Source organism: Vicia villosa, linkage group LG1, assembly GCF_029867415.1.
Source record: "Vicia villosa cultivar HV-30 ecotype Madison, WI linkage group LG1, Vvil1.0, whole genome shotgun sequence".
In the NCBI taxonomy this organism is placed as follows: domain Eukaryota; kingdom Viridiplantae; phylum Streptophyta; class Magnoliopsida; order Fabales; family Fabaceae; genus Vicia; species Vicia villosa.
Window position 1 is genome coordinate 37,530,770 of NC_081180.1, and position 72,089 is coordinate 37,602,858.

General features: G+C 34.5%; 4 protein-coding genes across 7 annotated transcripts; 1 reads left to right on the top strand and 3 right to left on the bottom strand.

Moving 5' to 3' along the window:
- The first annotated feature begins 13,459 nt into the window (after positions 1–13,459).
- On the top strand, positions 13,460–14,500 carry LOC131604386 (uncharacterized). The gene has a single exon (XM_058876831.1). The coding sequence runs from the start codon at positions 13,529–13,531 to the stop codon at positions 13,985–13,987; it is 459 nt and encodes a 152-aa protein (XP_058732814.1). The 5' UTR covers positions 13,460–13,528; the 3' UTR covers positions 13,988–14,500.
- Positions 14,501–39,292: 24,792 nt separating this feature from the next.
- LOC131604392 (oleosin G-like) lies at positions 39,293–40,148 on the bottom strand. The gene has a single exon (XM_058876836.1). It carries the CDS (start codon positions 40,024–40,026, stop codon positions 39,541–39,543), a length of 486 nt encoding a protein of 161 aa, XP_058732819.1. The 5' UTR covers positions 40,027–40,148; the 3' UTR covers positions 39,293–39,540.
- Positions 40,149–45,231: 5,083 nt separating this feature from the next.
- On the bottom strand, positions 45,232–48,261 carry LOC131634281 (zinc finger BED domain-containing protein RICESLEEPER 2). Of its 4 annotated transcripts, none has more exons than XM_058904954.1 (5): positions 48,007–48,261; positions 47,781–47,849; positions 47,468–47,686; positions 46,515–47,386; positions 45,232–46,405 (listed from the first exon to the last, which is right to left on the bottom strand). In XM_058904954.1, the coding sequence occupies exons 2-5, from the start codon at positions 47,836–47,838 to the stop codon at positions 45,491–45,493; spliced, it is 2,064 nt and encodes a 687-aa protein (XP_058760937.1). In that variant the 5' UTR covers positions 47,839–47,849; positions 48,007–48,261; the 3' UTR covers positions 45,232–45,490. The 4 variants fall into 4 exon arrangements, with proteins under 4 accessions (XP_058760937.1, XP_058760920.1, XP_058760929.1 ...); XM_058904937.1 differs by having other exon boundaries at positions 47,468–47,689; XM_058904946.1 differs by having other exon boundaries at positions 47,781–47,868.
- Positions 48,262–48,814: 553 nt separating this feature from the next.
- Positions 48,815–51,471, bottom strand: LOC131604398 (single-stranded DNA-binding protein, mitochondrial). Its single transcript, XM_058876843.1, has 3 exons — positions 51,141–51,471; positions 50,713–51,040; positions 48,815–49,366 (listed from the first exon to the last, which is right to left on the bottom strand). Exons 1-3 carry the CDS (start codon positions 51,390–51,392, stop codon positions 49,284–49,286), a joined length of 663 nt encoding a protein of 220 aa, XP_058732826.1. The 5' UTR covers positions 51,393–51,471; the 3' UTR covers positions 48,815–49,283.
- Positions 51,472–72,089: the final 20,618 nt, after the last annotated feature.

The following is a 72,089-nucleotide window of genomic DNA, read 5'->3' on the forward strand; positions in this document are numbered from 1 at the left end:
TATAACCAATGATGTGATGATGAGTTATTATTGTTGAGTACTTGTATATTACTTGTTGATGGATGATGACGATGATTTTGTGAAGTTGGTGAAATGTGTATGACGCTATTCTTCATATACTTATTATCATACGTTTCTTTATATTGTTATGATCGAGGTAATAAAAACCGGACCGGACCGGCCGATTTAACCGGTTAGACCGGGAATCGGACCTGAATTCGGTCCATTAATGTCTGATAATCGCTCAAACAAAAAACTGGAAGAAAAACCGGTAAACCGGGAAAAAACCGATGCAACCGGACAAAACCAGCAGTTTACACAGTTTAAGATGTTTGACCGTAATTTGTTTCTTTTCTAAGAAAGAGATGGTTTGAGTCTAAAGAAGAAGAAAGAGTCTGTCAAAAAGGAGAGAGAGGAGTAATTGTATTTAGTAAAGAATTAAAAATTAAAATTCATTTGCATAGATCTAGATGTAAAGAGTAAAGATAAGGAAGAAATATAGCAAGAGTGATTATGTACTTCAAGACAAAAAAAAACAAAGAGAGCTATATTGGATGAAGAGAAGATGATACATTCATTTGATGAGGGTGGCGGCTAGGAAGAACTTCACCGTTAGGGTTTGAGTTTCTATTTAATGGAATTGGGCATATTCATTAAAAGAACAATAATGGGCTTACAATTTACACCAATGTTTATTTTATTTTGTTGGTTCTATGAATAATAATGTCTTGTAACAAATCAAAAGCATGTATATTTTTATAATTCAAAATATATGTTAATATTATATAATTAACATAAAATGTAAAAAAACTATAATTTATAAAAAAATATGTCAATATTTAAAAAAGTTTGTTACTAATACATGATATAATAAATTAAAATTTTATATTTAATTATTACCAGTTAAACATCGGTTTAACCCCGGTCAAGCGTTTAAACCTTAAACCCCTGTCAATATCGGTTTATTATCCGGTCCGATTTTAATTATCTTGGTTATGATATTTTAACCCTTCTATTTGAATGTTACCCTTATGCTGGTAACGTGCAGGTGATGAGGAGTGAAGGATATTTACCTTCAGTTAGTTCAAGTCGGCATCATTGCTCTGATACGTAACACTAGGGGAGATGAACGCTTATTTGTTTTCTTTGTTGAATTTTGAATAACTGTTGAGGCCTTCTTAAATATTGATGTTGGCAATCGTTGAATTAAGTTGTCATGTTGGTTTTTAATTGAACTATGAATATTTTCCACTGCATAATAAAAGATGTTTTGAAGATTATGTTGTTTTGATCGGTTCATCTGACTTAAACGTGTTATGTATCCGTTAGTAATTGCGAGCAAATGTTTATGTTTTTGAAGAATGTGACATCCTAGTTTTGTGATGAATACTTCAAATGAAATTTTGCATTATGATTTTATTATTATTCGCCGGAGTAAATTAAGGTGTTACAAAGGGGTCATATAGATCTTTCCTTAAAGAAAATTCTTTTAAAAAGTGTTTTCAAAAATCACAATTTCGAAAATGCGTGGGAGCAAAATTTTTAGAGTTTTTTTTTATAAAATGTGTGTTATGGACGAGTTCATGTATTGTTTAATGATCGAAAGATATAATGAAAGTCATATTGATGAATTCAATAATATACAATATTCCAATTAATTGAATTCAATTCACAACAAGATCTTTTGAACGAAATTTTATTAATTGAATAAGAACATAATATTACAGGTTTATATAGATATAATTAGAAGAAATAATGTTCATTAAACAATACCTAACACAAACCCAAGCTTAACCATTAAAGCACTATAAGTGACAAACCTAACATCGTAAAATTCTAGAAGCGACAAAGCCTTAAACTCATACAATGGTAGAAAGTAATTAATCATATGAACATGCAAACTATACATAAATTTAAAAGAGATGGATAAAGAGAATTATGTACCAGTATTTATACTAGTTTAATACGCCATCTTCAATTGCACCTATTCTAGTCTCCAATGACAAACCATTGTTATTATTTCACTATTTTGTGAATCACAAGTGTCTTTTAGTTACATGAGGTCATCACAGACAAACTAAAAAACTTAACTCACTACTAAGCAACTAAAATCTAAATCTCGATTCTTCTATTCTGGTATAGGCTAAGGCTCAACCCACTTGACTCTAACAACATATAATGCCAAAAAGTATCATTTCCACGGATTGCTAGAGCCATCCAATGTTCTTATGAGACATTTAGAAAAGTCTACACCCAAAAAAATGATCCTAGCACTCAAGGATCGTATATCACAAAGACAACTCGACACACCAACGTCGAGTCTATAAGACAAGTGATAACAAAGAAGATTATAATACTTTTCAGTTATTAGACGAACATGATCTAAAAGTAAACCTAATGCTGACAGAATCCTAAAGACCATTAGATCATACTTGCTCATGTCTTTTGACATCTACACTCTTAGACAACTATAGGTTATAGCAAATAGAAGATTCTAGGTCATTATAAATCCTAGGACCTCACTAGAAAAGATAAACGATGAATCAACCACAGTATATATATATATATATATATATATATATATATATATATATATATATATATATATATATATATATATATATATATATATATATATATATATATAATTTAAGCTAAAAATCTCACACTTATAGTTGATTTAAGTATTAGAGTGTTCTCAAATAAATGTCATACGGAAGTTCGCTTTTTATGTTCATTCCTTTCAGCATGTTAATAAGAAAGATGTTGCCCATATCAATATACAATTCCAAATCTCTAATCTCAATATTTCTGTCAAACCTTAAGGGTCCGTTTGACGCGCAGAATAAGGAGACAAGATATGATAAAATTATCCTATCCTAATATAATCTATTGTTTGGTGCACCAGTAGGAAAGGATAATTTAAACCTATTACTAATCCTATCCTATTAAGCTATTACCCCTTTGTTATTCTTATCCTTATTTTAAGCTGGGTTAGCAAAATGATAAGATAATTAAAATAAAAATACACGCTTCTGATATTTTTCTCTCTCATGTTCATTTTCTCACTCTCACGTCCTCTTTCATCTCTACGGTTCCATCATCTCTGCCGTCACCAAGTCAATCGCGTTTTCTGTTACGGTAATGTTTTTTTTTTCCAATTTTTCTATAATAACGGTTTCTTCTTCACCAATATTGTTACTTAAGTAACAGGATAATATCTATCTTCATATAATTATATAAAAAAATAATGCTAAAATTAAAGTTTTCATAGCACTAAAATAAGTAAATAATTATAAATAAAAACATCATTAAAATTAAATTTGTATCAAATTTAAATTGTCATATGCAAATTGTTACTATAAAGTGCGTCCAAACACATGACATGATAAAATAATGTTATCTAGTTTCTTATCATGCGTGCACTCAACACATGACAGGATAATTGTCTATTCTATCACTATCATATCCCGTTTTTATGCATCTCTCTATCTATCATGTCTCTATCCTATCCTGTACATCAAACGGACCCTAAAAGCTCTAATTCCACGATTCTGCCAACCCTAAGATATAATTAGCCAACACTAAGAAACCAAAGAATATATCAATGATTATGACATATACTACTACTTTCTCAACATTAAACGAGACTAATTTATTTTCTTAATGAAAGTGCAATGCAAGTGTTTATTTCTACTTATATATAAAAGATTGAAAAAGCTATAATAAAAAAAATATTTTTCATATCGTAATTGCATGCTGAATTCAAATGATCTCCACAAAGAAGAATCCCCCTTGGAATCATTAAAAGGACGTATACTAAGGTGAGACAAGTTTCATTCTTCCTTTAAATATTATTATCTTCTATGTGGCATGAATTCAAGCTTGCATCGCATGTTGAATTACCTCACTATTGCATTTGAGTTGACAAACTAAAAAAGACTACGTATATCACGTACACTTGTTCTTTTCTTCTTGACCAAATCAAAATCTAATTATCGTTACAAATCCACACTCAATATTATGGAAGGTAACCTACAATTACAAAGCAATAATCAACACCGTCTAAGATAATTAAGGGGGTGGAAAATTATTAATTAATATGAGAAATGAGAATATGACACAAGTTGGTGGGAGTGTGTGACCAATACCGATGAGAAACGCGTGATAGTGGTTTATAAGTTGAAAGTGGGTCCAACATTAGGCCTACATAAGTTACCCACTTGGCTCAATGACCCCAGGTGTTACAAAACTGAAGACTTGGCCTTTGTAGTGCTGATTCCACTATTGCTGAGTTGATTAAACCATTTGTTTCACATTGACATTGTGGCTGGGCTTGTAACAGATAGAAATCATGATCTGATGTTAATCCATTATCTTTGCATATAATAATAATTAATTCAAATTATATAGTACTAGTATTACTAGATTTAAATCATAGTTGAGACAATAATTTTGTTTCTTGGAGAGTTTTTTTATTGGGTTAAATAAGTTTTTGGTCCCTATAAATATATCAAATTTCGTTTTTAGTCCCTATAAAAAAAATGTCGACATTTAGTCCCTATAAAATTACTTTTTCATTCACTTTTGGTCCCTGTAGAGGGACTAAAAGTGAATGAAAAAGTAATTTTATAGGGACTAAATGTCGACATTTTTTTTATAGGGACTAAAAACGAAATTTGAGATATTTACAGGGACTAAAAACTTATTTAACCCTTTTTTATTTGACAAACTCATTTGCATGTTGCGGATTTTGATGGATGCTATCAATTTTCGTAGTGTTCCATTTAACTTTGATCCATTTATTTCATTCTACTCCATAAATTTGCAACGTGTAACAAAAACGAGATGAAATTATTAAACTCAATTAATGTCACACTATTGTATTTATGTTTCACAAATTATAGTAATAGTAAAAATGGAGATGATGAGAAATGAAGAGGAGCTTGACTCAACAAAAATACATCTAATGAATGTAATTAAAAAGTTAAAATTTAAACATGTTTCATTTATCTCATAATGTTGTCCAGTTGTTTCGCCCTCATTAGAGAACTTCATTGTCCGCCTCTACTATTCTCGAAAAGATATTAGGCTGAAATTTAAGTACATCTACATTGTTATAGTTGAGAGCAATTACACCAAATTTATTTTAGGGTTAAATATGTTTTTGGTCAATATAAATATCTTAAATTTCATTTTTAGTCTGTATTAAAAAAATGACATATTTTAATCTTTATAAAATTTTTATGCATGTAGTTTTAGTCCCAGTTATTTTTTAAAATTTTGAAAACTCTTTAATTACCCTTAAAATTTTAAATTTTTGAATAATTTTTTTCATACGTGTTTAGAATATTATAATATTTTTTTTACCAAATTATAGAATTTTTTCTAATGAGAAAAATTAAATATGAATTTTGTAAATTTCAAAAGATAATGATAAAAGTAATGCAAATCTCGACTTAGAAATCAAATTTTGAATTTCTTTTTTTTTTTTGAGGAACTTTTTATAACGTTCTAAACATATCTGTAAAATAATCATTCAAAAATATACATCGGTTTAACAGTAGGGACTAAAACTATGTGCATAATAATTTTATAGGAACCAAAATATGTCATTTTTTTAATAGGGACTAAAAAGAAAAATTTGAGATATTTATTGGGACCTAAAACATACTTAACCCTTTATTTTATGTTAAAATCTTCAATTAACACATTCGTGGAATTTTTCGAAACTCATATATATATCTCCAGTTTATACGGATTTAGAAGAGACGAAATTGCATTTTTAGATTTAAGATATTTTTTTTACACAAAATTTTAACTTTTTTCATTATTAAATGGAAATTGTGAGAAAAATTGAATTGGGTTGAGAGAAGAAAATGACAGAGGTGTCGATGTGTTGACGTTACAACGAAACAAAGAGACGGTAGTGGCGGCGGTGCAAAGAGATAATGTATTGAATGATTGATTGTAGAACGACCATGAGATATATACATATATGTTATGTTGGGTGCAAGTGTGAGTGGTTAAGTCTTACATCGTCTATGAACGAGTGAAATGTTGGTTCTCGAGAAGATTGGTACTTTGATAGTGACTACTTTGGACACATGACTGGAGAAAAGAATTACCTGAAGGACATTAAATTATATTCAAACTACTATGTTATATTTGCTGATGAGGCCAAAGGCAAAATTGTAGGGAAAGGAAAGTTAGACTGTCCCGGTCTTCCATATCTAATTGATGTGCTTCTTGTCGAAGGTCTCACTACAAATTTCACCAGTATTAGTCCACCTTTGCGATCAAATATGGAAGTCATATCCTAAAAGCGATGAAGACATCTTCTTGGAACATTCCACAAATAGTAGGGCTTATCGTGTGTTCAATAATAGAAAAAAAATTCATGATGAAGTCCATAAATATAACTTTGTATGACATCCAATCTGAAGTTGCTAGTCAAGAAGAGGAATATTCAGCTATTCTAGAGCAACATGTCCTACCTAATGCTTCTGACAAGAATACCAATATTCTTTTGTCGATAAATGATAATGCAGAAATTGATGAAGGTAACGCTCTAGAAAATAGAGGATTATCCACAAGGATACAAAAGAATAATCTCATTGAAAACATAATATAGGGAATCTAAATGAAGGAGTTACAAGTCGATCGAAATAGCCTGGAAATTATAGAGAATTGATAGCCAATATGCATTTTATATCCAAAATGAGTCCAAAAATGTAAAAGAAGCCCTCAAGGATGAATATCAGATGAATTATGTGCAGGAAGAACTTGTTCAATTTGAAAGGAATAAAGTATGGGAACTTGTGCCTAGGCATAACTAACCAGTGGCGGAGCCAGAAAAATTATGAAGCATGGGCAAGTTTTTACTGGCTTCATAATTTTCTACCAAAACAGTATTGGACATAATAATTTTTTGACGAATCGTAACAGATAAACGCTCTTCAAATAAATAAAACAAATGAGCAAAGAGGACTTTATCCGTGGAACCTCTTTGCCACTTTCTTGTTGAATTTGACCATTATGTCCTCACCTATGCATAATCAAACTCAAACTCGTTATGCACTTTATTCTTTTTATTTATGAACTTGATCAATTCAATCATGTTTACCTTTTCGATACTTTGACGTTGATGAGAGATCCATTGCTCTTGTATGAATGGTTGCAAGGAAATGTTATCTATCCAAATTTCCATAGAAGTATTATTGCTCTACATAATTCACCATTATAATTAAGTGAAATATTCCTAGTTCACAATTTGATAAAACTAAAAGCACTTAAAAATGAAGCATATAGAAATTAAAGTACCTCAAAATAGAGGTGAGCTTCTTCTATTGTATCAGCTATAAGACCAATCTTAAGCATAGACCAACAATTAGAATGAGCATAAATGGCACCGCCAAATTTATATGTTTTACTTGTTTTCACCAATGCTGTTACCGCAACATTTTCCTCTGTTGTTCGAATCCAAGCTGCATTATAGTGTAATCCAAAGATTGATTAAAAAACATAACAAAATCATAGATTAAAACTGATATAAAGAACAAAATTACTAGATAAATTAGAATGTAATTCCTTTCTTAGGTAAATCTTTTGGGAGACACTACCATGCAGTTGTTTTCTGCTATGTGCTACCATAAATTTGTTGCCTAATGATTCTCGATGATCAATTTTTGCTTCCCCAAATGTTGTCCAACCTTGTAGTCCATCATTGAATTAAGGATTTTGGACGATTCCCCCATTATATAGAGGTTTTTTCGGATGTACTAAACACTGAGGATCAAAACAAGTAACTCAATAGATTAGATTGAAATTTAATGTTTTACCTTTGAAAATAAAGTATGCAAGAGAGAACTTACTATCAACCTCATTAAGAAGCAATAGAGGGTAATTTTTTGGAAACTTATGAACATGTTTCTTTGAAGCTTCTTGAATATAAATCACTAAACAATGTTGTGTAAACACGATAACAACCACTCAGACCTGCAACCAAGAGATTTCAAGACGGAAAAACAAAAGAACATGGTTCATGCATTTCACTAAACACTTGGTGTGCATAGCACGAAACGGTAAATTCAACAATAAATTCTTCACCGATTCATAAGCCACAACCTGCAACAACAATGAATAACATCACAACAACAATTCTGCATCAAAAATAAAACTTAAAAGTGAAAGAAAAAAAGAAGAGAATTCCCAACGATTCGCCATATAAACACGATCACGGTTCCTGAGTGAGAGAGAGGTGATTGACTCTGATATTTCGATTTCTTGAGTGAGAGAGAGACCAATGCGATGAGATTTTGAAGTTCAGGTGAGATAAGGAAGAGCCCGAGCAGCTGCCCTAGGTCGTCGGACGTTGGCGTCGCCCCTAGACATTACTCTACTAACATTATTGGTACTAAGTGGATCTATAAGAACAAGTCTAATGAGAATGAGAATGTTACAAGAGACAAAAATTTGTTTGTTAATAAAGAAGATGGAAAGCTTGTGATAGCTCAAGTCTACGTGGATGACATTGTGTTTGGTGAAATGTCATGCAAGATGGTGGAACATTTTGTTCAACAAATTAAATCTGAGTTGGAAATGAGCTTGGTTGGAGAATTACTTACTCTCCTGGGTTTCAAGTTAAACAAATTAGAGATGGCATCTTTATTTCCCCGATAAAGTATGCAAAAATAGAGTGAAAAATGTCGATTTGAAAATTTCTAGGCATAAACGCACTTCTGTTGCCACTCATGTCAAGCTTATTAAAGATGATCAAGGAGTTACTACTGATCAAAGTCTCTATAGGAGTATTATTGGTAGTCTCTTGTATCTCACTGCTAGTCGTCCTCACATCACCTTATTTGTGATTGTGTGCTTGTTATCAAGCCAATCGTAAAATGAGTCATCTCATACAAGTCAAAAAAATTATCAAGTATATAAGGGTTATTTTTGAATATGGTATTTTGTACTCCTCTGATACCAACTCCTTTCTAGTTGAGTATTATGATGGTGATTGGGTAAGAAATGCAGAGGATGGAAAGAACACCTATAGTGAATGTTTATTCCTAGGACAAATCTCATGTTTTGATTTAGCAAAAAATAAAATTATGTTTCCCCATCCACTACAAAAGCTAAGTAAATTTATGTAGGAAGAAGTTGCAATCAATTAATATGGATGAAGCAAATTTTAAAAGAGTGCAATGTGAAACAATATGTCACTATGTTGTATTGTACTGTGAAAACATGAGTGTTATCAACACATCAAAGAGTCCAATATAACATAGCTATACGAAACACATTGGCATTAGAAACCATTTTATCGGGTAACTTCTAGTAGATAAGTGATTTATCTTGATCATGACACTTTGAAACGGGCCAGTTATTATGATAGATTTTCATTTTTCAACTTGTGTGGTTCTTGCATATATTAGAAAAATGGGAGAAACTACATGTGGGGATGTTAATTCTGCTTATAAGTTTATGAAATCATTTGAGTTCACATTAATTTTCCACATGATGAGAGAGCTTATGGGATTTATAGATTGTTCGTGTTAAGCTTTACAACACAAATCTCAAGATATACTTAATGCTACGTAGTTAGTCACCACTACAAATACATTGATTCAAAAATTAAGAGATGAAATGTGGGATGATTTCTTGAAAGATGTAATATTATTTTTGTGAAAAATATGATATTTATTCCCCTAATTGTAATGGAGTTTGAATAGAGCGTGGGGATTGTGTGGAGCATCAAATGGATCACATCGTCGTTGGGACAACATTTTAGAGTGAATCTCTTATGTGTTACAATTAATCAATAATTGCAAGAATTGATTCACTGGTTCTGTGAGTCAACAATGTGAATTTTAAGTCTAAACTACAATTTGGTTCCTAAAGATACTTACAAAGCAATTAATATGAATAATATACATGCTCTCGTAAATATATTACATCCTATGGATTTTCGTGAGCATGAGAAAATTAGTTTATAAACATTTACACTTTCATCTTGTCATCCAGATTTGAATATCTTGTCAACTATGTTTGAATTGTGGGAAGCTCTATAAAAGATAGAGAAGGCAAATACATATTACTTGATTGATCGACTAATCAATTTTATATTAACTCTTCCAGTCTCTACATCTACTATATGGATCATTCTTAACAATGAAGATAATCAAGAAAAGATTGCATAATAAGATGGAGGGTAAATTTCTTGCTGATAATATGATGTCTTACATTAAAAAGAGATAGTTAAACACTTCAACACTAATTCTAATTCAATTATTGATGATTCAAATCTTTAAAAAAGTAGAAAGCGGTACTTAAAATCGAGGTTGAATATCTATGTGTGCTTGTGCATGCACGCGCATGCATGCCTACTTGTGTATTCTATGTTTATTTTGTTTTTAAGTTATTTTAAATATTTAATAAAATTGTATTTGAATTTTATAGACTTTATGAATTTTAATTATAATATTTTAGTTAATAGTTATCACTACTGAAATTTTGGTGCAGCAGACTCAGATGTTCTATAAGGATGTCGAGACATCTGATCTGACATTGATGATTCAGGAAAGATATAACGTATTGAAAAGATAAATAACACCTGAAATTGTTTCCCAGTTCGGTGACAAACACACCTACTATGGGGGCATACCAAGCCAGGAATGAAGTTCACTATTAGCAATATTAATTCAAAGCTAAACTCTCCCGTTTACAACTCCTCACTTAATCTCTATCCAATGACCTTTCTACCTAGATCCTCTATAGATATGGAATATCTCCATCCCACTTCCAATCACCACGGTGATGTTGCACAGGTTTCCGGTCCCAGGATATGTAACAACGACCTAATCACCAATATTCTGATCACACAGACAAACAGTTTTGGAAGACATACTTCCATGACAATACCTAGTCAAGGCTCTTGACTAGGAACAATAACTTGGAGTTACTTCAAAGCTTCCTCCAAGAACATTACACCTCTTACCTACAGGCTTTGAGGTAGACACAACATCTCTTGCTTCACAGCTTCGAGACAGAAATGATGATCTTCCCACAAGTCGGGAGATTCACCCTTAAAAAACCCTTGAATTCTACATCTTGAATTCGTTACCAAATAGGTTACAAGCCCTTCTATTCATAACCTATACCCAACTAGATTTGGGCCTTCAATCACAGCTAATTTGCTGTTACAAGATACCAGTAACTTCTGCTACAAACAAGGTCTTCAATATCCTAGTTTCCGAATATATCTCCATATTTAGAAACTATATAATCTTCAAATATTCTGATTGATTCTTCAGACCTTTTAAACATATAACGCCTTTTCATGATTTGCATAATATCCAGAGAATATTCTGCATCTGTTAAATTGAAACTGAATCTCATTAATCCAGCTCAGCATGCACGATTTCAACAGCTATTCCATAGGACATGTTATTCCAGAACATGTTCCAACATCTCATAAGACATCTTCTTGTTGTACCTGTTGTGTTTTGTACATGTGTTCTATTAGCAAGTTTTACATCCTATGATACATATTGTTGCTGTTATTTGTTTTTTACAAAAATTAAGCCAAAAACAGAGAACTTACAACTACTCCTCTAATATTTTAGACAATATCTGTCAATGAGTGAAATTAAATATTTTCTTTTATTATTTAAATCGATAAGTACTTTGGTAAATAAAAAACAAAAAAAAAACACAACATGTTTTATTCTCGAGGACTCATTAATTCCTTCTTTGTTGTTAATTGTTTCTTTGTTGTAGGATTCTTCAAAGATATGCATATTGGTGCATATTTTTTTAAGGGTAATGCTAACGAGTGCCCCGGGGGTACTGGTTAAGAAATTAAAAAGGTAAGTAGAGCATTGTTTAATAGATTAAAAGGATAAGTTTTTTTTTTTACCTAAAATATATGTATTCAATGCATTGAAAGTATAAATAATTAATTTTTCTGAAGAATATTATGTTTATTCAATAAATTGATCTAGAATAATTTCTTTATTTGGAATGCTTAACCAGTACCCGGGGGCACTCGTTAGCATGACCTTTTTTTAATACATTAAAGTATAATGTGGTGGTATACTTCAACTTATCCATATATATTAGTTAAGTTAAATTAGAGGTGTGTAAAATATTTGATTGTGAGATCCAAATTTATAATCAAATCTAACTCTATTTTAAATATTTAGATATAATTAAATGATTATTAATCAATTAATCAATTTAAATTGAAATGTACTTATGTTTATAAATTCAAACCAATTAAATGAATATACGTTATTGGTTTAATGTTCAATTTGCGACGATGATATTTATTTATATTTTTATATTAATGAAAATAAATTATTAATTTTTTAAAAAATTATAATATTGTTGTAAAAATATTTTTGGTTAGTATAAACAATGGACAATTATGATTTTTCTATAAATGGAATGGGGCCATATTCTTTCTTGTTAGTAGGTTTCTTTAACTCTCGTTTTTAGGTGGTTGATTATTGTATAGATGTTGATATGTTGTACACTTTTTGTATTGTACGTACTCTTTTTACTTGGTTAATTTGAGCAATCTTTTTGACAATTCAATTTGAATACCTTAATTTGCACTCTTTTCTCAATAAACCTCTTTAAATACAAATAATAATATTAAAATGACATCTTTCAATTCTATTTTATAAACTATTCAAGTCACTAATACAAATAATTATACAGTAATTAAAAACTTAATTAAAATACAAATATTTTTTAAATTTTCATATAAATATAAAACAAACTTATAAAAACGGTCAGTTTTCACCTTAATAAAAAAATCTTGTTCAACTATAATTGTACTCATAAAGTTGTAAATTTTCAAATCTTAATATATATGGATATTTTTTTTTATTGTTTTTCTTCTAAAAGAGAAGTTTATATGTATTGAATAGTTGAGATTATAAAAAAAAAGTAAAAATACCTAATATCTAATATTGGTGATAATATAAAAACATTTTTTATTAACAATTTATATAAATTAAATAAATCCAAAATTTATTTTCTTTAAATAATAATAATTACCAACTAATAAAAGAAAAAGAGATATTCTCCATAATGTAATATAATTTTATATTAAAATAGTGCATTTGATATATTTTTCCTAATAAATATGTACTGTAAAAATAGTTTTACATTTTTCTTAAAATATAATATATGACAATATAACCGTTTCTATTGAACCACCTTATAAAACTGATTTATACCGTTAGATATATCCATTAATCTCTTATAGTAGTAATGATTTCATTTTCTAGGAATTTTCCCAATTAATTAATTTTTTGAAAAGGAAATTAATAATAATGACGTCTATAAACAAACTTCCATAACCAATCGTTTTAATACAAAAAGAAAAAGAAAAAAAAGATTGAGTCAACCAAAATAACGTGGACTCATACTTTTACATCTATAAATACACTAACTTCCGATTTTTTAAACTTCACAGAAAGAAGACTTAGCCACGAAGCCAACTCATCGCAAAACAGAAATGGTGAAAGTGAAAGTTACTTCGCCGGAGTCTCCCAAGCGCCATTCCACCGGCGGCTTCTTCGTCACCATATCATCGATCCTGACTCTTCTCACACGGCAAGCAAGCCGTTTACGAGCAAAGGCGAAAGCATCTCCGATGAAAGACGAGGAGTGGAGAATCGATCTCAAGGCGCCGAAATCGCCGTTGGCGCGACCAAAGGAGCTTCTGAGCAGCATAAGCAACAAAGCGATGTTGCAGTTCGGGAAGAAGAAGAAGCAGGGAGGAGGAAGAGATGAGGAGGTAGAAGGTTGGGGAAACGGCGGCGTTTGGCAGAAGGAGATACTGATGGGAGGAAAGTGCGAACCGTTAGATTTCTCCGGCGTAATTTACTACGATATTAACGGTAAACAGACGCGCGAAGTTCCTCTCAGGTCTCCACGCGCTAGTCCTTTGCCTGGTTATCTCACTCGCCGTTGAATTCAGTTTTATCTCGCATCGTAAGCATCACGAAATTAAAAATTAAAAATCTCATTAATTTGCAAACTAGGTTTATTAGGGAGGTGAAATTTCAGATAGGTAGTTATGCACGTGATATGCGATCTGTTGCACGTGTCTTTTATTTTTTAGAACTTGATTGTATTTTTGCTATTATTAATTTTTTTGGTTATTAGAATTGAAAATTTAGAATTAATAGCGTGCTTGTTTGTTGTTGGTTGATGAAAAACTAAATAGGTAACTTGTGCGATTGTGAGGCTCTGTTCTATGAATACGGGGGTGACGAGCTTTTACTACTGATTCTGTACGAAAATAATTCACGTCTTGTATCTTAATAGGGAAGTTTGAGTGTAATTATGTGTCATTTATTGAGGGTTACCGTCTATATGTATCTCATTTGATTTATACATAAACAAAATTTGTTGTAATTTGTGCCTCAAAAAAGAAAATTTGTTGTAATTTCATTATTTTTGACGTAGTTGTTTAATCATAAATACTATACTAGTGATCCCACCACAATTGCGAATTTGAGAATGTGAAGAATATTTAGACTAGAGTATTATTACATCCTAATTTTAACTAATCAACACTTTAAGAAAAACTGACCATATTAATTAGCATTACAACAATAACATTTTCCTTGAGATTTTTTATGATAAAGATTGGGTCTAACGGTTTTACTTAATTAAAATAATGTTTAATTAGTTTCGGGGTTTTTTATGATTTTATATTGGTTCACTAGTTAATAAATTTTACTTTTTCCAAAATTTTGTTAGCCAATTTGAACCTTCCTTAAATTTTGCTGGAGAAATTGATTAGGGTGGCCCCGCTCTGTCATATGTCCGCTAAAAAAACGAGTGAACAAGCTCGTAAATTGAAATGGACATAAAAATTTAGTCTGTTCGGTCAATTTTTTATTTTTCATTTTTTTTTAATTTTTTTTTATTTTAACTAAATTTTTCATTTAGAACAATTTTTTATAAAGCATTTTTTAATAAATTTTACTTAAAATATTGTATATATTCACAAATAAATATATAAAATAAAACCATCAAAAAATAGATTTAGTAGAATTAACTTAAAAAATAGCGGATTTTGACGGAGGGGCGAGTTTTGGCGGGCGGCAAGTTTTGACGGGAGGCGAGTTTTGGCGGGGCGGGCTATGGCGGACAGCGGACCTAAAATGTCAACCCAACCCATTATTTTTTGACGGGTGTGCCGGCCGGCTTGACAGACCACGGCCCATTTTGCCAACCCCTAGGTGAGACAACATTGGTGTGGCAAATGACTTTCATACATGAGATGATTAAGGGCATATTTGTTTTAACTTTAAAAAATAGTTTGTTTTTTTTTTATTTTAAAAAATGATTTTTATAAAAATATTTTTAAAATATTAAAAGTTTTTTGAAATTTATTTTTATAAATTGAATGGCTAATTAATTTTGACATTTTATATATATATATATATATATATATATATATATATATATATATATATATATATATATATATATATATATATATATATATATATATATATATATATATATATATATATATATATATATATATATATATATATATATATATATATATATATATATATATATATATATATATATTATTGAAGATTAAACCATAGTTTAAAATTGTAATTTTTAAAAAAGTTGTATTTTAAAATTTTTTTTTTGTATAAATCTATTTGAAATAGTTTCAAAATTAAATAATTTTTTGAAATTTTAATATCTAAAAAAATTTAAATAAAATAATGAAATACATAAAATAAAATTTTAAAAACAACTATTCAAAACCCAATTTTCATTTGAAGTATTTCTTTTAAAATTTTTTAACAAAAATATATAACACTATAAAAATTATTTTAAAAAACTGAAACATACGCCCCTAAACATCAATACTTTTTTAATAAATTTTTTTATTCTCTTCCTCTTTATCTTCTTCTCCATAAATATTCATTATCATCATTTTGATTAAAATTCCAACAATCCAACTTTCTTCTTCATCCCTCATCTTTGTTTGTTTATTAAATATCCATAAATTTACACTTTTCTCTCCACCTTCTTCAAAGTCTACATTTTTCATTCTTCTCACTTCTTCTTCTCCATACAAAGGAAAGGAAAAAAAGCAGTGCGAGAGAAGCGCATATACATTACTTCCATTACAGGAGACGTCCCAAGAGAAAATAATTCTTCCAAGAGTACGGTAAAGAGAAAGATTGTTGAGTTGATGGTCGCTGAGAAGAAGGTAGGGAGTACCTCTACCAAGAGCTGAAAGAGACCTATCCTCGAATTTTGAGAAAATGAGAAGGTTGGAGGAGTCCCCAATGAAATCTTCCCTCAAGTAATCATAATTGCGATCTCCAACTTCCACGTATCTAGGATATTGAATGATGGTGGAAGTTACTACGATATTATGTTCTTAGCTCTCTTAGAAAAGACGAGGTTGAAGAAAGAAAAGATGTGGCCCTATAAAGAGTCTGATATGTAGGCCTTCAATAAAATTGTGACTCACCCTTGAGAGTATGTATAGTTGATGGTTACCTTGGGGGATGGAAGAGATACTAGGACCGATGACTCCTAGTTTATACTCTTTTCTTGCAATAGCATGTATAATTGCATCCTAGGAAGGTGTTTTAAAACAACATTGGATGTAGTGGCTTCTCTTGTGCACCTCAAGCTGAAGTACCATAACTTACACAATGAACCAGCCACAATCAACACTGATATTTCGAGAGCAAAACGAATCTATAAGGTCTTACAATAAGACTAGAAAGAATGTGAAGCTAGGACGATAGAGATAAATGTGGCCTTATTGATTGGGCAGCTTAAAGACATGGCCATTCAACCTCTTAGATTAAAGTGAGTCGTCTCGACCTGGATGGCATAAATGGCTAACTTTGAACAGAGCCCAGAAATGGCCAACAAGCAATGACTATGACACTTGGTTAGTTAATTTAGAGTTCTTTTGTAGAATCAAAATTATCACAATGTATTCTAACCATTTTGATTAAAAATAGAGTATTTTTTTCACTAAATTGTCTCTTTCTTGTGTGATTTTAAAAGGTAATGATGAGTCTGGGGTATGACTAAAAAGATTGAAGGTTAATCACAAGGACTCATGGGTGTTGTCATAAACGCCCCAAGCGTATGACTAAATCAATCAAAAACCCCACAATACAGACGCACATACACATAAAGGAAACAAGCCTAAAAAATGGCAAATAACTGACTCACTCCATCTTGGTAGCTAGCCACTCTAGAGGTTGTTGTGAGTCCTTCTATACGTTAACCTCAAACTTGATTTTCACCCAGGGCATGGGAAGGGATGCCAACCCTTGGTTGAGTACGTTATGGGGCACATGAATATTTATAGCATAAGCTAGACATCTGGAAACTCTAAGGTGGGAATACGAGGGAATTTTTTCATAATGTTTTTCAAAAGGAGTTTGGTGAGAAAGTATAGGTGTGAGAAACCTATTAATTATATGAACAACAATGAAGACACATTTTGCCCAAAAGTGTAAGGGGGTGAGGTTGAAAATGAAGAACTCGAGTTGACTCAAGGACATGTCTATGTTACCGCTCAACACCCCCATTTTTGTTGAGGTGTATAAATGCAAGAATCTTGATAATTAGTGTCTTGTTGTTTAAAAAATTATCTCATAAAGAAAAACTCTCCTCCATTGTTAACCTGAATATTTGCTATTGTAGTACCGAATTGGGTTTTCACATAAGAGAAAAAATTGGTTAGAAAATTTTGTCTCACTTTTATGATGCATTAGCAAAACTCAAATTTTGTCTCACTTTCACGATAGTCAAACAATATTGTGCACCAGATAGGAAAGGAACTTTGAAAGGCCCCCAAATATCACGATGTATTAATTCAAAATGTTTAATAGAGGAAATTGAACTTGTGGAAAAAGGAAGCCTAGTTTGTCTTGCAAGAGCACAAACAATACAATTGTTATTTTGTAAATAGAAGTGAAGGAAGTTTTTGGCCATAAAGTCTAATCTAGAAGAGGATAGATGTCCTAGACCTCTATGCCACAAGATACTCAAGGTATTTGAAATGGAGGCACATTTGATGGTATTAACCTTGTCTGACTTATTCATTGCAAACAAGTAATAGAGTCCATCTTGTTCTTCACCCAAAAAAATTGTCATCCCCGTCATCAAATCTTGCAAAATACACAATTGTGAGTAAAAGGTTACTGAACAATTTAAATCACTTGTGACTCGACTCAGAGATATAAAATCCACCTTACAAGATGGCATCACAAGTAGTTTCTTAACATAAATAATAGGACTCAATGTAAATTTCCAGTAGAAATAGTTGGAGTTTGATCTCCATTTGGCATAACAACTAGTGGTAAAGAAGTGTTTTATTTACTATTGACAAGTAAGGATGGAGAAGAAGTTATGTGTTTTGTTGCACCACTATCAATTAACAACTTGGGTGCGGAAAAACCTAAAGAAAGATTGACATTATTTGCCTTGGAAGTCGCTGATTGAGATGCTCCATTTCCCTGCATAATACACAAAACTTGTTGTAATTGTAGTTCAGTCAATTTATTCACAAGAGGCTAAGCATATGTTGATGGGGTTTCTTTGACATTATTTGCTGAAGATTAATTGTTGGTGTCAAACTTGAAATGTTAGTTTTTGGTTGTGGTATGCTTGGACTGTCCTGGTGGATATCCATGTAACTTCCAACATGTCTCCCTCGTGTGATGATCTCTATCACATTGGGAGCAATGCAACGATTTACGATTATTGGAAATAGGACGAGAGGGATGACCAGATTTGTATCGAACAACAAGGGCTATTAGTTTCTCCCTTTGGACAACCATGGAAGAAGCTTCTATAGTATCTCTTATTGCACCCAAATTTCGTTGCTTTTCTTCTTAAATGATGGAAGAATAAGCTTGTGAAACATCAGGTAGAGGATTCATCAAAAGGAGTTGACCACGAACAATACTATAAGATTCATTTAACCTTGTGAAAAATTGCATCAACTCGTGTCTTTTGTTGTTTACTCCACATGTGCAAATATCATCATTGTTGGATCCTAACTCATCCCACAATTTTTTAACCTTGTATAGTATGTAGCAACTGTCGTTTGATCTCGAGTAAGGCAAACAATCTCTCTCTTTCAATCTGGAAAATGCGCGTTGCTTCCCAAACTTCATGAGCAATGCCGTAAAAAATAACATCATTCGAAATATTACGGGTTAATGAACTAAGAATCCATGACAATACGATATCATTGCATTTTTTCCATGCTCATAGTCTTCTAGTTTGATTTTTGCAGATGGTGCTTTGAGGATTTCATCAACAAAATCAAATTTAGATTTGGCATTCAATGAGATGATAGTGGCTCAAGGCCAAATCGAATAAGTAGAATCAGATTTGATAGAAACTAGTTTGTTTTCATTGTTGGCCATAATGGTGTAGAAACTAAAAAAGAGTTTGAAAGGTGAAAAAAAGACGGAAAAGAGAGGGAGCAGATCGTTATTGCTCTCATGCCATGTAAAATAAAAGGAGAAGATGGAAATAATGTGGTTGTGATTTCATTTAGAAACAATATACACAAATACATATTTCTAATTAGATGATTTTGCTCATATAATAGAGCTATTCTAATTTGACTAATATGACTGTTACCATATTTACAAGAAGAATCATATTGATCGGTCACCAATTTTACATATTTTCCATCGATTATTTGGTAAGAAATCGCCCATTCCGGTAACACCATGGTTTAGTTTTCTATCGTTTTATTTAATTTTCTAACATTTTGCAAATTAGTTCTTGTTTTAATTTTTTTATATAAGATGCTTTGGAGACGTTGTTTTGGTAGTGTTTATTGATTTCAGGAAAAAAAAGAAAGTTTCTAAAAGAATTAGAACAAGAGCAGAAGAAAACGTGGGCTGCCAGTTTGACGCGGGCTGCCAGTGTCGTTTGACGCGGGCTGCCAGTTTGACGCGGGCTGCCAGTTTGACGCGGGCTGCCAGTTTGACACGGGCTGCCAGTGTCGTTTGACGCGGGCTGCTAGTGTCGTTTGACGCGGGCGTGTCATGTAAACAGCAAGAGAAGGGCGTGGGCAGAAGCTGACACGGGCAGCCCGTGTCATTTGACACGGCCGTGTCAGCGTGAATGTGCAGAAATGCTGAATTTTTGCTGTTTGCTCAATTTGGACTCATTAAGTGCAATTTTGTCATTCTGCACTAGATGGAAACACAATATCACTACTTAAACCTATTTTTCAAAGGAATAAGGGACTTTTTGGCCGAGAGAAGAAACACGATTGAAGATTGGAGAAAACAAGAGTTTGGGAGAGAAGAAGGTTTTCATGAACGGAAGCGATTGAAGATCAACTATCATCTCAATTCTTGTAACGTCTCTAGTTTATATTTTGTTTACTTTGAACGATATGAATAGCTAATCCCCAATGCTAGGGGGTGTCCTTGATTGGATCATGTAATGACTTTGAATTCTTGATTTCCTCAATTGCATGTTTTATTATTCAATTTGATTATACAATGTTTTTATGCTTTCTTTGTCGGACAAACAAGGATTGATTTACGGTTAACGATTTGCTGGACCGCGGTTGTTAAGGTTTTTGTACGATCAAATTATAGTAGATATCACCTAGGAATAGGGATACCCTATAGTTACCGGTTAACTCTTGATAAAACAATTGCTTGATTCCATAATAAATCTCTAAGGAATTAGGATTTAGGTTGAATGTTCAAAGGTTTTCCCGCTAAGGAATTAGGGGAAAATATCCTAAAGGGCTGGTAATTGAATAGTATGAACTTGTTGAGGAGATCTAAAATCCAAGGTTATTATAGGGACAGTCACACACTTTACCCTAGCATAATACTCATATTTGTCAAAAAGCCAATTTACTTTTCTGCTTATTTTAATTATTGTTAATTTATAATTACAAATCAAAACCTCAATTTAAGCTTCTGTTTGATTGAATTAAGATTTAGAACTCTATACTGATACGCAGTCCTTGAGATCGACATTCGGGAAATTTCCCCTTTATTACTACAGAGGCAAAATAGTACACTTGCTATTTTACCGATCAAGTTTTTGGCGCTGTTGCCGGGGACTGCCAAAATACAGAGTTTTAATTTTAGTTCAATTGAAATTTTGTTGCTCGTCAACTAAAATTTTGTTTTTGTTTTTGTTTATTTGAATTTGTTTTTATCAAAAAATAAAAATAAAAAATAAAGTTAGATTATTTTTGCTTCATGAATTCTTCTATACTTTGCTACTAACAAATTGTCTGAGTTTTGAAGCTATGTATTGTTTTGATACATTGCCACCTGTATCTCCTGCATGTTGGTCGCCTGATTCAGGAGTCACCTTGGAAGAGGCGACTAAAATTTTTAAAGCATATAAGAGAGAGGTAAGAATCCTTATGAATGAATGTAAGGAAGCTAACTTTTATCCAGATAGGTTTATTTGGAGAAAGTTAGACTTGGAAGAAGGGTATGTGGAACCAGAAGAAAAATGCATAACATCAGATAAAGAGGATGCAGTAAGAATAGAAGAATTTGAGGTAAAAAAGAAATATGGGGAAGAAGACATAAGGAAACTTGAAGATGATCGAGTTTTGGATGAAACCACAAATTTAACAATTTGTGAAGATGTGGTTATCCAACAAGAAAATCTTCAACAAAAGAGTATCCCTAAGAACTATTTTTACAACAAGGCAGATGAAAGACAAGAAATTGACATAGTATTGGAAGACATTTATGCCTTATTCAATAAAATCAAGCTAAAAAGGATTTGGCAGCAACATCATCAGTACTTTAAGTTCATGAGATTGCTACCAAACATAAGAAAGAAAAAAGATGATGTGTTCTTTGTGTCATATATGCCACCCTAACAAGGGGAATGGACCGTCGAGCCATGCGACGTTAAACGAAGCGCTTCGTGGGAGGCAACCCACGGTTTTAATAATTAATTTTTCTGTTTGTTTGTTTTATTTTCAGGAAATAAAAGAGAGCATCTCTAATGGAAGCTATGAAGTGATCATTGGAATGCAATACCTCTGTAAGCAACCTCTCCAAGACTGGTTCTAAAACATTGAGGACAATGTTTAGTTCAAGTGTGGGAGGGGTTCTTTTCATTTGCTTTTAGTTGATTTCCATTTTTGTTTTTGTTTGTGTGTTATGTTGACATTGTGTTATAGATTGATGATATATACTGAATGATTAATGGAGTGGTAGAAAAAGGAGAAAGATGCACCCCAGGCACCCCTGAAAGTGATACAACTAAATTATTGTGGGACGCAACTTAACAACACCGGACTGAGATTGAAAGTTGGCATCCATGAACCGAAAAAGAAGCAACATTGCATAAGAAATACTATGGATCCTGTAAGCTATGCCCAACAAAGTGAGAACTCAAAAAGCCAAAAATGCATCATCATGAGAGAGTAGTCAGGTATGACTTTATCACTTTGAATTTGCGTATGTTCTACTCATATGACACTACACGTTGACACACACTGAGGCACGATGTTTGTGTTAACATTGAGCCTTTCCAGCCACCCTTCATTATGTTCATCCATTGCAAACCCCTTTGAGCCTATGTCCCTTGTTTGTGTTAACCACATCTATTAACCATTGGCCAAAAAGAAAAAAGAAAAAAATTCCATATTTTTTCCTACCCTCCTCGGCATAAGTGTGTGATGTTGTTGTTAAGTCAGTGCAAAATTATAAGTTTGGGGTAGTACACCTAAAAGAAAGGCGAGTGCGGAAAAAAAAATATGTGTTGAAAAAAAAAAGAGAGAAGAATTGGAATTAGCACTTGCCTAAGCAGAGAGATATCGCTAGTTCATCATACGCTCAAAGCAACAATTGAGTGAAGCTAAAATAGTAGAAACAATGATTGAATCTCATGATACTAAACGAAGCACCAAAACAAGAACAACAACACAAATGCTGAGCCTACACCCCTTGCATATCTTATTCCTTGTTTATCCCACCTGTCCTAAGCCCCGTTACAACCCAAAGACCTCAAAAAGTGTGTGCAGTGTGTTTTTGTATGAAAGTAGAATGTATTCGAATTTAAAAGTTGGTATTGCATATTATGACTTGTGAGTGAATTGTTATTCTTAACCCAGAGAGAATTGGTGAGATGTGTGAAAAAACTTACAGGTAAAGGAGTACGTTAATGTGGAAGTGAAGCGGGCGATTCGGGTTGTGTATCTGACAAGATTGATCGGAATGGTGGAAGTTGAGTTGCGAAAAAGCACGGTTGTATTGTGGTAAGCTAAATTCAGGGGTGACCTCAGTTTTGTCTGTTCATGCATTGCGTGAGGACAAGCAATGAGATAAGTTTGGGGTTGTGATCGGTCACCAATTTTACATACTTTCCATCGATTATTTGGTAAGATATCGCCCATTCCGGTAACACCATGGTTTAGTTTTCTATCGTTTTATTTAATTTTCTAACATTTTGCAAATTAGTTCTTGTTTTAATTTTTTTATATAAGATGCTTTGGAGACGTTGTTTTGGTAGTGTTTATTGATTTCAGGAAAAAAAATAAAGTTTCTAAAAGAATTAGAACAAGAGCAGAAGGAAACGTGGGCTGCCAGTGTGACGCAGGCTGCCAGTGTCGTTTGACGCGGGCTGCCAGTTTGACGCGGGCTGCCAGTGTCGTTTGACGCGGGCGTGTCATGTAAACAGCAAGAGAAGGGCGTGGGCAGAAGCTGACACGGGCAACCCGTGTCATTTGACACGGCCGTGTCAGCGTGAATGTGCAGAAATGCTGAATTTTTGCTGTTTGCATTTGGACTCATTAAGGGCAATTTTGTCATTCTGCACTAGATGGAAACACGATATCACTACTTAAACCTATTTTTCAAAGAAAGAAGGGACTTTTTGGCCGAGAGAAGAAACACGATTGAAGATTGGAGAAAACAAGGGTTTGGGAGAGAAGAAGGTTTTCATGAACGGAAGCGATTGAAGATCAACTATCATCTCAATTCTTGTAACGTCTCTATTTTATATTTTGTTTACTTTGAACGATATGAATAGCTAATCCCCAATGCTAGGGGGTGTCCCTGATTGGATCATGTAATGACTTTGAATTCTTGATTTCCTCAATTGCATGTTTTATTATTCAATTTGATTATACAATGTTTTTATGCTTTCTTTGTCGGACAAACAATGATTGATTTACGATTAACGATTTGCTGGACCGCGGTTGTTAAGGTTTTTGTACGATCAAATTATAGTAGATATCACCTAGGAATAGGGATATCCTATAGTTACCGGTTAACTCTTGATAAAACAATTGCTTGATTTCATAATAAATCTCTAAGGAATTAGGATTTAGGTTGAATGTTCAAAGGTTTTCCCGCTAAGGAATTAGGGGAAAATATCCTAAAGGGCTGGTAATTGAATAGTATGAACTTGTTGAGGAGATCTAAAATCCAAGGTTATTATAGGGACAGTCACACACTTTACCCTAGCATAATACTCATATTTATCAAAAAGCCAATTTACTTTTCTGCTTATTTTAATTATTGTTAATTTATAATTACAAATCAAAACCTCAATTTAAGCTTCTGTTTGATTGAATTAAGATTTAGAACTCTATACTGATACGCAGTCCTTGAGATCGACATTCGGGGAATTTCCCCTTTATTACTACAAAGGCAAAATAGCACACTTGCTATTTTACCGATCACGTATGATACAATTAACTCTTGTAACAATAAGATTCTTATAGAATATAGTTGACTTTCCTAACAAGAAGCATGTATGTACTTCTAGGTGGTGCTTTATTTGTAGGCATGTTAGATTTATAGAATGACATCAAAGGCAATTTTCCGCATTGTGTCATCCTTTTTCTACTAAGGTGAACACCTCAAATCTCCTTTATGATTGAACTTTGAAATTGAGTTTGTTTATTTCTTGAGAAGTGGATTTTTTAATTGATAATCCATAAGTATTTAGCTCGGATCTTTTAGATTCCCACTATTCTAATACCCAACATTCAATCAATTGATGTCATAATTTTTATATTTAAATGAGTTTAAATTTTGAATTGATTTTTACTTTTAAGCTACCTTACCCAACACACTCAAGAAAATATCATAAATCCTCTTCTCTATTTAGTTATAATTTGGCTGCTTTATATAATTAGTATCCATGTACAAGTATATGAATAAAGAAGGAATAATAATACAATTAGGAATTTGATCAATTCCGAACCAAATTTTATTCTCTTTCAATGACACCATTCATTTAGTTTTTAAAAAAATGGAACAAGTTGCAAATAGAAGGTTCCAAAATTATCAAAATTGATATTTGGTCAAGTACCTACCAATATACAATTTTGTCACTTTGTGCAAATAGTAAGCTTCATCTAATTGTTCAATTATCAAGAGAACGAGAAAAACTATTTTATTCTTTTTTTTACTCAAATATTTTATTAAACATGACTAATACTATAAATAAATCATTGAAAATCATTTGACTTAAATAATAAATACATTATCATTGTATTAATTGTTTGGGTCAAATTTAAGTCGATGGTTGACTTCAACATATCTTGTGTAGTTGACACAAACCTTGAATCAACATGGAAGAACAAGTTGTGTTTGGCTCATTCAACACGAAGAAATTATCCTTTACATTGAGTGTTTTTGTCAAACTATGCTTTTTAGTTTGAGCAATGAAGGAAGGAGTCAAATACTCAAAGAGATAACGTCTCCCTCATCTAGTCATATACGATAAAGACAAAGCCATACATATTTGAAAAATTAGTTTATTTGTCTACTTCAGTGCCTAATCTAGAAGCACTTTGAGTGCTGAGAATCCAAACCTCCACACCCTCTTCGAACCCATGAATTTAGTTAATAGTATTATTTTAATGATAAACATTAATAATTAGTGGTAAAAAATCAGTGGTGAAGGTTGAGCCTTTAATCATTCTTTATTAAATCACCTTACCATTATCTATATACATGAGTACATCTTGAATACTCATGCATGGAAGAGAAAAGACAGTGAAAAAGAAGAGAGTGACATGGACCAAGATCTTTGCTTTTACATTGTGTTATATTTGGAGAAGTTAAAATTTTTCTTTTATACAAACATCAGTAAGATATAAACATTCTAAGTTGGAATTAAATAGAAATCTTATCCTCCACTATTATAAAAGAAAAACACTTTTATCTCAATTAGAGATGAGGGTTAATTTCGATTTTGTATGCGAGATAACGAAGATCATCATAAAAGTGCAATATATTTTCTCTCGATTAAACTTACACAGAAGGAAAAGACTTATCAGTCATGGGTTCGATCCTCAACAAGAACATTTTATTTATTTATTTTTAGAACTGAATGACACGTCACACTTTTTCTCTCAATTATATAAAATACCGAGGTAATATATAGACTTTATCTTCCTACCTCGATTTATTAAAATGACGAAGGAGAAATATGAAACATTATAACAAAAAAATAATAGACTTTGTCCATTATAATAAATAGACTTTGTCCATTTCTGGAAAAAAAACATTATAACAAAAATATGCATTGTTTATATCAATTGTAAAGTCAAAATGACACACACATTTTATCTTTTTATAACAAAACTGAAACAAATGATTGCCTTTAATATTGAGGAGTGTTCTAACTAAACTATCCCAAACATTTTTCTCCACAAACATCACATTAAAACAATGTCTTACATCAAGACTAGACCAATATTGAAGATCATAGAACACTTTTTTCCAAATATTTTTCTCAACCAGACATTTTTGTTTCTTTTCAAAGACAACATTAATGTGTTGTTGTCTTTTATAAACTTCCTCCCAGGTAAGGGCTTGGAAGTGATATTAAACTTCGGCTCTCCGTTAAAAGTCTTTTGTAATCTATGGTATGAATGATTAGGTCTTAGAAATTTTTGATGCCCGGGGTAAAAAGTACTTTTTTTTCATTTTGTAGTTGGTGGGAGCATGTACCATCTTCTTATATAGGACACGTTTTATGTCCCTTAACGCTGTATCCAGACAAATTACCGTATGCAGGAAAATCATTGATTGTGTTAAAATAATATGACACGCATCTTAAAGTTATCACTCGTAAAAACATCATTAACATCAACACTTTCCTCCCACAAAACTCTTAGATCTTCAATCTAAGGAGTTAAACAAATATATGTCCTAGTTGTTTTGGATCCGAAACCACAAAGATATATTGTAAATTGTGAGAAGAACAGGCCATGAAGTATGGTTAATACTCATTTTATCAAATAAGTTCATTTTATCGGTGGCAAGTCCAAGCCTAAGGTTCCTTGGCTCAAGGAGAAAATCTGGATATAATGAAAAAAAAATTCTTCCATTGTAATGAATTAACTACATGGAAAACTTTTCCATCACATACTCTTACATCTGCATGCCATCTAGTATTATTTGTGTCGTTTATTAGCAAACAATCTCTTGAACCTTTAAATTATCAGTGGGTACCACATCACCTTGACAGGTTCATCCTTTTTTGTTACATCATCATCATCATCTTCAGCATCATTGTTGTTCAACTTGTAGCGTGACTCCTCACACCTCGAACACTCCTTCAAGTTTTCATACTCTTTCTTATATAATATGCATTCATTACGATATGCATGTATTTTGACACAGTCCAAATTCGTTGGACACATTATCTTCTTGGCCTCATAACTACGTTCGACAACGTGTTACCTTCTGGTAGCATTTCTTGCAACAATTCAAGCAATTCAGTGAAACTTCTAGTCATTCATCCACCTTTTACCTTAAGATTAAATAATCTTAATACAATTGACAAATTTGTAAAAAATTTCATCCTAACAGTAGTGACTCTTCCATGTCACTTTGTAAAGTATTATATACATGGACAATAAAGTAATACCATCAAATTTAGAAAAAAAATCCAAATAACCAGGTTTAATAAATAATTTACACCAAAAACCATGTTTTCGGCAAAATTACGCATATGACCAGGTTTCAGAGGTGGTCTCCACATAGGAGCCACCTCTGGTGGCGCCAATGACCAATTTCCTTTAACCTATGCGCCATCCAGGGTGGCTTCAATGTGTATTTTGTTCCTTCAAGCCACCTAGGGTGGCGCCTATGTGCATTCTTATTTTTTTTTTGTTTTTTTTTAATTGTTTCTATACTATTTTTTTTTATTATTTTTTTTTGTTATTTATTAATAAAATTGTTTTAACATAAATAAATAAATTATATTTTGTTTTTTTGATTTTTTGAAAATTGTTTTAACAATTAACTAAATAATGAAACACCAGATGTCATTCATTCCAAACATTACAAATACGAGAAATGCAGAAACAACATTACAAATACGGTCATACAGTCCAAACATTACAACTACGGAAAAAAAATAAAATTTTTAAAACATGGATATTATGCTATTCACGACCCCTCCGACCATGACCCCTCCGACCCGGAGTCGGACCATGACCCCTCTCACCGCCAGTTCCGCAATCTGGAACTATTCGAATCCGGTTGGAAGGATCTCGACGAACCACTTCTCCACGACCCCCCCTATTCCTTGGTTGTTCTTGCTGTGTCTGGGTAGGTGGTCCTCGGATTAGCCCCTCCATGCGCTCGTTGGACATGTATTCTTGTATGCTGCTGTCAAAAAGTCGGGTCCCCATGCCCTCAAAGATTGGTCTTGGCGGTGGAGTTGCGTCATATGGTCGGTAAAACCCAGCACTTGATTGGCCTTGGAAAAATGGCATTGTTTGTTGGGGTGTGGTGTAACCATATTGTTGGTGTTGTGAAAATTGGGGTGTGGAGTATCCATGTTGTTGGTACTGTGACGATTGAGTGGTCATTTGCTCGTTCGGGTCATATTCGTCATCTAGACCCATGTCGGGGCTGGGTTGCCTATTGGAGTTGGAGGGGCCGGCGTCGCCGTGTTGTTGGGTGAAGCCCCATGATTGTTGTTGGATGGGTTGTCTAGTGGAGGTGGAGGGTCCGGCGTCGTAGTGTTGTTGGGTGAAGCCCCATTATTGTTGTTGGACGGGTAGCCTAGTGGAGGGGTCGGCGTCATGGAGTTGTTGGGTGAAGCCCCGTGATTGTTGTTGGATGGGTTGTCTAGTGGAGGTGGAGGGTCCGGCGTCGTAGTGTTGTTGGGTGAAGCCCCATTATTGTTGTTGGACGGGTAGCCTAGTGGAGGGGTCGGCGTCATGGAGTTGTTGGGTGAAGCCCCATGATTGTTGTTGGATGGGTTGACTTTGGTAGTGCGTTGTTGGTGTTGTTTGATATTCTTCATGGTAAGGTTGTTCGGATGTTTGGCGTTGTCGGCGTTGTTGGCGTTGTTGGCGTTGTTGGGGTGGTTGTTGGGGTGGTTGTTGTGCGTATTGTTGTTGGCGGGGGTCGTGTAGGTAGTAGGGGTCGGACACATACATATCGGGGGTTGTGACTGTTCTAAACCAAGCAACGTATTTCGCGGTTGGAAACATGGGGAGTTGGGCAACAGGGAATTGTAGCAGACGGGTGCGACGCTGCTTCCACATCTCACAAAATTCAGGTGCGAATGTACGATAATCTGCGTGGTCCCATTGATTGTTAACTCTTTTAATATGCCAGCGACCCAAATTAGTGGGGGAATCCGGGATTGGTTGATGCATGCCAAACTGCAGTCTCACACGGTCAGATTGGTGCATCTCCACGATGTTGAACCTTATTATAGGTGTCACTGGAGTCCAAACTTCCCGGTCACTCTCGTTTGGCTCATGGTCTAGCAACAAGTATGGTCTCCAATTAAACTGCGTAGGAGAAAAAAATAACATATTATTAAAAAAAATGATGGATTGTAATACATCTATATGATCATATAAAAGTTTAGGGGTAATACATCTTCAGCTCGGAGGTGATCAATTAGGTCCCGATACAAAATAACACTCCCCCTCGGATTCTTACTGTAATCCAATTTAGGACCACAGAACCTAACAAAAAAAGAGCAAAAATGTTATTTCAGATTTTTATGTAAAAGAGAGTTAGCGTTCAAGGGATAGCGGTGAAAAAGACGTACCTTGTTGCATAAGGGAACGTGTAGTTGTTCCTGCCTGCAGGGGATAGCGTCGACAGTCTCCACCAACCCCATACTTGTAGGAGGAACGCACATCCATAGAAGGTGCACTTCTCGGCAACCGCGTTCTTACAAAGAGATTGGTATAACATTGCCAAAACGGCGGACCCCCAACTATATTTCCTAATCTTGCTAATACTATCAAATTTACTTAAATAAAAAAAGTTGACAGTGTTACCTGTCGACTCCGGGAATAAAAGTTTACCAAACATCAACATTATATAGACCTTAGTTATTAACCAAACATGCTCCTCGGTAGAGTTGTCCATCAAGACGAGTTCATCATAATAATCTCTAAGGGAGGCCAGACTGATACCCTGGCCTCTTGCACCTTGAGTAGGCACAACTAGATATCTTCCCAACACTCTCTCACACAGTGAATTAGCATGTTGAACAGATCCATTAACAGCCTTGCCATCAATGGGCAGACCAAGCAACATATAAAGATCTTCTAGAGTAACAGTACACTCACCTATTGGAAGATGAAACGTGTGGGTTTCAGGCCTCCATCTCTCTTGTAAGGCAAGGATGAATTTTCTGTCTATGGTGTTGTTGTGCATTTTTATGATATGTCTGAAGCCACATGCTTGTAGATTCAGAATAATCCTCTCGCCGGGTTCAACATAAGCGTGAGACCGTGTGCGGAATCGGTCAACAACCTAAGAACCACAAATAAATCGATTAAACTGGATGTCATATACGCATAGATGTTTAGAAATAAATAAGTATGAACTTACAAATGTCGCCAAGTTTGCTCTAGTTCCTCTGTGTGTTTCACCCATGGTAAGAAGTTGTTGAGCCATTTTCAAGAACTCTTTAACTTTTCTGCGGATTTGAAAATGCAAAGTGGTTTTTTGAAGAAGAAGAAGATATGTTGGTGAAAAGAAAGTATTCTATGAGAGTATTTATAGAGGGGTGGTGGTTGCTGATGTTTAGTGCATGATGGCCAAGTGGTGAGCATGCATGTGATACAGATATCAAAGTGATAAAGATGGGTTCACATGCATTCTGTGTTGAATTGACCATGCATTCCCGTGTTTTGTGCTGAATTGTCTAAGCATGCATGCATTAATTGTTTCTGGCAGAATAGACTAGGCCTGCATCCCGTGTTCGGTGCTGAATTGTCTAAGCATGCATGCATACAGTATTTCGATGCAGGTAGATCACATGCTGGCGGATTAGATTAGGGTTTTGGCAGTGGAGACCACTAGACAAAATTAGGGCAAAAAAAAACAAAAAAAAAAAAGAAAATGCACTAATGCGCCACCCCAGGTGGCGCCATGCTGGGAAAAGTTGGACTAATGCGCCACCCCAGGTGGCGCCAACATGCAACCCAATTTTTTTTTCAAAAATTAGGGTTAGGGTTTTCTATGTTACTTTTGTATTTTTAGGGTTTAGGGATTTCTAGCCGTTGTTTCACCAAAAATAATTAGCATACAGTCTTCGCATGTGATTGTACAGTGTGCACTGCTCAGTGTGATGGAGTCTGGTCAAGTCGACTGTGCTGCAGTTCACCAGTGTCAAGCACACCTCAAATCAACTCAGTACATTTGTAACGATTCAGGCATTGATTTTCCATCAACTTTATTCGCATGTGATTGTATAGTATGCACTGCTCAGTGTGATGGAGTCTGGTCAAGTCGACTGTGCAGCAGTTCACCAGTGTCATAATGATCTCAACTCAACACAGTAAGTTTATGATGATAAAAGCATACCTCTAATGTGGAAAATAACACAACTCATTACACATCTCATTTCACAACTGAAATAACACTCTTTACCCACTCAACAATGGCCCCTCCACAATACATTATCAACGCTCATGTTTTTGGCGAGACATATGACAACGAAGAAGTTGGTTTTCTGTTTAGAAACACCGAGGGTAAACGATTTTGTTTAAGCAGAAAAGCAAATTTCAGTTACTTCAAAGGGAGATTAGAGACGAAGCTTGCAATGGGTGGTGTATCCCAGATTTTTTTACCAATATCGATTTCTTCGTGGGGACAACCCGGTCAAGTTTATCCAAGTTGAGATCAAAGACGATGAAGACATGCAGAATATGTTTGCCAATCATGAGTATTCTGGTTACGACTGCATAGAACTGTATGTTACTCTACCAGAAGTTGAACCCACACAAATGGTTGAGTCACAAGTCATTGATGCACTTGGAGACGAGCAAGCAGAGGTCGACGTTGTAAATGAAGAAGAAGAAGCACCGGAAATAGAAGTTGATAACCTGGTCAACGAGGAAAGTGAAGATGAACCGGAAGTTGTTGTACCACGAGATCAAGTGCATATGCCTCCAGCGCACATGAGGAACCTGAATTTTGATGGGGATGACGAACCATCGACTGATATTTTCTATGATCCATACACTCAAACAGATCAACGGTTAAAAGTAGGAGACAGATTTCGTTCTAAGGAGGCATGTATCATGGCCATAAAAAGATTTCATATGGCAAACAATGTTGATTTTAGAGTTGATCGCGCCAATGTCGAAAGGTACAAAATTTATTGTAGAAAAACTGATTGTGGATTCAGGTTGCATGCATCATACAGGAAGAGAAGTGATTCATGGGTTATAAGATATATTTCCCAAGATCACACATGTGTTAACACAAATGTTTCACAAGATCACCGTAAGCTAAGTTATGACATCATTTGTCAAGAAATCTTGCCTCTAGTTGAAAAAGATCCATCGTTAAAGGTGAAAACGATAATCCCTCATATCGTTGCAACATACAACTACACTCCGTCTTATAGAAAGGCGTGGTTGGCGAAGACCAAAGCGATCGAAGTTGTGTATGGAAATTGGAAGGATTCGTACAAACGACTCCCACATTTCTTATATGCGCTTCAAATTTATGCTCCTGGAACTGTTACTATTTTAGAGACCCTTCCGGCGCAATCTCCAGACGGAACGTCCCTTCAAGGAAATGTGATATTCCACAGGCTCTTCTGGGCTTTCCGCCCATGTGTACAAGGATTTTCATATTGCAAACCAATTCTTCAAATAACTTGGTTGTACGGAAAATATAAAGGCACCATGTTGATGGTTGTGGCTCAAGACGGAAATAGTAACATCTTTCCTGTTGCTTTCGCTCTGGTGGAAGGAGAAACTGTTGGAGGTTGGGGTTTCTTTCTCAGAAATCTTCGGACACACGTTGCCCCCCAACCTGGACTTTGCTTGATTTCAGACAGACATGCTGCCATCGAGAGTGCGTACAACAATCCAGCAAACGGGTGGCAAAACCCTACATCAACGCATGTTTACTGTATTCGACACATTGCACAAAATTTCATGCGGGAGATAAAGGACAGGGCTCTTCGCAAGACTCTTGTCAATGCCGGATATGCGTTGACTCAACCGACGTTCCAATATTATCGACATGAAATTGTAGCGGCAAATCCAGATGCAGGCAGATGGGTAGACAATCTTGCTAGAGAGAAATGGACCAGATCATACGACAACGGGAAGCGATGGGGGCACATGACTACGAATCTTGTGGAGTCTATGAACGGGGTGTTTAAGGGCATCAGACACCTTCCGATTACTGCCTTGGTGGAAGCAACATACTATAGGATGGCTTCTCTTTTCGCAAGAAGAGGTGAGCGTTGGAATGCAGTTATAGAATCCGGACAATTATGGAGCGAAACATGCGTCAAATTCATGAAAGAGCAATCTGCCAAAGCCAACAACCACATTGTGACATTTTTCGATCGATTCAACCGGACCTTTAGTGTTAAAGAAACGATTGACCATAACGAGGGCCTTCCGAGACAACAATACAGGGTTCTTATAGATGAAGGGTGGTGCGATTGTGGAAAGTTTCAAGCCTTTCGGATGCCATGCTCTCATGTAATTGCAGCATGTTCGTATGCGCATCAAGATTCGTTAGCACTTTTATCTCCCATTTACAAGGCGGATACCTTGCTCGGGGTGTACAACAACTCATTTCAAGTGATGGCAAAGGAGGATTATTGGCCTGCGTATGAAGGGAACGTGGTTTGGCATAATGATAACATGCGGAGGAAGAAAAGAGGTCGCCCGAACAGCACCCGGATCACAACCGAGATGGATCATGAGAAAATGGTACGAAAGTGTAGCATATGTCGTGAAGTCGGGCACAATAAAAATACTTGTCCTAACCGTGGATCAAATTCCACCAACAATTAGTTGTATGTCATTTGTATTTTGCATCTGTATTTTTATTGATAATGTTTTTGTATTTGTATTAGTATTTGTATTTGTATTTGTATTTGTATTTGTATTTCTATTGGTTATGTATTTGTATTATCCTTTATTAAATCAACTAGTTATGTCTTTGTCTCGTTGTGAAATTGTCTTCATGGCCCATACTGCCACTCTTTATTTTGGACAGTCAAATACGCATGCTTTCGTCTAGTCCCATCAAGTCAGTCATTGATCAGTGTGTCTACATTTATCATACATGTTAGGCGTGCTTGTAAACAGTACGCAACATCATTACTTTTTTCTACACACTACTATTATAAATTAGGGGCTCCTATGGTTGAGTTTACACACAGATACACAAACTCCAAATACCAAACAATCACACAAACACAATCATGCCTCGCCGGACAACCATTAGGCCAGATGGATGTTACCGGACAACAGAGTTGCCGCCCCGGAGATCAACATGGCGTGCCGAACCTGAACCGGAGTATCGCAGAAGGACCGGACATGTCATATTCTCCGCCGTCAAACCTCCCATGCCGGTTATGTTTTGGAATATCTCTTCCGTCGAGCAACTCAAGAGGACTCTCCTGATATTTTTAGAGGGGGAGTACGAGGCCGGCGAACAGATAAGAAGCATCAAGAGGCTTAAAACAAGGGCCGATGCTGTGACTGGAGCAACGATAACTTTCTGGGATAACGTGGAATACGACATTGACGTCATTCAAATGATGCATGGACCTAATGACATTGTTTTAACCGTGGTGATTTCTTAGATGTTTTAGTTTATCTTTTTCTGTTGGTTATTTTCTATGTAACTCGAGTTAGCTGATTCACTGATCTTATCTGTTGCAATTTAATATATATATTTTTTAAATACTTTAAAATAAAAACAATTTTATTAATAAACAACAAAAAAAATTAAAAAAAAAATAGTATAGAAACAATTAAAAAAAAAAAAAAGAATGCACATAGGCGCCACCCTAGGTGGCTTGAAGGAACAAAATACACATTGAAGCCACCCTGGGTGGCGCATAGGTTAAAGGAAATTGGTCATTGGCGCCACCAGAGGCGGCTCCTATGTGGAGACCACCTCTGAAACCTGGTCATATGCGTAATTTTGCCGAAAACATGGTTTTTGGTGTAAATTATTTATTAAACTTGGTTATTTGGATTTTTTTTTCTCAAATTTAACCACTAAGCCGTTTTATTCTTCAATGCACATTTTTACATTAAAATAATATTAATCACTTATAAAGTATAATCTTTTCAATTATATATTTTGAAAATTCTCGAACATTTATAAACATTGTAGGACCAATATTTACTTATCTTACTTTTTTTTACCAGAAGTTTCAGATTCAATAGATACATCTGAAAATTATGAATGACTCTAAACAAGATTGACCATCAAATGTGGTCGTTATGTAAAGAGTCAAAGAGGAAATTATTCACATGTTCTTGTTTTATTTATTTATTTATTGATCATATGTCATTATACAAATAAATAATTGACGGTTTGTTTCTTTTCGTTTGCTTTTCATATCATATAGTTTTTCTTTTTATTTTCTTTTGGGTCAAAGACGTGTTCCTATCACTCGTATTATTTTGGGAACAATCCTAAGACTTCTACATCATCGGCTTTGACTTTGGAAATATGCTTATGCTAAGTCTTTAGGGTCATAAAGAAAATTAAGCAGTGAGTTTTCTTGAGAGGTTTACAACATTCACATATGCTAAATATCAATCACTTATGTTAAATTCGGCTGGTAATAAGCACGACAGTAGTTATGTTTTTCATTTAATAAAAAACATTGTATTAAAGTGATAGGGGTTAAGGCTTGCTAGGAGTAATGAGTTGAAAATGGTGGAGATTTGTGTTGACTCCAAAATGGTGGTGGAGTGAGGTTATCATAAACAGAGTCGGCCCAATCAATAATATAAAAATTAAATGCAATTATAATAATTTTAAAAGACACATAAAAAATAAAATTATGTTTTAATCAATAATATATTTAATTATAATTATTTTGAGTTTTGATATATCACAATTTTTTGTATGTATTGAGTTTTTGTCATAGTATTTTTTTATTTATTGGGTTTTTATTTTAACATTTTAATTATTTCGACTAATATTTTATGAAAAAAATTAGACTTTTCAAAATTTGAGGCCTCCGAAAATTTGGGATCCTGTGCTGTAGCACTTCCTGCACTTGCACAAGGCTGACCCTGATCATAAATGAGTCATCTAAAGGGTGATCTAAATTTTGTGCTGATCAAACATATCCAGAGTTTGATGAGGGAGAGTTTGATGAGGGAGTTTGATTATGAGGCTAACTCGTGTGCATTCATGCTTGCGAAAATTGGGCAAGATAGGAGTCAAGATCTGATTTTTCAAAGTGTTGTTCCTCTCTTTCTTTTAGACTCGTTTGTTAAGGATGTCAATAGTATTGGTGTCTAGAGATTTGTCGTTTAGTTGTTTTCTTCTTTTAGGCTCCGACCCCATATCTCATTAAAAAAAATTGATTAATTCTCTACCCAATAAGGAGGATGGCCTCAACCAATAAAAGTATGGTTATAGAAAGAATACAAATTTAGTCACATAGTTGGAAAACTAGTTAGCTTACACTAGAAGTTACTATATCATACCTATTGTAACTTTTATTCGTTCAATGATATGAGAAACTAATTTCTTCTTTATTCTTTTGTGTTTATCATTGTTGAACTCCTTAATCATAATATAGTCTCATATTACACTTTAGTTTCTTGTGTATATCATTGTTGAACTCCTTAATCATAATATAGTATCAACATATTACACTTTAGTTTCTCTTCAATTATTCATCTTCTTCTTCCTTGCATCTTTCACAATCTTCTTCATCCTTCTTTGATTACATTTTAGTTTTTCTTCAATTATTCATCTTCTTCTTCCTTGCATCTTTCACAATCTTCTTCATCCTTCTTTGATGTGTTCAATTTTCGATAATTTCACTATGACTCTGCGTGTTCAACCCTCCATTAGTGTCTCTAATGGAAATATTGAGTCAGTTTACTATATTCATCTGAGTGAAGGTCCCAATTCGGTAAAATATATGCCTTCTTTGAATGGTTCTAATTACTTATCTTGATCATGATCAATGCAGAGAGCGCTTAGTACAAAGAATAAACTATCTTTCATTCATGGATCCATTGAAGTTCTTGAACCTCTTGATATGATTCGAGCAACATGGGAGTGTTGCAACTATCTAGTTCAAATCTTCGATCGAGTTTCAAATCTTCGAGCTAAGATTAATAATATGAAACAAGCTACCAAATTAGTTCTTAATTATTACACTGAAACGCGTGAATTGTAGGAAGAACTAAATTCACACAGATCAATGTCGGCTTGGACATGCATTCAACAACGTGAATTGTGGGAATGTGAATTGTGGGAAGAACTAAATTCACACAGACGAATGTCGGCTTGTACATGCATTCAACAATGTAGAAGTGAATGACAATTTTTCAATTATAAATACTCAAGTTCTTATGGAATATTTACCCTCCCTTAACAAAATCTACTTGATGGCCATTAAGAAGAAAGTAACAACATTTCTCATCTACCTAAACTTGAAAAATAGCTCTCAAATTGAAGAATCTAATACTCTAATCAATTCAATCAATGCTTACAATGCAAGAAATTTTCAAGACCGTAGTAAGAATCCTATGCATTTAGGATACAAGAAGGATCTCGGAGTTTACACTCACTGCAATAGAACTTGTCACACTATAGAAGCATGCTACAAAAAGCATGGATTCCCTCCACGCTTTTGGCAGGAAACAGGTTTCAGCTAATTCTTACAGTTCTAATAGCAGTGATGAGCAGAACCAATCCAATGAAAGTTCAACAAATGCCTAAGCTAGTATTACTTAGGAGCAATATTCTCAACTGATTAGTTTACTTCAACATTCCAACTTAATGCTTGACACCCAAGCTTCTAGGCTATGTTTGGATACAATAAAAAAAACGGAGCGGAATGGAACGGAGTGGGATAGAATGGAGCGGAACGGAGCGGAATGGAATAAATACGTTTTTCCATTGTTTGGGAACTTCACTATGGAATAGAGTAATTTTTTCATTCCGCCCAAATCGGAGGGTACAAAAAATGGTGGAATGGGATGGAATGCATTCCATCCGATACCACTCCATTCCATTAGTTTTTAATCAATCCAAACGATGGAACATAAATTTATTTCATTCCATTCCGCTCCATTCCATTCTATTCCATCAATCCAAACATACCCCTAATGCTCATCCAAGTCCAAACCCGAATTTCCACTCATTTTGATCACAAATCAAATGAGATTTCAGTAGGCTATGCCCTTGGCTTGAAAGGATTTGTCCTCTTAGACCTCAACTCAAAATGAAATCTTCATTACCTCAACTCAAATGAAATCTTTATTTCAAGAAATATCCCATTTCATGAACATATTCTTCTCTATCATAATCATTCATCATCTGCTCCTCACAATTGGGAGTATTTTACTGACTTGTCTAACAAGAGAGGCTCATCTTTTAATCAAAATCCTGATACATCCAACACCACACCTCCTTGCCTCAATAACCAAACCACATCTACCATTTTTGAAGACACGCAACCTATTTCCACATATACACCACAAAACAATGCTACTGAACATATTCCCACAAGAATTTCATCCCGAGCCAAGCATCCACCATCACATCTCAAATACTATATATGTGCCTCCTTTCATGATGCACCTCATCAATCATCAACAGGTACTCCTTATGCATTATCTAATTTTCTTTTTTATAGTTTCCTTTCTTACTCTCAATTGTCTCCTTCACATTGTAAATATAGCCTTTCTATCAGCACTCACACTGAACCAAAAACATAAAATGAGGCAAGTAAATTATTAATAAGGTGGCACTCAATAAACTATGTGGAACATTTTCGTGATTCTTCTCATACCCATATATCAAAATACAAAACTATGCAGAAGAACGAACAGTCACGCAAAAGAGTAAACGAACAAAAGAATAAACATGACATAACTTAATTCTACTACCATTGCATACACACTTTAACTCATAGTTAGGGCCATATAATAATATTTAACAAAAAACCCGGTTCAACATTATGATATAAACGAGGGGAACTAAACCAAACCAAACCGAGCCGGTTGGTTCAAGCACCAGGCGCTGCATCCTTGACCTTACTCTGCAAATACCCGCCATATTCTTTTGCATAATCTCTAACATGCGTAGCCGTATCGTAAATCCGGTGTCTAGCGTAATCAACCCGGTCCGAACCGGGCGGGTGAAGACCTCTAAAGTAACGGTACAACCAAGACGAAGCAACGACAGCGATGACGCCAAATCCACACATTGACAAGAGTCCGGCGGTTAGGAGGAAGAAAAAAGTACCGGCCGGGACCCATATGGGGCTTGAAACGATTATCAAGGGTGAGAAGAAGATGAGAGAGAGAACGGTGCCAGCTACGGTTAGACTGGTGAGAAGGAGGAAAACGGATCCGGTGACGAGAAGGGTTAAGATGGCAGCGAGATGTGTTGAGTTTGGTGCGTGAAGGTTGTTTTGAAGCTTTCTTAGAAAGACGGATGGTGAGGAGGTGGGTCTGTATGGTTGGGGTGGGGTTTGGTTGAGATCGGCCATTGAGAATGTGGTTTGTTTGAGAGAGAGGAATGGAAATAAAGGGAGAGTGTGGTGGTGGAGTGTGTGTGAAGTGAATGAAGGGACAGGTGTGGGGTTGTTTTGGTGACATGTAGATGGTATACGTGGATGGAATGGAGGTGGGGAATGGGGTTTTGCTTTTGAATGGATTCCCTCACTTCAGGTGGATCCTGCCTTGACACTCTTGACTTTTTCTGTTTCATTAGCTATTCATTGTGGAAAATTTGAAAGAAAAAAAAATCATTTATTTGTGTTTCTTAATAGAGAATAAATTATTTTGATCAAAAGAAAAATAGAGAATAAATTATTTTACAAAGGAACATGTATTCCGTCTAGTCGGTATATAAATTTTAAATTATTTATATAATTTATTACTTTAAAATATTTTGATTGAATATTTATGTAAAAAAAATTCTACATTCACAATGCACTATCATTAAATTCTTTTTAATATAAATAAAATCTATATTGTACAACCGAAAGGAAAGATAAAATGGTATTAATATTTAGGGATATTTTACTTTGAATCCATCTAAAGATTTATACTTATATGTTTATATTGATGTCATATTTCCTTCTAAGCTAAAACGCTTCATTTTTATAGATCTTGTGCTTAGGAATCTGTGTAATGGTATGTTTATATCGTCTTCTATTATTATATTTGTGATGGTCGATCTCTGAGATACATACATAAAGGTCGGAAATAACTAGAAGGAGAAAGAGCGAGATAGTTAAAAAACTAATGGAGGGAGATTTTATTCGATCTTATGGTCGATACAAGGACATGACGGGGTACGAGCTCGACATCAGTGACTTATTCATAGCAACAATTAACAGTTACAATAAGTATACAAAAACTTGATTAGTTAAAGTATTGACAAGGGAGCAATGCGAATTTTTGTTCTTCAGGGGACAAATGTTGGACCAGATATTTAGGACAACTTGTCCAACTTGTTAAACCAGTTTTAACACAATCTCACAACAATAACTATTCAAAGTAAAAACAATAAAGAACACAAGAGAATTGGTAACTCAGTTCAGTGTAACCACGCCCACGCGTGGAGGACTTCCAACCCAAGAAAGGAAATTCACTCTTCAATAGAATTACTACAAAGTGCCTTAGATGAACAAGCTATTTGTTCAATGCCCCTCTTCTTAATTCAATCTTAGTGTCTTTCTATTTAGAACTCCCCATAAATATGAGAACCCCCTCTCACTTTCTCTTAATCATTAAGTCTAGTGATTAACATCAATAAGATTGATGAATGTTGAATTACAACAAAATTAAACAAACCAACAATTATGCCTTATGATATGAATGAAGGTGTTAACGTGGTGTACAAGTAACACAACAAATAAGGACTCAAAACTATAAACCTTAACACAACAATCTTCAATTAAGCTTGTGGCCTTCAAGGTTAGATTGGGTCTCTTTAAATAGAAATTTATATATGGGCTTTTCTCCAATCAGCATTTAAATTGAAATCACCCAATATGGTGGAGATTTGGTTAAGAATTGTTTTTCCAAAACAGCTCCAATAAAATATTTGATTTGAATTCAAATTTAAATTTGATCTTTTTAAATTATCAAACAAATTTAACTAATCAAATTGCTAAAAGATATTAACAAATCGGATTAAAATGCAACTAGAAAATACGCTCAGAACAACATTCATCATTGTCTGCTGACAAGGGTCAGATATTACACACATGCAGGAACATCTGGTCCCATATGTGTTCTTTCTTCACCAAAAAATCTTGTACATTCCATGTATTTTTTGAATAATGCAGTCTATCCAATAGAAACAACAATCTCTCTCATTGGCAAATTTTGACAAAACAACTCTTTCAAAACTTACAAGATGTGCAAAAGGTAAATCTTCAAAAATACCACAAATGAGCCTCATAAGCATACTACACTCAGAACATTCAGAGCAAGCATCAGCAGAAGAACAAAATCAGAAAAGCACACATCAGTAGCAGAATTCAGTAGCAAACATCAATAGTCAAGTGGTTGCTACACTTTAATCAGTCACACAATGATGCTCCATAATCAATCAAGACATGCAATCACACAAGATCAGTCAATCATGCATGCACACACAGTTAGTAGTCACAATCAAAAGTCAGAAGATATTACTAACATACATGATAGTTAGCATAGTTGGCCACTCACTAACACATCATCACACCATTGCTCTCCCTTTTTGCCATAATTTGGCAAAGCTATTAGCACAGTCAGTTAACATATCACCAAGAGTAAACAAACACCAACCATGAGTACAAATGTTGAACATAATGTCAGAACATCTGGACTTTGTTATTGGCAACAAAAATCATAAGGTTATCAAGTCATTACAGAACCAAAACAAGGAAACAAAACATACCCAAATACAAGGGCCAAACAAACTAAGCAAAAACACTTAGGATAAACAACCTTCAGACTTGTTCGTCAGACCATACTCTTGAATTAATGAAAGTAACTCTGTCTTAATCAGCATCAGATTCAAACTCATGTGTTTAAACAGGTCTTTTCTTCAAAGCCTTCATCTTTGTCATAGAATTCTTCCCAATCACAATTACTCCAACAGATGATCCAGCGTGTGTATCCTGAAGCCTTAACCTTCTTCTTAGACTTGTCTTCTAGTATCTTAGCTTTAGCTTTTTCAGATAATTGACTCATTTTTTAAAATAATGAAAAAACTTGAGAGAATAGAAGGTGAATATTATTATGAGTACAATAGAGAAAGGGTAAAAGTGTATTCTTGCTTGTAACGTTGGACAAATAAAAAACAATTTTGCAATCAATCTTATTCCATGTGCACCATAGACCATATGGGATAGGCACTTTCTTGTTCTTCTTGCACATCTCCCTAGCTTTGACTACTATAGACTCTAACGAATGCAAATACCAAAAAGCCTTCATCTTAGACTTGTCATAGAATTCTTCCTAATCACAAATACTCCAACAGATGATCCAGCGTGTGTATCCTGAAGCCTTAACCTTCTTCTTAGACTTGTCTTCTAGTATCTTAGCTTTAGCTTTTTCAGATAATTGACTCATTTTTTAAAATAATGAAAAAACTTAAGAGAATAGAAGGTGAATATTATTATGAGTACAATAGGGAAAGGGTAAAAGTGTATTCTTGCTTGTAACGTTGGGCAGATAAAAAACAATTTTGCAATCAATCTTATTCCATGTGCACCATAGACCATATGAGATAGGCACTTTCTTGTTCTTCTTGCACATCTCCCTAGCTTTGACTACTATAGACTCTAACGAATGCAAATACCAAAAAGCCTTCATCTTAGACTTGTCATAGAATTCTTCCCAATCACAAATACTCCAACAGATGATCCAGCGTGTGTATCCTGAAGCCTTAACCTTCTTCTTAGACTTGTCGTCTAGTATCTTAACTTTAGCTTTTTTAGATAATTGACTCATTTTTTAAAATAATGAAAAAACTTGAGAGAATAGAAGGTGAATATTATTATGAGTACAATAGGGAAAAGGTAAAAGTGTAATCTTTCTTGTAACGTTGGACAGATAAAAAACAATTTTGCAATCAATCTTATTCCATGTGCACCATAGACCATATGAGATAGGCACTTTCTTGTTCTTCTTGCACATCTCCCTAGCTTTGACTACTATAGACTCTAACGAATGCAAATACCAAAAACACCTCTTAGTTTTTCAAATTAATTTGCATCCAAAGCTTTAGTGGATATGTCAACCAACTGTTTTTTAATTGCTATATGCTCAAGATTCATAACTTTATCTCCCACAAATTCCCAAATGAGTAATATTATGACACCTGTCCATCAGAAGAAGGTTTTGGACTCCCGAAAACCCTTGCCTTTAAAGAGGATATAACGTCATAATCAACATACGCACTCTAAAATCTAAAAACATTGGGCTATGTTTTATTGACTTGGTGTAGGAGTGATTGCAGGTACCAAAACATTTTAAGTCCAGGTCGGATCAGTAGGGATGTATGGGACTGAACCATGAATCAGCACTTGTTACACAATATTTCATAAAATGGCGAACTAAACCTGTTTTAAGTAGAGGTGTCAATTTAGGGGGCCAAAAAATTTGAGCCCTAGCCCACTTAATGAGGGGACTTAAAAAAATCTGAGAATAATGGGCCCTCAAATATGTAGGCCCTAAAAATACAAGGCCCCAAAATTAAGAAGGGGGCCCAAGGCCCCAAATTAAAAATTAAAAATTTCTTTTATAATAAAAATAAAAATTTAATTTTGATAAATAATATACCATCAATTCTCAATCTAAAGCATTAAACTATATAATTAGAATGAATAATGCTCTATTATTTGGTGGCTCATTATTATGTGCAGGATATACATTTTGAGACTAAGCCATGTAGAATATGCCCATACACCAATTTTGTTGTTTAATCTAATTATATCATAAACAAGATACACGCAAATTACATTTCATCAATTAACTTCTTCTATTATCATAGTTTATTAGCATGCAATAGTTCTCAAGATGGACTAAAGGCAAGGGATTGAGAAATATTCTACTAATATATTTCATTCTCCATATTAGCTAATCCTTAATCAAACAATATCAATCTTTAATCACTCAAATCCAGCTAGAAAATATTATGCAATTATATACCATCTACCAAAATTAAATTAGAGCATTTAAACACAAGTATATCAAATTAAATTCATTTAAAAATACAACACAGAGAAAGAAAGTTTAAACAAAATTTATAAATTGGGCTCAACATAATGTTAGGGGTTCTACCATATTGGACTCAATATTAATAGACTTAGGGGTTCTATCATAATGTTACTGTTTATGCATAATGACCATGTAATCCTATCTTACAAATTACAAGAATACTAATCCATATTGGAACAAAAAATGAAATTTTTGAAACAAAATAAGGCCCCCTCAATAGGGCCCAAAAATAACACATTAATTAAGGGGCCTAAAAAATTTCTCATCAACAAGGGGCTTAATTAAGTGGGGCTTTAGTGGGGCCAAAAAAATAAGGGCTTTGAATAATTGGGCTTATTTGACAGCTCTAGTTTTAAGTAATTTGGGGTTGAAATATCTCAACAAACATCAAGTGAGATGTAATTGTATGACAGTGTAAATCTTTTTAAACTCAGTAAATAAATGTTTATATTGGTGTGCAGACAGAGGGAGAGTTCAATCATCAAGGTGCATATTTGATATTTCTCTGGGTTAGTAATTTCCAGAATTCCGAACTGTACAGCATGATACATTACATTAAACTATCAAATGTAATACATCAATGTGTTTTTAAACAATAAAACATAAAACGATTTAACTAATCTAAGTTAATGATAAGTGAAAACGAGCCAAAGTCAAGATATACCTAAAAGTGACAGTAACGTTGCATGTTAATTAAGTACTGTTACCCTCCAGTGCAGCCATTTTCTAACACTATTTTGGCTTCTTCTCAGAGCTTGAAGGACTATTTTCTGTTGCAGAAGCAGCTGCTAGTTCCATCAACCTCTCATAATCTATCTCGGTCGACTTAAACTTAAACTTGATGCCAACCTGAATCCATGACTTGATACAAAGAATAGCTTGTGTGCTATCATGCTGCATACAGAATCGTTGCTTGTCAATTTCATCACCCTTGCCACAGAAAAGTTCTTCAGGCACTATTGACGTTGCCTGCACTGCCAAGAAATCTCTAGCCATCAGAGAAAGTCGAGGGTAGCGTGTACTGTTTATCTTCCACCACTCTAGAACATCTGTTACTATAGGAGCTGGAGCTTCTGATAAGTACTGTGTAAGTTCATCAGTGGCAGAACTCAAGTTTGTCCTACGTTTTTTGCGAGCTATTTCCTCAGCAAAGGAAACAATTCCTCCATCTTCGATTTCTGGAGCATTGTAACCAGAACTCATGGAGGAGAAATGGTTAACAGAATAGTTTCTGATAAAATGTGTCCTTGCTTCATCCAGAAAACTTTGTGAATTTAAACTATCAGGGATCAACTCTCCCTTTATTCGAGGATCTAGAATAGCTGTCATATATGTAAATATGTTGCATACTTGACTAATATAACTTCTAGCCTTTTTAGCCATTTCTTCTGCAGCACTTTTTAGCCATTCTGGGCTCGGGCGTGATTCTCTGCAGGTAGCAATTGTATCTGAGATGTGATCCATAAAGAAAAGGACAAGCCCAACCGTTAGCACCTTGCTCGTGCAGATATCGTTTGTGGTTTTGTAGAATGGCTCGAGATATTGATGCATGATGTTAACAACGCTTTTGTCAGAAGAGCTCAGGAGTATCCTACTGCCTAGTGTCTCTTCATGTTTACGAATAATAACATCCACTGATTTACCAGCCTGCATCATAAAAAATATACATTGTTTTACACTATCCATTGCTTCTAATTTGGAATTTGAGTACATGTGTAATAATGCATCACAGGATATCTTAATATATATGAGATACCTTATGAACAAGATCAAGCATTTGGTAGTTTCCACTCCACCTTGCCGAAACATCAAGAGGAAATTTCCATGTACCTTCTTGATAGGCTGTAGATATTTGAATAAAATCCTCGGAGATTACTGGTGAGGCATTCAACTCTATTACGAATTCCCTGATCTTCGAAATCACTTGTTTCGCAGATCTCAATCCATCCTCTATTATCAGGTTCAAAGTCCGAGCAGCGCATGGAATATAACAGAACGGTCCTATTTTCTGACCATCCAAGTCCTCTTTCAAACTATTGCAAGCATGAATAGCACTTGCGCTATTATCATGAGTGCACGAAAGGACTCTGCTTTCAATATTATAAAATTTAAGAACCTTCACAATGCAGCGATATATTTCCGCACCACCACATGGATAAGGTACGCGACAGATGTCAAGAAGCATCTTTTGGAAGCACCAGTTTTCGTCGATCCACTGACACGTTACACTCATAAAGAAAATTTGTTCAAACGAAGTCCAGAAATCAAGCGTGACGGAGAATTTACACGAAACATTTTCTAACAACGCTCTTACATCTTCCCTCATGCTTCTGAAAACCTCATCAAGTACAGATTCATATTTCTCACTAGGCCAAATCTGTATCGATGGGTTAAGAAACTTGTACGAATTCACAAGCCATTTCTCTTCTAGAGTCGAAGGAGGGAGAGAAGCTAGAACAAGCCACCTAACGAGTAACCAATTTAGATGATCATAATCAATTTGGTTCACTTTTCCTTGAGGCTGCGACTTTTTGACAATGGCAGTTGGCCGAGTTGCTGTATTGCTGACAGCTTCGCCTGTCTTTTCATAGCCCGGGTGCCGATTAGCGAGATGCCTACCCAAATTGCCTACATAAATAAACTGAACTTTAGCGGATATCCGCGCAAGGAAATATCTTCATAATGAATCAGTGTTGTTAAATAGTGCACCTGTGGCGGTTGCGATGGAATAGGTCTGTCCACAAAACTTGCATTTCCTAGTTTGACGATCAGCGGCAGTTTCGAAGAACTTCAGGTAAACTGAAGTCATGGTTTTCTTTCTTGGTTTGAATGAATTAACAGGAAGTGGGTTTTCGGAAGAAGCAAGGCCAATATTTACAGGATCCATATTTGAAACCAGTACCAAATTCATCGTGGAGTTATCATTGTCTTCTAATCAAAGTAAAATACATGAGTCATGGAAATGTATGCTTCACAAACTAAGATGAAAACTAACAAGCTAAATTAAGCTGAACTCACTCACCTTTGTAATTTCTGAAGTGATTATTATTGTTATTATTATTATTAACACCCCAGTCCATGTAATCATCGCCTGTTAATAGTATTATTATCTGGAATTAAGTGAGAGAGAAATAATTAACATGAAACATAATATTATTAGTGTTTGAAGTAGTTTGCATTTGAAACAAGAAAAAAAAGTGGAATCAAAAAAGGGGAAATGAAATGGAGAGTTGATAAGAAAGAAATACTCAGAAATTTTGGTGATCAGAGGGAGGGAAAATGGAGAGAGATGAAATTGAGCTGAGGAAGGAGATCGGCGTGAAGTGGATCTGAGCCGAGAGAGAGTTGAGTTGTTTTGAGCCGCGTCGCTGCAGATCTTGATTTTTCTTTTTTTGATGTCACGGCTTCGCTCAAACGAATTTTTTTGTAGAATTAGAAAGACGAGAGAGAGAAAAGAAGAAATGTGTGTCAGTGAGTGAGTGAGTCGAAGTCGACACGGTGGAGTTGAGTCTTCCTTTTAGCCAGCTTTTTACTAAGCCCAATGTTGCTTTAGTTAGTCGGCTTTAGTTTTCTTTTTTTTAAAACTGGGCATTTTAATATGTGTTTTACTTCATTATCACACCCCATTTCTTGATTTTCATGCTCATCTAACTTCTCTCAACTTCACTAATTTTCTTGTAAATAAAATAAACTTTACTATTTATATACTGGCCATGGATCGAAATGAAATAATTAAATATCTATATTGGTAAAAAATTTATTGGTCTTTTTATACAATTTTTCAAATATGATTTGGTTGGAAAATTAAATCAGCTGACATTATTTAGTTAAAGGAAATAACTTATCGTTTCACAAATTTAAAAGACTAATACAACACATGCCTTTTCTTATAGAGATGTCTTGGTGGTTAGTTTTACTGAAATAATCCTCTTGCACAAATTGATTCCAGACCAACTTACCCCAAGGTAGCTTCACTATCTTAAAAATATGGGTCTGATATGAGATCCTCTGGACATCAAAATTTCAAATGTACAGGCATTTTAAGAGCGAAAAAGATAGACTAATATGCATAGTAGCATATTAAAGAATTGTTACAATCCTATTCAGTTCAATTACAATGAAATAAATAAGATACCATTTGTTCACACAAACGTTTAGCAAACTATCAAACTATTGGGGCAAAGAAGCATTCGGCATTCCGTATTCATATAGCAATAACTTTTAAGAGTAGCTTCTAAGACTTTGGAGCAGAATGAAAGGTCGGTCCCATAGCAAAAGTCCTTTTGTTAAACTGAAATACGCCATGTCACAAGTTTGCCACCATACAAAAGCAATAAGGTTGAACTATATATTCCTTGTATTGCACAGAGCAAGAGCAAGAGCGAGATCACTCCGATCAAGAGTTTGCAATATGGCAAATGTCACTAACAGTTCCAAATTCGAGATAAACATACAGAATATAGTTACAAAATAAAAAATTCTCCCCAGCCAACTGAATCTCATGTTCCCATTTGAAGCATACGATTTAATAATAGCCAACAGCTCTCATGTCATTTTGTTGTGCCTGTTGCTCAGAATCATCGCCCGGACTTAAAAAGACAACACGACCTGGGGAAGACAAGAAGTTGTATTGCATTAAGTCAAAAACTTCTTATTCTCAAACAATCTTTTCTCATATGTCAAATACTATTTTAAACATAAGCTACAAAAAAACCTTCAACCTTAAATAATCCATATACATGAAAATACTACCTATATTATGCAAAGGAAAAGTGCTAGCAACACCTTTCCCCAACTCTTTTTTATTAGGTAAAATTCAAGTCAATCCAACCATTGTAACCAGGACTCATTTTCAATGTGGTGGGAACGATATGAATTTTACTCTATCAAAGAGAGTGTGTTAGGGTGACTATCTCTAGCACTTCTATCCTCTCATGCTGACATTTTCTGTTGAATTCCAAATGCAATTTCCAAAAGAAATCCATGTTTCAATTAGAAAAATGAGGAAAATTAGAGAATGACTGCAAATTTTAACTGGTTTACTAAATGAGCCAAGTTTGAGCTTTCTCATTGGCATGTGAACCAAACGGACACACTCACTTCAATAACTTATCTTTATTGATTCAACTTTTAATTTGCAAATAAAAGAACTTATTATTATTGCTTGATTGCCAAACTGTTTGGTGACGAGCCCTATTTATACTATTTCTGTAGCATTTTAAAAAAGAAAATGTTCTAGAGTAAAGACATTTAATACAACAACAACAACCACCAAACCTTATCCCACTAAGTGGGGTCGGTTACATAGGTCAACTTTCGCCATAATGTTCTATCCAGGACAATGCTTCTATTCAAATCCTTAATCTCGAGATCTTTCTTAATAATTTTTCTTATAGACTTTCTAGGTCTTCCTCTACCTTTAATTGTTTGACTTCTTTCCATCTAATCTACTCAAAGAGAATGCAAAAGAAAAATCTAGTAAATAAGAACACTCTAGTTCATATGGCTAGAAATATATAGAAATCTTAAAAGTCTTCTAATTCTTATATCTTTATTTAATGGTGTTCCTTGAAAGTTCTACAATACTCTCTACCATCCTTTATCATTCTCCGTCACTAAGAGTCTGTTTGAATTAGCTTATTTAAGTTTATCAAAAAGCATAAGTGCTTGTTTGATTACTAGAGAGAGCGTTAAAGAAACAACTTATATAACATGTTCATAATCTATTTTCAACTCACATCCAAAAACTTTTCGGGATAACTTGTGAGAACAGCATAACACATATGAAAACAATGTGACTTTATCATGTAATAACATACAATTGGCCTGTGTAAAAGATAACACTACTGAAACAGTTTATAAATGAAATACTATTGCATAGCACTAAGAAACCCTAAGAAGCACTTGAAAACATCTTTTAATAATATCAAGGATTGAAAAGTTAGTTAATTTACCCTGTCGACGAACAGCAACCTCTCTAATTCGGCGAACAAGTCCGGTAATGGGATCAGAGAAAACCTTAGTCTCGAGGTTTCCCTCAATATACAAAGTTGAGCCAGGAAGAACGTTTTTCATGAGAAGATTCCCCAATCTCTCAGGATAAACTGTAACCCTATGCCACTGAACCGCACATCGATTAGCATACTCACTAGGGTTTTCATGATCCAGTGGTCTTCTATTGTTGCGAATACCACCGGTTCCAATTGACAGCAGAGTAACCACAGTACCGCTCTTGAGCTTCTTCTGCACCGGTTTTTGCCCTGCTTTGCCTACCAATATCGCCTACACTCACACAATCACACAACAGACAAATTCAGATTCAATGGTAATAAATCAAAATGAAATCAAATTAGTGAAATAATCGGTGGAGAAATTGGATTACTCTGTAAATGCCGGGATCGAGGCCATTCTCGAGGGGTCGATCGTAGAAGGTTCTTTCGGGTTGGTCGGGTGAGGGGGAAGGAGTGGCTAAGTCGGCATCGTCGGAATCGGAGGGGGGGTTGGTGGTGGTGCAGAAGCGAAGAGGAATGTGGTGGTGATGATGGAGAGTGGGTGTGGAAAGTAGAGAGCGAAAGAGCGTAGTTGCGTTTGAGATTGAGAATTTTCCGAATCCCATTCCAATGGAGTTGTGCATTCTAGTCACTGTTCTATCTCTTAAACCCTACAAACTTTTTCCACTTGAAAAACCCAAACACCTTGTCTTAGAACGACAACAATACATCTATCTATCTATCTACATTTAATACTATTAGCTAATTTACATTTAATACTATTAGCTAATTTACATTTAATACCATTTTCATATATTGGTTTTTACAAAATTACCCATATTTACTTTTTGTACACCTATTAAAATTGTTGGTATTTTGGTCTATCCACACAACTGTCCATTATATCTTAATATTTTATTCAACTATATTATAACTTATTTTCACCATTCTTTCTCTCTCTTCACCTTTTTAGTTTTCTACCTTAATCTCTCTATACTTCATTTACTCTTTAAAATAAAAAATAATATAAGGGAAAAAATTATTATTGATCTAAATATTTTTGTATACAAAAATTTAGTATTTATTCAGATATTTTTGTAAATGATACCTAAACATAAATAATATTTGTATCAGAAAAATTTATTATTGATCTAAATATTTTTATATAAGAAAAATATTATTTATGATTAAAAAAAATTATTCAAAAATGGTATACAGGAAAAAATCTATTATTGATCTAAATATTTTTTATCCAAAAATTTACTATTCACTCAAATATTTTTATAAATGATATCTAAACAAAAATAATATTTGTATACGGAAAAAGTTTATTATTGATTTAAATATTTTATATACGGAAAATGATATTTATGATCCAAAAAAATTTATTCAAAAATGGTATACGGGAAAAAAATCTATTATTGATCTAAATATCTTTATATACGAAAATTTACTATTGATATAGATATTTTTGTAAACATTACCTAAACATAAATAATATTTGTATACGGGAAAAATCTATAATTGATCTAAATATTTTTCTATATGAAAAATGGTGTTTATGATCCCAAAAATTTTAATTCAAAAATAATATCGGGGAAAAAATTATTATTGATCTAAATATTTTTATATACGAAAATTTACTATTGATCCAGATATATTTATAAACGATACCTAAACATAAATAATATTGTATAGGGGAAAAAATCTATAATTGGCCTAAATATTTTTCTATATGAAAAATAGTATTTATGATCCAAAAAAATTTAATTCAAAAATGGTATACGGGAAAAAATCTATTAATGATCTAAATATTTTTATATACAAAAATTTACTATTGATTTAGATATTTTAGTAAACGATACCTAAACATAAATAATATTTGTCTACGGGAAATTTTTTTTATTGATCTAAATATTTTTCTATATGAAAAATGGTACTTATGATCCAAAAATTTTAATTCAAAAATGGTATACGGGAAAAAGTCTATTATTGATTTAAATATTTTTATATAAAAAAATTTACTATTGATTCAGATATTTTTGTAAATGATACTGAACATAAATAATATTTAAATACGGGAAAAATCTATTATTTATCTAAATATTTTTATATACGAAAAATGGAATTTATGATCCAAAAAAATTTTATTCAAAAATGATATATGGGAAAAAATCTATTATTGATCTAAATATTTTTTTATACATAAATTTACTATTCATTCAAATATTTTTATAAATGATACCTAAACAAAAATAATATTTGTATATGGAAAAAAATTATTATTGATCTAAATATTTTTATATACGAAAAATGGTATTTAGATCCATAAAAAATTTATTCAAAAATGGTATATGAGAAAAAATCTATTATTGATCTAAATATTTTTATATACAAAAAGTTACAATTTATCCAAATATTTTTGTAAATGATATCTAAACATAAATAATATTTGAATACGGGAAAAAATATATTCTTGTCTACATATTTATATATAAGAAAGATGATATTTATGATTCAAATATTTATGATCCAAGAATGATATAAGAGGAAAAAAAATTTATTGATCTAAATATTTTGATATACGAAAAATTTATTATTGATCTAAATATTTTTTCATTTTAAATATTCTATTTAAAATAAATATATTATGTAAATAAATGCGCGTATCAGACCAGAACCCGTGCGTATGCACGGGTTTGTTACTAGTACAAACTATAAAATGAAATCAAACTATCAGTCATACTTCATAGTTCATACATTTAGAAAAAATGATAAATTAAAAAGAAAATCCTGAAGGGCTATTCCAATTTTTTAGTTTAAAAATTGATAAAAATTAGGGTTGTTAAAAAAAATTTGAAACAAAGTGAATCGCCGAATCAAACCAAATTAGAATTAAATAAACTGAACTATTACTAATGGTTAGTGAACCGAATTATATTTTATTAATAGTTTTAGAATTGAACCGATAAATAATTAACTACACTCAAATTATTCATGAACCGTACCGTAACTTTAGTTTCTAACTTCTAATATCTTCTTTAGTTTTCATGTGTCCAACTTTAGAACCATGAAAAATTGAAAGAACTGAAAAATGGCCAATAACCCTACACCCCAAATTGATGAAGAGCTTTAAACCTTCAAATTGGTAAAGATCCCAAACTCTCAAATTCAGAATTGAAGTTCACTATGTTAGAATAAGAAATGTTCTGATCAATATTCTTAGTTTTGATGATAACATTAAGTATGAATTTTGTATAAGACAATGTGGTAATCTAATCCTTTACGTTTTCCATTTCAGGAAAAGTATAAAAGAGTATGCACAAATCAGCATTCAGAAGCACTGACCCAGAAGTTCTGGATGGCTTTATCAGAACATGGTCTGGCAAGACATCAGAAGTTGGTCCTGCAGAATCAGAACATGAACTGGAAAGCATCAGAAGATGGCAGTCAGAAGGAAAAGCTCTAAAGCTCTTATGGTATCACGCTCAAAGCACTTCAAGTCTGAAGACAGAAGTTGCATCTGCACCAAAGCTGGAGACTCTGATATTCAAACGTTGTTATCTACAAAATCTGAGTCCAGAAGAAAGTACAAGATGAAAAGGCTATAACGTCAAATCTCTGACTGACAAAAGGAACGTTAAAAGCTACAAAAGGCAAAGTCAGTAAAAGCAGCAAAAGCATGGCTCGAGGTAGTTGACAAAAGTGTGAAACATTAAATGCAGCGTTGTACTATTCACGCAAAGCATTAAATGATCCCAGCGGTCATTTCCTCTCAAGCGCCTATATATAGAAGTTCCATTCAGAAGCAGCATACAACACTCTTGCGCAATTATACCGAAACGCTGTCAAACTGAAATTCAAGAAGAACTTCATCTTCAACCTCACAACTTTGTAATATCTTAGTGAGTGTTAAGAACTAGAACTTAAGAGAAATATCACTTTGTGATTACAAAATTACCCATCCTTACTTTTTGTACACCTATTAAAATTGTTGGTATTTTGGTCTATCCACACAATTGTCCATTATATCTTAATATTTTATTCAACTATATTATAACTTATTTTCACCATTCTTTCTCTCTCTTCACCTTTTTAGTTTTCTACCCTAATCTCTCTATACTTCATTTACTCTTTAAAATAAAAAATAATATAAGGGAAAAAATTATTATTGATCTAAATATTTTTGTATACAAAAATTTAGTATTTATTCAGATATTTTTGTAAATGATACCTAAACATAAATAATATTTGTATCAGAAAAATCTATTATTGATCTAAATATTTTTATATAAGAAAAATATTATTTATGATTAAAAAAAAATTATTCAAAAATGGTATACAGGAAAAAATCTATTATTGATCTAAATATTTTTTATCCAAAAATTTACTATTCACTCAAATATTTTTATAAATGATATCTAAATAAAAATAATATTTGTATACGGAAAAAGTTTATTATTGATTTAAATATTTTATATACGGAAAATGATATTTATGATCTGTCATACCCCAAATTTGTCCTACCCTTTAATTTCTAACTGGCTTAGACTTTTGCATCTCATCTGCATATATCCATCAGGTCATTTAATACTTCATGCATCACTAACCAATAATTTGAGACATGGGATCAGAGGTCTTCTAGTGAATTAGGGTCTATTGGTTTGAGGCTTCTACTTCAGATAAACTTGTTTCAACTGGTTCTTATGTGTGCACTGGATTATGGAATCAGGGTTTCGGTTCATGGATATTGTGGATTTCCACTTCATCGAGCTTCAAAGTTATTCTTCATCCATATACAACAAATTCAATGATTAAGGGTTTTATTGAGGCTTTTTGAGATTAAAGGTATGAATGGAGAATGCATTGGGAGTTTGAATATGAAGCATACAAGGGAAAGTTACGTTTCAAGGGTAAAGGAATTCAAACACATTCATTCATTCAAAAAAAAAACATTTGAACATGGTTAAGAAGAGGTCCTTCAAGCTACCATCAAAGCCTCCTTTCAAGAATTCCAAAATTAAAAGCAAGAGGAAAAGAAATTTTAAAGTTTGGATTGGAAGAGAAACATAACAAAGTTGGTTTTGTCCACTGAATGTACATACGCATTACCAAATTCCTCACAAAGTCCAAATGTCATTCACCTTCATAAATCAAGCTCTTGTTCATTCAAATATACATTACCAAGTCACAATACACAATTACAAAAGGAAAAGAGAGAAACCATTCATTTCATACTACTTGAAATATAAGTCACCGTCACAAGTTTATCACAATTCGAAAGTTCAAGCCGCATGGGATACAAGTTGTCACAAGTTTCAATCGTTACACAAAGGAAAATTACAAAAGGGCCACGGTTGACCGTCGACTTGTTGACCCTTCGACTAATTCAAATTGACTTCCTAGACCTAATGCTCTCCTCTTTAACGTCATTTGGTCTCTTTCTCCAAGTCCTCTTCATCATTGCTCATCTATGCTCTATGTGCTATTTCAAGTGTCATTCCAAACTACTCCACAAAGTCTGCCCTGCACAAAGAAACAACAAAAAACAGTTCAGCCCACTTTTATTCAAACATCTCCTAACTACCACCTAACTTCTAACAGTTTAACACTTAACAGCTTCTCTAACAACCCATAGCAGTTGCATAACAAACATACCAGCCCCTGCATCCAGTTCAGTCACTACATACCTGCTGCAAAACCAACTCGACCCGCTGCATAACAGAGAATTAAACAGGTCAGAATCAGTCCCGTATCCATACTAAAATTCATGTTAGAAAATCCAAAACCAGTCATGTGTACGCATATATGCGCATACATTTGCAGCCCTGCAATTTAATTCAAAAAATCCCAAAGAAACAATAATCTACAGTAGTCTAGCCAAGTCAAAAAGAGTACCTTTAAACCATTCCGAACATGCCGCTGCGGGTCCTGCCAGCATCAATTTGAACCAGGGCTTGTCATGTTGTTGTTATATGCACAAGGCTATTAAAATCCAAAGTATCATCACCAGACCTATATATCCAAGACACTGCATCAGTTCAAAGAAAGGCACTCGAAATTACAGAAGAAAATCTCTAACAGAAACATAACTAACCTATAACTGACTTCAACAAACTCATAACTGAAATAACAGAATTACAACCAACTTCTAACCGACTTCAATCCTCACCATTCATCTTATAACAAACTCCCTCTAATCCTAGGGCTCACGTTCACTCATCCCTAACCAACTCTCTAACTGAATCTCTCACTCTCAATCTCTATATAATCTCCCTTCCCTCCATAATTCAAACATCATCACATCTTCATCTTCAAAATTCACCACCTTCATCTTCTTCACTTCATAACTCTCTCTCCCTTTCATCTTCAATCTTTCCATTCTCCACCGCTTCTCCACCATTTCCACCATCTTCATCGTTCTGCAACCATCATCTTCACCATCGTTCAGACATCACTTCACCCTCCTCAATCAACAATTCAACGTGACTCTATACAATTCTGCATCATCTTCAGATGCAACCTCCAATTCAACAATTTCGTGCATCATCTTAATTCTTCAAGCAAAATCTCAGAACCTTCATCACCTTCATCCTTACCACGTTCAGTCATCGTCAACCTGTAACCTTCAAGAACGCGGCAATAGCACAACATCAACAACAAGAACAAATCGCTCAGAAATCCTAAAGAAGAAGGGGAAGGAATTGTATATCGAAGAAGAAGAATTAAGAAGGAAGCAAGTTATTACCTCTAATCTTCTTGATTTGCCTAACTTCGACACTCCGAAGCCTCGCATTCTCTATCGTCCTCTTTTCTTCATGCCACGAGGAGATGAGCAATAAACATGGAGCATTGAGTGAGAGACTCGATTCGAAGGTGACGGTGGCCGGAGGTTTGCTTTTCATCGGAGAAGGTTGAGGTCTCCATTTGCACCGTCGGAATTAGAAAAAGGAGGATGAGAGAACCGAAGCAAGAGGTGAGGACGAGTCATGGTGGTGTTGGCATCCGGTTTGAGAACGAAAGGAGGAGGCCGTCGCGTCTGAGTTTGACACCGCCGGAGCTCCGCCGCTGTTCATGAAGAGAAGAATACGAATTTTCAACTGCAATGGTCACAACTCACAAATCAGCGTAACCCTAATTCCTTTTCTAGTTTTTTTAATTTTTTTAGTTTTAATTTTTTTTCAATTTAATTTTTAATTAAATTTTGTTAATAAAATCTGAAAACAATCAAGCTTGGGCCTGTACACGAAGCACTCTTCTCACCCCCATTTTTGGCCCATAACCTTTTTTCGTATAAGAAAAACCTGAACAAAAACAAAATGCCTGGGCCACGACCACTTCTTACACCCCTCCTTGGCCCATGCTACATCTTTTTTGGCTGAAAACTATAGCATACAAAAAACTCTGTTTGGGCTTGTTACCATGGGCCCTGCGCCCTTGCTTTGCTCACCCTTGAATTCAACATAAACCCCTTGACTCTATATGTTTCATGTGTAGATTTAGTTTTTACATAAGTTTTTCCTTTTAGGTGATAAAGACATAATAAAATTCATCATTTTTCTAAATATATTTTAGGTGTTTTGTTTAGAATTAATTGTTAGATTTTAGTCATAATTTCCCACTTCAAAAAACCATAAAAATAGTAGTATTTTAGTTAAATTTTGTACTATATTTTGACTTGTTTCATTTCATGCTTTTTACCAATTTTGTATCATTGTATTACTTGGCTTTTGCTTGTAATTGTGATCTTTATTTTCACGCTTCTTTCAAACCTTAACCTTAGGTAGAAACCATGATAATAATAAGTGGAATTCCCCATTCATATTAGACTAGTCCTCTTAGGCTAGTTTCTTTTTCTTTTACAACATAAAACATCTAAAAATACTTGAATAAACTCCCATAAAAAATACCAAGAAAACTCATAAAAAATGACTAATAAATACTTTGACTAATAAAAAGGGAATGGAAGCTTGTAACTTCCCTTGCTTAAGGGATGTTCGAGTGCTTGTGGCCCCCTTGCTTAAGGGTTCCATTCAGGCGTAAGTTCCCAACCCCTAAAAAAACACAAACCAAAGAGTAACTCGAGTTTCCCTTGCTTAAGGGATTTCCTCGAAACACTCAAACTCTCTCTCTTTCTCTCCTTTCTTAAGGGCATTGTTATCTCCGCTCTATTGCATCCTAGGCAATCCCTTATGCAAGAGCGCGAGCGTTAACTCCGTCCAACTAAAAAACACAAAAACAAACAAAAACTATGGAGCCGAACTACGGCGTTCTGATTCCTGAAAAGGATACGTAGGCATCAAGTCGCGGGGCTTGAACGAGCACACTTGTAAATATCCCTTCTTTTCCCCGTATTTCTTTTTGCATTCATTCGCATATAGACATAGACATAGTACACACCCTTTAGATAGAAACAAACATAGGTGGATACCATCGAGTACGATGGGTGCGAGGGGTGCTAATACCTTCCCCTTGCGTAACCGACTCCCGTACCTTGATTCTCTGGTCGCAAGACCTTGTTCCTTCCTTTGTTAGGTTTTCTGATATTCCTTTCCCTTATGGGATAAATATATTGGTGGCGACTCTGTTCATTTTTCGCGAGCGTGCGACAGCTGGCGACTCTGCTGGGGATGTTGCTAGACCTGTTGCTGGTCCATCCTTAGTGAGTCGATCCTAGCCTGCGTTTGTTTGTTTATTTACTGGGTGTTTACTTGTTTTTTATGTCTATACCTTGTATATAGGTTTGCATGCTTATTCTTTGCCTGCATATCATGTTTATTTCTGTTTGCACATCATGCATATGGATTATATTCTGTGTTCCTTGGGGTCTTCTGTTCTGTTTTGCAGGTGGGGGGTTTTTGAGGTAAAAGGCCCACTACCCAGGCCAAGTGACACCTAGGATTAGCGTGGATGCTCATGTTGGCTCCCGTAGCTCTTGCTACGATCGAGTTGATGTGGGGTACCACAACTGAGCGAGGTTCTTTCATGGAACACTGTGTCTGGCACCCTTGCTGCCTCAAACACTTTGTACCCCATGGGAACTGTAGACCCTAGTGACCATTAGGGACCACTTGTCCGTGTCTAGACTTCTTACCCGTGAGATTGGGGTGGGACAGGAAACCTTGGCTCCTACATACCTTTGGCTCTTCATATTTGAGGTCGGACCTTTATTTGGTCTGTTCTCATGGTGCTTGATATTCTGGTATTCAAAAAGGCGTCGAACCTTTGATCCTGTGACACTTGGCCTGTACAGAAGCTTCACATCAGTTATTCAGAGGATTGTGTGGTGGTTACTCAGATCATATGGACCTTGATCCCATGCTTGCATTGCATAACATCATTGTTTTATCCACTTCATTTGTGAGGAATTCTAAAGTCTATTTCCAAAAAAAAGAAATGAAAAGAAAAAGCAAAAAGAAAAGAAAAGATATTCTATACAAAAAAAAAAGAAGCTTTGATTCCAAAAAAGAAAATGAAAGATTGTGAAAAGACTTTAGGATCTCTCATAAATGAAACATGCATTCATATCATCATACATTTCATGGTCCCGCATCAGAAGCTAATTGGGGTCCCTTCTTCAGATTTCTGCTTCATCAACAAATTTGACTTCCCTACATCCGTAGCATACAAGGATTAATCAGAAGAGAATCATGGACCATCTCGAACAAAATCAGGTTGAACTTCGTAAGGACATGGATACTATGGGGGAGAGGATGAACCAACTCTTGGAGACTCTCCATGTTGTTATTCAGGGGCAAGAAGAGCTCAGACAAAGTGTTGCTAAGTTGGCTAATGGTACTCCGACCACTGTTGCTAATGGGGGATCAAAACCTGTGCCCGTGGAAGTTCCAAATAAGGAGGATTCACATCATGAGAACGATTCCGAGCTTGAAGCTTTCAAGTTCCCGATCGAGGAAAATGAGAGAAAATTCCATCTCCTAGAAGAAAGATTGAAGGCTTTAGAAGGTCGAGGCTCCTCTGGTTTAAATGCTATTGATTTGTGCTTAGTTCCTGACATCAAGATTCCTGCTAAGTTCAAAGTCCCCAGTTTTGAGAAATACAAGGGTACCACTTGTCCGATGAGTCACATCAAGGCATTTTGCAACAAGATGGCACCGTATGCAGAAAATGATAAGCTTCTCATGCACTTCTTCCAAGATAGCCTAAGTGGGGCATCCCTTGAATGGTATACAAGACTTGAACGAATACATATCCGCACATGGGATGAATTAGCAGAGGCTTTTCTCAAGCATTACAAGTTCAACAGTGACATGACTCCTACTAGACTACAACTTCAAAGTTTAACTCAGAAGGTGGATGAGTCTTTTAAGGAGTATGCACAAAGATGGAGAGAATTAGCTTCCAGAGTCCAATCTCCTCTTTTGGAACGAGAGCTTGTAGACATGTTCATGAATACTCTGAAAGATCCTTATTTGAACATGATGATTGGATGTGCTTCCTCCGAATTCTCAAGTTTGGTTGTCGTAGGAGAACGAATTGAAAATGCTTTAAAGATGGGTAAAATCCAAGATATGGCCAATATTCCTGAATTCATTGAAGAAGAGAAAAATGAAACAAATGCGACTTCAGAGAATGGAGAAGAGGAACTCCCTGCTTATCCTCAGGTTCATGTTCTTAACTATCACCAAAATTACCAACAACAAGGTCCACGAAGGCCGAGAAGACCACCAAGAAAGATTGACCCGATTCCTATGACTTATAGTCAACTGCTCTCTCATTTACTCAATGAATCCTTGGTCGAACTAAGGGAGGCTAAACCCCCTCCAACACCGATTCCTCAAGGATATGATTTAAATGCAAAGTGTGAATACCATTCTGGGACATCTGGACATTCAACTGAGGATTGTAATATTTTGAAACACAAAGTCCAAGATCTCATCGACTCCAAAGCGATATCATTCACTCCAAATGGTCTTCACATAAATTGAAAGGTTCATGGGGCTCCCGCACGAAGGATAAGCAAGACGCACTCTTATCTTGAGCATTGTGCCATTTGCATTGCTCGAATCCCTTAAGGCATTACAAATTCCTGGATGACTTTGTCAGAATCTTTCTCCGTATGGTAATCAAGAATGTTCTACACAACGCTTCTCATTCTCAAGGTTCTACTTCATATCTCAGTTGCCTCTTCTCAGGATTTCCTTCTTAATGGCCTTCGCATGTTAACAGAGACGAGAAGAATATGAGAAACAAATTGACGTGATTCTATTGCCTCGTTCCCATTCGCCTCCCTGTTTGTTGGAACTTCAATTGGTTAAGATTCGAGTATTGGGTCCTCTTCACCACAAATAGATCTCTTCAATTTGATGACCATACAAGGCTTGGGGCTCCCGCACGAGGGATAAGCAAGACGTACTCTTATCTTGAGCATTGCATCACTCGCATTGCTCGAATCCCTAAAGCAAGGCAAAAGTTTACAACTCATGGGTGACTTCGTTGGAGTTCTCTTTTGGAGTAATTTGAAGTGTTTGGAAAGAACTGCAAAAAGTATTCAAGATCAATGAGTCCAGACAGAGTCAAGTCTCCTCAACAATGGCATTCATTTAGTTTCTTTATTGCATTCTCATTTGTAACATTTCATTGTTTGTTTAAGCATTGCTAGCATGTAAAAACTTGTTAATTTCTGAATGAAAATCATAATACATTGTTTATGTTTGTCTTGAAGCCACCCATTCGTTATCACTCATAAAATGTTTTTGGCATTACGATACCAACTTTACTAATCACTTGCTTAGGCAAAGAGCTGAGGGAGAATGATGAAAGATAAAAATGCAAAAATCTCTAATCGTGTGTTTTTGAATAAAAAACCCTACTGAGGATGTACAGGCATTGTTTCAAATCCCTAAACACCGGAGATATAAGGGAGATAGACCATCGTCAACCCCTTTGAGCCTTGAAGTAGGAGTTCTTTTCTAAATCATTAAAACCCTTATTTTGACCTTGGGGCAGGGTAGTGTTCATTTAACTTGATCGAGTGTTCAAAACTCACCAAAAGGGTATGCATCTAAGGATACAACAATGGTTATCCTCCAAAAGGTTGAGGAATGTCAAAACCGCGATGATTATCCTTATTCCATCAAGAGATGACGATACCATAAGGGTAATCCTTCATTAAAACAAAGGAGTGAGGCGGTCGCAATCACCTCCAACAAATCAAAGACTATGCGAGGTCACACGACTTGTTCAAAAAAAAAAGAAGAAAGAGAGCAAAAAAAAAATGGCGAAAAAATAATGAAAATAAAAGATGAAAAGAAAATGGCAAAAGAAAAGATGATGAAATTGCCAAGCAAGAACAAAGTCGTGTGACAATAAATCAGAAGAATAAAAGGTGAGCGACCGCCATGTCCAAAGAACCTCATTGATTCCTCAACCATTTCAAATTCCTTGTGAGGGATGAACACTCGTGTCGAGTTAATTGAGCATAGGAATGGAGAACATCACGAAGGGGGTGGGTACAAATAATTTTGAGCCTAAAAATCCTTTGTTTTCTAAAAAACCGCGAACCCGACCAAGTTACAACCCTTAAAAGTCCTAATTGAAGTAGGGTTTATTTCGAAGGTGCACTCCGATGAGATAACGTTTAACTGACTCCCAATGAAGCGAGACTCATGTCCATGTTGGTATCGTACGTTTGCTTTATCTTCCATATGCAAAAATCGAGGTTGTGTCAACTAGTGATCCATTCACAAGAGGTCGCAACCTCATTTCAATAAAAAGTTTCTTTAAACTTCAAGGCTAACATAGGCTTTGCATTAGAATCATCATTCTTAGAATTAACATTCTTTTGCGTACAAAATATGTGCTTAACATCAAGGAAATTACCATGATGAGAATCAGTAAGTAACTCGATCATGTCAAAGTACAAGATACTTGAGAACTCCGAGGAGCAAAAGCTAATCATTCCAAATGTTGACTATCGAGGGGCAGGTTCTCTAAAGAAACCTGTTGGGCATGAACAGTTAATGCTTTCTTCGATTACCTTGAGGGGAAGAGTTTGAAGACTCTGTTGAGCGTGGTAAAGTTGTTTCCACGTTTGTTTGACTTCAAAACAAGGAAAGCTTGAGGATTCTAGTCAGATGTGCCTAATCAGGGGCAATTAAATCGAGGTCTGACCTCTCAAATTCAGCATATCTGGGGCAATCATGTCGATAAATCTCTTCAAGCTTTGATCAATCTGGGGCGATCATGTCGAGGCATCTCTCTCAAATTCAACCAATCTGGGGCAGTTACGTCGAGATTTGACAAATCTCTCCGTGGATCCACTGGGGCAATTTCCTTCATGGGTCATGAAACTTGGGGCACGATCTTCTGAGTTTTAGTGTCCTCTCCCTAATCATAGGAGTTTATCTCTCCTAGAACCTTGGTTTCTCCCCAAGTATGGAGTTTATTTCTCCCGAGAGTTTGTTCCATTCCTCAAGCATAGGAGTTTATTTCTCCTAGGAGTTGTCCTACTTCCCTAATCAAGGCTCCTTACCTGAATTTCTCATCCCCGACGTGGTGAAACGAGGGAATCTCCTCAAGCTGAAAATCCTCCAAGCAGTGGCACATGGTGAGAAGTCAGAATTTTTTCTTCAAGTCAAAGAAGGTGCATCTTACAAATCAAAGTCCAACACCTATTGGCACCTCCGCATGGTCCTTAACACTAAGGGGATACTCACTGGTGTTTACCTCACTAATGCCTTTATTTGGCACTCTGCATATAGCGTTCACTGCACATAACATTGCATCCTCAAAAGCGTAGCATATCCGTCAAAGCGGATCATTACGCCACATAAAAATTCAAACATGCATACAAAGCATAAGCCAGATAATACAAATCATCACTCAATCAAGCCGATGGTGCATCCTCACAGAAGTTGTCATCCGTATAAACTTCACTTGATATCTGCTACTCCATCACAAATCTCTTCCAGCCGTGGTGCCGATACCTGGTATCCCAATCCCCAGTAAGTCAATCTACCAAACTCCTCGAACGCTCGTCTGTGTCATTCCTTCGATACTCGTCTGAATCTCCTTTTGATGCTCGTCTGTGTCATTCCTTCGATACTCGTCTGTATCTCCTTTTGATGCTCGTATGTGTCACTCTTTCGATACTCGTCTGTATCTCCTTTTGATGCTCGTATGTGTCATTCTTTCGATACTCGTCTGTATCTCCTTTTGATGCTCGTATGTGTCATTCTTTCGATACTCGTCTGTATCTTCTTTTGATGCTCGTATGTGTCATTCTTTCGATACTCGTCTGTATCTCCTTTTGACGCTCGTATGTGTCATTCTTTCGATACTCGCCTGTATCTCCTTTTGATGCTCGTATGTGTCATTCTTTCGATACTCGTCTGTATCTCCTTTTGATGCTCGTATGTGTCATTCCTTCGATACTCGTCTGTATCTTCTTTTGATGCTCGTATGTGTCATTCCTTCGATACTCGTCTGTATCCCCTTTTGATGCTCGTATGTGTCACTCTTTCGATACTCGTCTGTATCTCCTTTTGATGCTCGTATGTGTCATTCTTTCGATACTCGTCTGTATCCCCTTTTGATGCTCGTATGTGTCATTCCTTCGATACTCGTCTGTATCCCCTTTTGATGCTCGTATGTGTCACTCTTTCGATACTCGTCTGTATCTCCTTTTGATGCTCGTATGTGTCATTCTTTCGATACTCGTCTGTATCCCCTTTTGATGCTCGTATGTGTCATTCTTTCGATACTCGTCTGTATCTCCTTTTGATGCTCGTATGTGTCATTCCTTCGATACTCGTCTGTATCTTCTTTTGATGCTCGTATGTGTCATTCCTTCGATACTCGTCTGTATCCCCTTTTGATGCTCGTATGTGTCATTCTTTCGATACTCGTCTGTATCTCCTTTTGATGCTCGTATGTGTCATTCTTTCGATACTCGTCTGTATTTCCTTTTGATGCTCGTATGTGTCATTCTTTCGATACTCGTCTGTATCTCCCTTTTGATGCTCGTATGTGTCATTCTGTCGATACTCGTCCGTATCTCTTTTAGAACACTTGTCCATCTTACTTTCCCACCAGAAATACTTCTGCTCCAACCACTTCCATGAAATAATCACTTCCTTTGAGAACCTTGTATTGGCACTTTGGCTACGTTACAAGCTATCACCGTTCTTCCAATTGCTCACTGTAAATATTCTCCGTCAGAAAAAGAAAAACAAAAATTCTCTTTCCCCAGCAGATATCAAAACAAAAAATTAAAGAATAAAGATCATACCATCTTTTCAGGACAAATTTGAGGTCTTGGTATTTAATCTTCTTCTATCCCGAATGTTCGAAAGGCTAGCGCCAATCTCACCTTCGAGTATAAGACGATTAAATAGGGACAGCTGTCATACCCCAAATTTGTCCTACCCTTTAATTTCTAACTGGCTTAGACTTTTGCATCTCATCTGCATATATCCATCAGGTCATTTAATACTTCATGCATCACTAACCAATAATTTGAGACATGGGATCAGAGGTCTTCTAGTGAATTAGGGTCTATTGGTTTGAGGCTTCTACTTCAGATAAACTTGTTTCAACTGGTTCTTATGTGTGCACTGGATTATGGAATCAGGGTTTCGGTTCATGGATATTGTGGATTTCCACTTCATCGAGCTTCAAAGTTATTCTTCATCCATATACAACAAATTCAATGATTAAGGGTTTTATTGAGGCTTTTTGAGATTAAAGGTATGAATGGAGAATGCATTGGGAGTTTGAATATGAAGCATACAAGGGAAAGTTATGTTTCAAGGGTAAAGGAATTCAAACACATTCATTCATTCAAAAAAAAAACATTTGAACATGGTTAAGAAGAGGTCCTTCAAGCTACCATCAAAGCCTCCTTTCAAGAATTCCAAAATTAAAAGCAAGAGGAAAAGAAATTTTAAAGTTTGGATTGGAAGAGAAACATAACAAAGTTGGTTTTGTCCACTGAATGTACATATGCATTACCAAATTCCTCACAAAGTCCAAATGTCATTCACCTTCATAAATCAAGCTCTTGTTCATTCAAATATACATTACCAAGTCACAATACACAATTACAAAAGGAAAAGAGAGAAACCATTCATTTCATACTACTTGGAATATAAGTCACCGTCACAAGTTTATCACAATTCGAAAGTTCAAGCCGCATGGGATACAAGTTGTCACAAGTTTCAATCGTTACACAAAGGAAAATTACAAAAGGGCCACGGTTGACCGTCGACTTGTTGACCCTTCGACTAATTCAAATTGACTTCCTAGACCTAATGCTCTCCTCTTTAACGTCATTTGGTCTCTTTCTCCAAGTCCTCTTCATCATTGCTCATCTATGCTCTATGTGCTATTTCAAGTGTCATTCCAAACTACTCCACAAAGTCTGCCCTGCACAAAGAAACAACAAAAAACAGTTCAGCCCACTTTTATTCAAACATCTCCTAACTACCACCTAACTTCTAACAGTTTAACACTTAACAGCTTCTCTAACAACCCATAGCAGTTGCATAACAAACATACCAGCCCCTGCATCCAGTTCAGTCACTACATACCTGCTGCAAAACCAACTCGACCCGCTGCATAACAGAGAATTAAACAGGTCAGAATCAGTCCCGTATCCATACTAAAATTCATGTTAGAAAATCCAAAACCAGTCATGTGTACGCATATATGCGCATACATTTGCAGCCCTGCAATTTAATTCAAAAAATCCCAAAGAAACAATAATCTACAGTAGTCTAGCCAAGTCAAAAAGAGTACCTTTAAACCATTCCGAACATGCCGCTGCGGGTCCTGCCAGCATCAATTTGAACCAGGGCTTGTCATGTTGTTGTTATATGCACAAGGCTATTAAAATCCAAAGTATCATCACCAGACCTATATATCCAAGACACTGCATCAGTTCAAAGAAAGGCACTCGAAATTACAGAAGAAAATCTTTAACAGAAACATAACTAACCTATAACTGACTTCAACAAACTCATAACTGAAATAACAGAATTACAACCAACTTCTAACCGACTTCAATCCTCACCATTCATCTTATAACAAACCCCCTCTAATCCTAAGGCTCACGTTCACTCATCCCTAACCAACTCTCTAACTGAATCTCTCACTCTCAATCTCTATATAATCTCCCTTCCCTCCATAATTCAAACATCATCACATCTTCATCTTCAAAATTCACCACCTTCATCTTCTTCACTTCATAACTCTCTCTCCCTTTCATCTTCAATCTTTCCATTCTCCACCGCTTCTCCACCATTTCCACCATCTTCATCGTTCTGCAACCATCATCTTCACCATCGTTCAGACATCACTTCACCCTCCTCAATCAACAATTCAACGTGACTCTATACAATCTGCATCATCTTCATATGCAACCTCCAATTCAACAATTTCGTGCATCATCTTAATTCTTCAAGCAAAATCTCAGAACCTTCATCACCTTCATCCTTACCACGTTCAGTCATCGTCAACCTGTAACCTTCAAGAACGCGACAATAGCACAACATCAACAACAAGAACAAATCGCTCAGAAATCCTAAAGAAGAAGGGGAAGGAATTGTATATCGAAGAAGAAGAATTAAGAAGGAAGCAAGTTATTACCTCTAATCTTCTTGATTTGCCTAACTTCGACGCTCCGAAGCCTCGCATTCTCTATCGTCCTCTTTTCTTCATGCCACGAGGAGATGAGCAATAAACATGGAGCATTGAGTGAGAGACTCGATTCGAAGGTGACGGTGGCCGGAGGTTTGCTTTTCATCGGAGAAGGTTGAGGTCTCCATTTGCACCGTCGGAATTAGAAAAAGGAGGATGAGAGAACCGAAGCAAGAGGTGAGGACGAGTCATGGTGGTGTTGGCATCCGGTTTGAGAACGAAAGGAGGAGGCCGTCGCGTCTGAGTTTGACTCCGCCGGAGCTCCGCCGCTGTTCATGAAGAGAAGAATACGAATTTTCAACTGCAATGGTCACAACTCACAAATCAGCGTAACCCTAATTCCTTTTCTAGTTTTTTTAATTTTTTTAGTTTTAATTTTTTTTCAATTTAATTTTTAATTAAATTCTGTTAATAAAATCTGAAAACAATCAAGCTTGGGCCTGTACACGAAGCACTCTTCTCACCCCCATTTTTGGCCCATAACCTTTTTTCGTATAAGAAAAACCTGAACAAAAACAAAATGCCTGGGCCACGACCACTTCTTACACCCCTCCTTGGCCCATGCTACATCTTTTTTGGCTGAAAACTATAGCATACAAAAAACTCTGTTTGGGCTTGTTACCATGGGCCCTGCGCCCTTGCTTTGCTCACCCTTGAATTCAACATAAACCCCTTGACTCTATATGTTTCATGTGTAGATTTAGTTTTTACATAAGTTTTTCCTTTTAGGTGATAAAGACATAATAAAATTCATCATTTTTCTAAATATATTTTAGGTGTTTTGTTTAGAATTAATTGTTAGATTTTAGTCATAATTTCCCACTTCAAAAAACCATAAAAATAGTAGTATTTTAGTTAAATTTTGTACTATATTTTGACTTGTTTCATTTCATGCTTTTTACCAATTTTGTATCATTGTATTACTTGGCTTTTGCTTGTAATTGTGATCTTTATTTTCACGCTTCTTTCAAACCTTAACCTTAGGTAGAAACCATGATAATAATAAGTGGAATTCCCCATTCATATTAGGCTAGTCCTCTTAGGCTAGTTTCTTTTTCTTTTACAACATAAAACATCTAAAAATACTTGAATAAACTCCCATAAAAAATACCAAGAAAACTCATAAAAAATGACTAATAAATACTTTGACTAATAAAAAGGGAATGGAAGCTTGTAACTTCCCTTGCTTAAGGGATGTTCGAGTGCTTGTGGCCCCCTTGCTTAAGGGTTCCATTCAGGCGTAAGTTCCCAACCCCTAAAAAAACACAAACCAAAGAGTAACTCGAGTTTCCCTTGCTTAAGGGATTTCCTCGAAACACTCAAACTCTCTCTCTTTCTCTCCTTTCTTAAGGGCATTGTTATCTCCGCTCTATTGCATCCTAGGCAATCCCTTATGCAAGAGCGCGAGCGTTAACTCCGTCCAACTAAAAAACACAAAAACAAACAAAAACTATGGAGCCGAACTACGGCGCTCTGATTCCTGAAAAGGATACGTAGGCATCAAGTCGCGGGGCTTGAACGAGCTCACTTGTAAATATCCCTTCTTTTCCCCGTATTTCTTTTTGCATTCATTCGCATATAGACATAGACATAGTACACACCCTTTAGATAGAAACAAACATAGGTGGATACCATCGAGTACGATGGGCGCGAGGGGTGCTAATACCTTCCCCTTGCGTAACCGACTCCCGTACCTTGATTCTCTGGTCGCAAGACCTTGTTCCTTCCTTTGTTAGGTTTTCTGATATTCCTTTCCCTTATGGGATAAATATATTGGTGGCGACTCTGTTCATTTTTCGCGAGCGTGCGACATGATCCAAAAAAATTTATTCAAAAATGGTATACGGGAAAAAAATCTATTATTGATCTAAATATTTTTATATACGAAAATTTACTATTGATATAGATATTTTTGTAAACATTACCTAAACATAAATAATATTTGTATACGGGAAAAATCTATAATTGATCTAAATATTTTTCTATATGAAAAATGGTGTTTATGATCCCAAAAATTTTAATTCAAAAATAATATGCGGGAAAAAAATTATTATTGATCTAAATATTTTTATATACGAAAATTTACTATTGATCCAGATATATTTATAAACGATACCTAAACATAAATAATATTGTATACGGGAAAAAATCTATAATTGGCCTAAATATTTTTCTATATGAAAAATAGTATTTATGATCTAAAAAAATTTAATTCAAAAATGGTATACGGGAAAAGTCTATTAATGATCTAAATATTTTTATATACAAAAATTTACTATTGATCTAGATATATTTATAAACGATACCTAAACATAAATAATATTGTATACGGGAAAAAATCTATAATTGACCTAAATATTTTTCTATATGAAAAATAGTATTTATAATCCAAAAAAATTTAATTCAAAAATGGTATACGGGAAAAAATCTATTAATGATCTAAATATTTTTATATACAAAAATTTACTATTGATTCAGATATTTTAGTAAACGATACCTAAACATAAATAATATTTGTCTACGGGAAATTTTTTTTATTGATCTAAATATTTTTCTATATGAAAAATGGTACTTATGATCCAAAAATTTTAATTCAAAAATGGTATACGGGAAAAAGTCTATTATTGATTTAAATATTTTTATATAAAAAAATTTACTATTGATTCAGATATTTTTGTAAATGATACTGAACATAAATAATATTTAAATACGGGAAAAATCTATTATTTATCTAAATATTTTTATATACGAAAAATGGAATTTATGATCCAAAAAAATTTTATTCAAAAATGATATACGGGAAAAAATCTATTATTGATCTAAATATTTTTTTATACATAAATTTACTATTCATTCTAATATTTTTATAAATGATACCTAAACAAAAATAATATTTGTATATGGAAAAAAATTATTATTGATCTAAATATTTTTATATACGAAAAATGGTATTTAGATCCATAAAAAATTTATTCAAAAATGGTATATGAGAAAAAATCTATTATTGATCTAAATATTTTTATATACAAAAAGTTACAATTTATCCAAATATTTTTGTAAATGATATCTAAACATAAATAATATTTGAATACGGGAAAAAATATATTCTTGTCTACATATTTATATATAAGAAAGATGATATTTATGATTCAAATATTTATGATCCAAGAATGATATAAGAGGAAAAAAAATTTATTGATCTAAATATTTTGATATACGAAAAATTTATTATTGATCTAAATATTTTTTCATTTTAAATATTCTATTTAAAATAAATATATTATGTAAATAAATGCGCGTATCAGACCAGAACCCGTGCGTATGCACGGGTTTGTTACTAGTACAAACTATAAAATGAAATCAAACTATCAGTCATACTTCATAGTTCATACATTTAGAAAAAATGATAAATTAAAAAGAAAATCCTGAAGGGCTATTCCAATTTTTTAGTTTAAAAATTGATAAAAATTAGGGTTGTTAAAAAAAATTTGAAACAAAGTGAATCGCCGAATCAAACCAAATTAGAATTAAATAAACTGAACTATTACTAATGGTTAGTGAACCGAATTATATTTTATTAATAGTTTTAGAATTGAACCGATAAATAATTAACTACACTCAAATTATTCATGAACCGTACCGTAACTTTAGTTTCTAACTTCTAATATCTTCTTTAGTTT

Bases quoted from the DNA above. Each gene is read 5' to 3' on its own strand.
- LOC131604398 (XM_058876843.1), bottom strand. From the start codon at position 51,392: ATGCACAACTCCATTGGAATGGGATTCGGAAAATTCTCAATCTCAAAC. The intron at 51,041-51,140 runs GTAATCCAATTT...GTGTGAGTGTAG, and splicing joins TCGATCCCGGCATTTACAGA to GCGATATTGGTAGGCAAAGC. The intron at 49,367-50,712 runs GTAAATTAACTA...TGTCTTCCCCAG, and splicing joins GGTTGCTGTTCGTCGACAGG to GTCGTGTTGTCTTTTTAAGT.
- LOC131604386 (XM_058876831.1), top strand. From the start codon at position 13,529: ATGGTGAAAGTGAAAGTTACTTCGCCGGAGTCTCCCAAGCGCCATTCC.
- LOC131604392 (XM_058876836.1), bottom strand. From the start codon at position 40,026: ATGGCCGATCTCAACCAAACCCCACCCCAACCATACAGACCCACCTCC.
- LOC131634281 (XM_058904937.1), bottom strand. From the start codon at position 47,838: ATGGACTGGGGTGTTAATAATAATAATAACAATAATAATCACTTCAGA. The intron at 47,690-47,780 runs GTGAGTGAGTTC...TACTTTGATTAG, and splicing joins TCACTTCAGAAATTACAAAG to AAGACAATGATAACTCCACG. The intron at 47,387-47,467 runs GTGCACTATTTA...TTATTTATGTAG, and splicing joins TTCCATCGCAACCGCCACAG to GCAATTTGGGTAGGCATCTC.